This window comes from Podarcis erhardii, assembly GCF_964252035.2.
Source record: "Podarcis erhardii genome assembly, chromosome: 4".
Classification (NCBI taxonomy): Eukaryota; Metazoa; Chordata; class Lepidosauria; order Squamata; family Lacertidae; genus Podarcis; species Podarcis erhardii.
In genome coordinates, this window is record NC_138508.1 from 46293773 (window position 1) to 46365861 (window position 72089).

A 72089-nucleotide genomic window follows, 5' to 3' on the forward strand; every position below is an offset into this window, starting at 1 on the left:
GTGAGCTACCCAACCATTGTACCCCTGTTTATTTCCTACAAGTTCCTATCTGATTATTATTCTGTTTGCTAAGTTTGAACTTGAAAGGACATGATCCTAGCAAAAAATGATTAACTGGTTATCCATATACTTCCTGTATCATGAGTCTACCTTGGAGGAAGAATTTATTGTCTATGTGGAACCCAATTCCATCTTACAGGAGGAACCTTGGAACACAGGATTAGTGTGTTGATCTTTACATTAAGTGTTAGGAGGTCAAGGCAGCCATACAGTACAGTCTATAGGATACGCTTCAGATAAAGAGTAGAGTAGGGTTAAGAGTAGAGTAGGGTTAATTTGTTTTGTTTTGTTTTGACTATGGCAGACCAACACGGCTACCTATCTGTTCTTATATCAAGTTATGCCAACTGCACTGATGGCATGATCTACGGGAATGAACCATTTAAGAAATCCAGATTGACTCCTTCCAGGAGATCCTGGAGAGCCGCTGCCTATCTGCATAGAAACTTCTGAGCTAGAATGGCCTGTCTTTTTATAAATCACTTTCCTAAGTAGATCTATCTTCTTGGTGTTATATGAGAGCAAGAATGGCAAAGAAGATAAAAATGTTGCAGACTGCTGGGTTCAAGAGCAGACTCAAAACATCCCTCCTGTTTGATGAGCATTCTTTGAATACAGTTGTCCAACCAGCTATGAATCCATGGGGTGGTATTTTCATGTAACTTGTATTAAACGAGTTGGACAACCAAAATACCATTAGGAATTTGGACAAACACTTTGCTGAAATCATATTAGAATCCCTTCAGTTCACTAAGATGTGAACTGATTCTAACAAAGGGAAAGCATTGGCAGGATATATTTTTGGCAGAACTATGTGGGTCTACTAATCACTGGAAGAAAAATTGGAAAAAAAATAATTACACCACATACTGCAGACAATATAGCTATCTCAAATGCAAACAGATGCCCTGCCTCCCACACAGCCATCTTGCACCTATGATTTATTGGATCATTGTGAGAGAAAATCATAGAATCATAGAATCATAGACTCACATGTATTAGAACTAAAGTACCCCAACTCCCAAAAAGGGACAAGGTTTTTGCAACTATTATATTAAAACTCAAAACTTCCAAAAGCCTAGTAACCTTGGGGAGAAGACAAGCAGCAGTGCCAGGCCCTTCCTACTGGCAATAGGATATGAACTGTCTGTTTCAGAATTCCCAGCATGAATTAATGAATGTTAGAAGGTTGTTGGAATGAAGTTATGTGGTTTTAGCAGAAATGTTATAAGGGTTTAGGAAAAAATAGACTGTTAATTGGTGAAAGGAGGGAAAGTAAAGTTACATCATATTGAGATAAATTACAGGACAAAAATTGGAAAAGATGGAAAGGATTTGCTGAAATAGTTAACCGAATTAGAATACAAAAAAGGGAGGTGTGAGGAGGTCAAGGAAACAAGCAAATGAAAGATAAGTTATGGGAAGATTAGTTGTGTTTTTTTTCTTTTCTTCTTTTTTCCTTATTGTGATGTGTTGTTTTGTTTTTGTTTAATATGGTGTTTTTACTTTTTTTGTAACCCTTAAAATTTTTAATAAATATTATTTTTTTAAAAAAAAAAGAATTCCCAGCATGCAATTGATGCTGTGTGCATCATTTTCACTGGTGCATTTTTTCTGTGCTTCTCCCTAGCAGAAATAATGCGCATAGCTGGTAGTTCCTGTTCCGTACTAACTCATAAAGTGTATTTTTTCTCCCCAAGGATGGAAATGGAACTTGCAGGCCCTTCTGGCCTCAATGCTGCTTGCAAACATTCACATAGGTATACTAGTTTTTTGTAAGTGCTCATGTTTGAGTGCACACAGCATCCCTAATTTGGGAGTTCTGAATCACCTGCTCTTGCTTAGAGGCAGTATCTTTATAAACCTCCCATTTTTGTTCTCTGGGCTTTATAAAGACAGTAGCATATGTGCAATTGGGGGGGGGGACTGTCTGCTAAGTCTTCAGGAATGCTGATGCAATGGTGTGCACAATCACAACAAGGTTCCTTTTTGAGCTGTGCATCAGCAATGTGCACATGCACTTCTGTTGATCAGTAAGTTAGACAGGACAAAAAGACACAGGAGAACAGAAGGAATGGAAAGATTACTTCCATTGATTTACATGGTTTGATTTTCCGAAGCATGGAGATGTCACGAAGCCAACTGCCATTGTGCAACATCAGTCTGTTTACTGTGTGATATCAGATTGGCTGAATAAATCCATGTTATCTTATCTGCAGAACTTGCTGTCAGCCATGGAAGCTAAAAACAGATGTGCAGAAAAAGACAGAAAAGGCTTTAACATGAACTTTGGGGTTTGGATTTTTTAATCAACTAGGTAACTTATTCTGCCAAAAAAAAAGGAGAAAGCCTCATTAAACTTGGGGATGCTAATATTTTGTAATGGACAATATGAATTTTCTTTGCACTGAGCTCTGTGAGAAAAGGTACCTGACAATATAAATCCTTGAAGCATTCTGTTTGCTTAAATAACAATGGAGCTATTATCTTACCATCATTGGCTGCTGCTGTGGATTTATCAAGTATTCATGATCCGTTCTGTGATATAGTGTAGTGACATTGTGTCCAGGGACAGGGGCAAATCCTGCATGTTGAGCAAGCCATACAAGCAGACAAATAAATACTTCTATGTTGTTTTTAAAGAAAGCACCTGACATTTCTGCATGAGAAATAGTTTCTTAAGAAAGGTTATTTTAATTAGTTTTGCCAAATAAATGGTCTCTAGTCCCACAAGGAAAACCTTGTAATCCTGATAATAGCAAATACAGATTTAAAAAATGGATGTAGACTATCAAACAATAGATCATGAAAACATATCCTCTGAATGGCATCTGGAATCTGGGATTCAGGCCAGGAAGTAAAAGCATTCGGGTTATGAATTAATGCAGTTCCAAGATCAAAAGATCAAAGAGTTTCCTCAATCTACCATGCAGAAAACATTTGATTTATAATTGTTTGTCTTGTTTCTGACTTCCTAAAGGAAAAGATTGTTAGCCAGGAACCTCTTCAGAAGTTTTAGCAGCAGCCTTTGGGCTTCCAGATGAATTATTAAGACATTGTTACCATACGTGCATTAATTCCTGAACTTTCCAGGCTTTTCAGCTTTTGCATGCCCATTTTACATAAAGAAATTCTCTAGGTAAGCCTGTTCCAGAATCTCCTATAAAAGGAGCCCTGCTGAATCTGACAAAAAACCTATCTAGTTCAGCATCTTGTTTCTCAGAGTGACCAATCAGATGGAAGTGGGAAACTTGCAAGCAGGGTTGGGCACAATGTCCCCCTCCTGCTGTGGTTCCCCAGTGACTTGTACTCAGAGTCATGCTGCCTTGATACCTCAAGTAATATATATGCATCATGATGAGTAGCCACTGACTCATCATAGACTCCCCTTTCAACACATAAAAATACCTTAATGGATAAATACAATTCCTACAGATAATAAAGTATCTGTTCCTATTTCTAGCTTTTGCCTGTTCAGTGAAGCAAACTCCAAAGGTGCTGTCTCATTTCTGCACAAACCTCTCAATTCATGTTCCTGGAATAAGAAAACTTCATTTGTAATGAAACAGGACAAAGAAATGGAGGAAGCAGAGAATCAGAGGATAATGAGGTTATTAACCCCTCTCTTTTTTCCATCAGGAGACAAGATGCCTATCAAATTGAGGTAAATATGCATTATATTGACCAAAAATGTCCTCATAAATGTTGGAAGAGATGTGGTGACAGAGGAACATATCTACCTACTTAGTGGTATTGCCCAAAGGCTGTATTTTCTAACATGGTGTCCTCCAGATATTTTGGACCTTCTCTCCCATTGGCCATGCTGGCTTGGAATTTTTGAAGTTGTAGTCAAAACATCTGGAAGGTACAAAGCTGGAGATGACTGCCCTAAGATCATCTGATTCAGGGCAGGGTTGCTTGACCACATAAAGTCCATTACAACATGTGGGGAACAAACTGCTTAATCATGAGTAGGCTGATCAGTAATCAGCCTGAATGGACAGCAAGTGGGTAATGGCGGGGCTGGTAAAGTGTTGCAAAAGCTCTTCTCTTCATGGAAATAAGAGATTTGAAGAAAAGAGGGGTTGCCTCTTGCCATAGGATAAAGAAACTGGCAGGGAGTGATTGGCTGGGTTACTTATCCTCTCACTGCTACACTACTTCCTATGATGAGCAGGGCTTCTCTAATCTGACAGGAAAACAGAAGAAAGCAAGGAGTAGCAGCAGCCCTAAACTCTGAGGAATATGGGTCCCCAGAATTATCTGTGACACAGAATATATAATCCCCTTGAACCCATTTGTAGTTCTGTTGGATTACTTAGAGAAAGAGAATATTTCTGGTACACAGTCTGAATTAATAGGCAGCTGTTAAATGAGAGAAATACACATTTGTGTGTTTTTATTCACAATATTCATAAAATAAATATTTTTATACGTACTTTAATGTGCTTTCTGTGTGCTTTAAACTCAGTTTTCGTACATTTTTAAACCAAGAAATGCATGACAACATTCAGAAAAGTGAAAAAAGCAAATGATGACTCTTTCTAATCTGCATAACAGTTCTGGAAGTACAAATTAGGTTGGTTCAATTAAAAATATAGGCTAATGGAATATTCCTAACTGGATTTGCCCCTTAAAGATACCTGTTCTGTGCACACAGATAAAGCATACCATAACATTTATGTTATCCTAATTTATATTTCTAGCCACCTATCCCCCCCCCTGTGATTTTTAACTTCCCTGTTGTTTGCTGTCTCTGAACCATTAAAAAATGCCTGCTCACAGACAAAGAATAAGAGTAAGCCCAGTAGCTGAGCTGTCTTTGGTTTCTTCCAGCTACCTTGGGGAGGCAAGTACATTTTGTTCCTTGCATAGGGCAGCCTGCTGTGACACACCCTGTAACACCCCAATGTCCTAAACATTTATCCAACCAATAAATGCTGCCTTTCCACAGCCACTGGCAAGAATCCAAATCTCTGCTTCACATGACCTGGAACAAACACTCATCGTTAACAGGCTATGCTGTGACAATCATTCCCTATGCTACAGCTGTTGCAGCCAGACTCGGTGTCACTGGAGCAGAGAAAAACTTCATGAAAAATAATATGGTTGTTGGTCACATACAACAGTAGGGATTCAGAGACTGAAAGGAACAAAATATCCTGTCAGCATAGCTGAAAGGGAGACTGAGTGCGATTTAAGCATATCTGTTCCCTTGTTGTTGTTCTCTCTTTTCTGCCCAAGAAATCATCGCACACAAATTATATTGAGATGTACTGAGCACTTGCCTCCTACATAATCAACTGTCCATTCAACAGAACAAGTGATAGAAAGCCAAAGCTCACAAGGACATCACTGTCTCAGCTGCAGGGGTCCTAAGAATCAATGGCGCCTGACTCTTCAGGAGACCATCTGAGGCACTTCTGCCCTCTGATGGAAGTTAGATAGAAGTAGTCAAACTCTTGGGGAGGGGGGATAATGGCATAGCTCAGTTCATCCTTCCCTTCAAGTTTTGGAATCATCAGGTTCATGTCTGTCATCCCCTTCTGCCTGCTCTTATCAAACTCATTGGTGTAGATCTGAGATTCATAGAATCATAGTATTGAAGAGTTGTAAGGTACCTCAAGAGACATCTAGTCCACATCTAATCCTACCCACAGCCATCCCTGAATGGGCTCAAACCACCAACCTTCTGGTTAACAACCAGACACAATGACCCATTCAATGTTTCCTTGAATATGAAATTTTAAGGTGTTTCCCCTACAACAAAGCAAGGATTATCTTTTTTTGGACCATTGGGCACACTTGGATTTTTAGGAAGATGTGTGGATGCCAGTCACAAAATGGCTGCCATACCCATATGGCATAACATAAAATGGATGCTATACCTGAAAGAGCAGAAAAAGAGAGCCACAACAATGGTGTGAATGTGACAACTAAATTGGCCACAACTGCACTCACTCACAGAGAAAAGCTGAAGCACCTCTCCTCTCTTCAGAATCCTAGCAACTCATGAAATGTGGGCATGTTTAATGGGGTGGGGGTCCAAACTAGAGAGCCAGTAAAAGCAGGAATATTTGTATAGGAGGTAGTGATGGGCATACTGATATCTGTGGGTGCCATCTTGCTGAGCCCTAAGATAAAATAATATTTCAAAAAGGCAAGAGAGAAGCGATTTTTCCTCGAAAATGTGGTGCCATACAAAAACCACATAAAAGAAACTGACTACCTGAATACAGTCATAAAACAAGTGCTTAGAATGGGATGCTCTAACTGCTGCCTCAGCTCCACCAAACTAACTGTGACAGTTCACCAGCTTGTTCGGCAGATTCAGTCACTCAATGCCTTAAGGTGTCACTGTGAAAAAGATCTCATATCTTCCATGCATTTTTGTCTTTTATTAATATAAGAATGCTTTTCCAAACGACATAGGAAAAATATATAAGATCAATAGCCTGTTTAGATCTCTCCTTTCCACTCCTTTTTATTTTATATAAAAAGTGAGTGCTTCGTTGTTGTAGTTCAGATATATTTTCTTTTTGATTTCCAGCGCCTGTCTTGGGGACAGCAATCGAATATTGTTTACCCCTGGATCTACTACTATATTTAAATAAGCTGCTGTTTACAAGAAGGCAGTAAAACAGAAGGAAAACAATGTTAATAACTGTCCAAATATTAGGTTCTGTATTAAATCTCCAGTTATTAGAGCATGTGGTGGAAAGAGAGTCGTTTGAGTGCTGAGTGTTAAGCAGTTTGTGGCATGCTATAAATTTCCTATGCGTGCATGTTATATAGCGCTGCACAAATCATACTTTGGAAGTCAGTTTCATTTGTGCCATGTCTGCTGTAATAGACCAAAAACAATTCAAGCATGCTTAGTTTCCATTTTCAGGGGGCTCAGGGATCATTCAGTCGAAGGAAGAGAAGCTTCTAATAGCATTTGAAATATAGCATTAAGAAACGTCACAAGCAACAGTTCAGCTAGCAGGGCAGTTTATAAAATTCCTGCTCCCTCAGCACTATAGAGGATTTCTTCTTTCTTTTTTCCTTCATTGCCTTAATTACATACTGAATGTTCCAAATATGCTATTTCAAGTACCAAGCTATAGCCACAGAACAAACTACCTTATACCAGTTACTGAAACAATTAGCTTAACTTATGGTTACCAGATTTCTTTCAATAATTCTCGAGGGATCCTTTTTTTTTTTTTTTTTTTTTTTTGGAAGCTGAATAGCAACAGGGAGTCAGTAGTGTAGATGGTGAGGCAAAAGGCCCTGGGCCCAAGCACACATGCATATTGTATAAAGGTGCAAAGCCCTTCTTTCGCACTCTGTGAAACACAGTTTTTAAAAAATACACAGTTTTTAAAAAACTGGGCAACAGCGTGCCACCCACCCACGACTCCTGAGCCTTCCCCAATCTCCTGCCCCCTTCCCCCTTTGTTTTGACAGATTGGGGGAGGCTTGGGAGTTATGGGCGGGTGGCCGTTGCCCAGGAGGGACACAAGGAATGCGGTTTCTCTACCAGGCAAGGTGCAAAGCCCTTCTTTCGCACCCTGTGAAACATAAATGAGTAGAGTTTTCTAAAAAACTGAGCAACGGCCGCCCGCCTGAGCCTCCTGAGCCTCCCCAATCTGTCAAAACAAAGGGGGCAGGAGATCTGTACCACTGGACGTCCTCAGTTCCCCTTTGGCAGTGGCGGTGGCAGCAAGCAGCAAGCAGCTCCTGAAGCCAGCCAGAGCCAATTGCGCTACCAGGCTGGCTCTGGGCTGCTGAGGCTGCCGCTGCCACGTTTCCTGTGGACAGATTTGCAAATCTGGGGACTGTCTCCGGAAACCGGGGACGTCTGGTAACCCTAGCTTAACTAGTTCTGTATTGTTTGTAATGGTTCACACTAATTCTCTAGGGCCTTTATAGCCCTAACTAGAAGAACCCAGAGACAGAACCTGGAACCTTCTGCATACATAGAATCTGCACTAGCAGTGAGCTGAGTCCCCTCTCCTAAAAATGCTACCCTTCAGAATAAACAATTTAATGGTTTTTTATGAAGAAAATAACTTCCCAGTCTGTCTCACATTGTCTTTCTTTTTAGGCGAAAGTTCTTGTCATTCAAAAAAAGGGGGGGAAGGCAAGAAAACTGCACAAAATAGCTTATCTGCTAAAATGAGATGTGGCAGTAACAATGTAAAGAAATGTCTCTATAGAGGTTTTATTGCTTCTCCAATAATTAAACGCCTTCAGGCCATTAATGTATGGTTTTAATAAATTTAACTTTCACTTTTAAAAAGGATCAGTCTATAGTGCAGGAATGTCTTCTTGTTTGCACACTTTCTGTTAAGTTGTGGGTGAACATATCAGATGACACAGTGATTCTTCAAACACCTCTTGTTTATTCACAGGCCAGAACAGAACTGAACTGAAGTGTTCAGCCAGCCTGCTTATACAGAGCTCCACTACAACGCAACAGTAACCACTTTCTGTAACTATCCAATCACTGAACGTCACTTTCAATCCCTTATTTGCATATGTGGATCTGAGTGAAAACTATCTACAGTATCCTCCTGCTGACCCAGGGTGAGAACTTCAGTACATAACACTTTCATAATTGCATTATAGATTAAAAATACAGAGTGAATCAACAAAGATACCTTTGCACACTGATGACACTGATAACACATGTATTTGATAAAAGACCAGTTGATGCTCTCTGAATGTTTAGGACATGGAGGTCTTTTTATATGGAGCAACACTAACAGCATTTAACAGGGCAGAAAACTACATTTAGAAACATTTTGGTAATATATTTAAAATCAGAGTTGGATAAAACTCATTACCTGCTGCTGCAGTAAAAAAGAAAAAGAAAACTCTATCAAAAAAAAGCTTTAAATACATTTAAGTCAGATTTCAATTTTTAAGTTTTAATCAGGAGGGGGAAATCTCTCAACATTCTCCACTATCCTTTGTAGCATCAATATATAATTTCACTATTAGAATTCCTATTAGAATCTTGTTGGTTTCTACAAGAGTCTGAACATTTGAGAACCCTAGTACTACCAAGAACCTTAGTATAATACTGTACTTTTTATATACCAAAAAGCTTCATTGAAGTATTTATATTTTATATTTCCTATAATAACAGCTGCAACATTTTAAATGACACAAAAGGATTCTAACATTATGAATAAAAAGTGCACATTCCCCCACAGCTAAGAATATTGTAAAATACTAGGAACATCATAGTCACAGTTTACTAAAACTTGGTTTTAAAAATATGGGGACAACATAACAAGTACCCAGAGTCATAGTTACAGCAGTAGCTCAGATAATCCTTTAATTTGTAGGATTATCTTTACGGTTTCATGATTAAACTTAAGTCTTGTAAATCTTAGTAGGCATTGGCTAGGGAATAAATTCACATGCTGTGCTATGGTTGCTGGTGTCGCTGTCAAGCATTTTCAAGGAGATCATGGAAATCAAATAATCACCCCCTGTCTTCAAAAGTTTTAAATAAATGTTTCCAATAAAGAAAAAACTAAAGAAGTAAGTTATACTGGCTGCATTAATAAGCTCTATGCCATTGAGTTTGGGGTTGCCGTGCTGATGTTATTGCTTCCTTAACATAATGGTGAAGCTTTCGCACAGTGGTGTTTGCTTATCTCATGGAAAATGTTATCCAAGATAACAGCCAATTCATGACATCTGTATTTGTTTTCCAACTGTTTAGGGAAGCGATCTTCCTTGAACAGAGGTTTCCTGAAATGTCAGATACTTTTACTGTGCTATATAAATAACCATTTTAGAAAGTTTACCTGACCTGAGCCTTTTTCCATTTGCTTACTTGCCCACAAAGCCAACTTCCGTGGTGCTATTGCCCTATTGATATTTAATTTTGCATGAAGCTGAACCTGCATTTTCAGGAGTTAAGTAGCTTGTATGCTTGAAGAGCAATCCCATTCGAAGTGAAAGTCCTGCTGGTAGCTTGTCCTGTAATCTTCTTCACTCAAAGGAAAAATTATTCTTCAGAAGCATATTGTGAATGTGAACTAACCAGCTGATTTACCTAATTTATATCTAACTTACTCTGCTGGATTTAATGATATAAAATCCCTACATGTTTTACTTTACTCATGTGAAGTAATTCATCTCATAATTGACTGAACTCACAAGTCAGTGAGTAAGACCAATCAGCTTTCAAGATTCATAAGTCTGTGCTGTTTGGATGATTAGTGAACAATTTGAGTGACATAGTTTTCAGCCACCGCATCCACATAAATGATAATAAGGATCTACAGCTATATCTGGAATAGATATAGTATTCTAAAAATATGTATCTTCAAGAACATCAGGGTGCATTGCATGGGACCTGATTTAATATGGGAACGCGCACATTATCTGTATTCTAACACACAAGGTTCCTTCATGTGCTACAAAATTCTGTCTGAAAAAACCTATTCCATTTATGAATTACTGTGTGGAATTTCATTATACATCACACACACACGTTTTCCAGTATACATGCACCTACCAGGATATTTAGAGGCATGGGGTGGGATTCATACAGCCATCTCACTTAATGATCTGTTCTGGGAACAGGATAAATGTTCAAGTAAAAATGAATCCTATATAAAATACAGAACAAATGGAGGTCTAGATTTTATCTGAAGTTTTAATTTCACAATAGATGGCATTTGAGAGCAATTACGTTGGACTACAAGCTTTATGGATCATCCATATTGAAAATAAAGCAGAGGCACTCATTGGATCTCTTGTAGTGATTTCCAGGGGTTGTTTTACTGTATTAGGGTTAACATCTGCCTAAACATGGTACGCAATGGCTGACAGATGACAGGTAGCAATTGTCCAAGCAAGGCTTTTGAATTGCATGTCTTCGAATATAAACTGCTCCGCTTGATTGCATTGAGTGACAGATCTCCATGTCTACAGGGCTGTGAAAAATTCTTCACTTCATAAGCATTTTGGAAACTGATTTCTGACACATAAACTTTTGGCAGCAATTTTCAAGGGGGTCATCTAACATGACTGATATAGTAGTTAGTGTGATGCTGGCATAGCACATTTAACAGTTGCTGAACTCTGAATACAATACAGTGGGATCCTAATTGCAGCATCGTATGTGAGGAAAGGGGAGATGCTTGTGATGCTTGACACATCCTTTATCACGGTGACAAAGGAAGAGACACTGCAGCTGGTTATATCAGGATATGGTACATTGCTAGACTTCCGGGTTAGCGCCTCTGGCAATGGCAGAATTCCTCTGATCGGGAGGAATTTACTCCGTGGAAACAGGGTCTGGCCGCCACGGCGAAGGCGGAGACCCACTAAAAATCACAGGCGGGAGAAGCCTGTGAACCTGGGATTCGGCTGGCACCTTTTGCGCCTCCCCTACTCGCGGGGAGACCCGGTTTCAGGGATCCGGAGCGACGTGGGGTGAGCGGTGCGGTGCTTCGAATTGATTGCTTCTTTCACGGAGTGAAGCCGCATTGCTGTTGCTGGAGAGCACTGACTTTTTCCTGTGGACAATTTGATTTTAAACAACTACCCATGAGTAGAATGGAAAATTGGATCTATAAATGTCTTAATTTGGCACCGAAACGGGAAGGTTTTAAACCTTCCCCTTTTGTAAATAGATTGAAGCAAAGACGCTGCAAGCTAAGGTCTTGGAAAGTCTTTCGCAAAGGATTAAACTTCCATCGATTAAAACTATTAAACCCCCCTTGGAAGCAGGAGAAGAGGGGGGAAATTTTGGATCACGCAAGCCTGCAGGAGAGAGTGTTGAAAATTAAATCACCACTGCTCTGAACCTGGAAAAGGGGCTGCCAGTAAGATTGACGTTTTGAAGTTCATTGGCTGTGAATAGAATGTATCTTGACAGTTAGCTAAATAAGAGAAATATATTGTTTCTATTTTCCTCTTCTGCGTATAAAAAGGAGGAAAAGTAACTGAAAATTGAAACTATATTTACTGTTTGAACTGTGCTTAAAAGGATTGACACAAATTAGAAACTGTTTCCCTCTAGAGGGAGCCTTTGAAACTGTTATAAGAGCTGAGCTGGGGGAACCAGCTACAAGATAAGAGACTGTGAGAATCAGGGATTGACCTTGGACTATTTGAGAATGTTGACAGAAGAAGCTTTAGTGATTGCATTATGCAAGATAAGTCACTCGTTGGAACAACTCCACAAGAAGACAGATGTCATGACTACTAAAATTGATAGCTTGGGACAAAAACTGACTAACTTGGGACAAAAACTGACTAACTTGGTACGAAAAGTGAACATCAATACAGAAATTATTCAGGATCTGATACAGGAATCTACTTTGACAGGGCAAATTGTCGAGAAGGCGAAGGAGAAAGTTGCTGTTGTTGAACCTAAAGTAATACAAGTGGAAGCCCCAGCCTTACAGAGGCAAATTGAGGACCATAAGTTGAGGCCTTTTATGATTGAATTTATAAAAAGTCAGATTTTGAGGATCGGAGCCCTGCCTGGACTGGAGAAGGAAAGTTGGATAGATCCCTTCATGCAGGGATTTACTGACTTTTGGGATTTGGACTTGGGTCGTGAGGAGATTGGAGCTGTGGGGGCCTTTGGATTTGGAGGAATTTTGAAACATGTCCTGAAATACCTTATGGATTTTAGATTTAACCATGGAGATTTGGTTGACCTGTCGAGAAGGAATAAAAGCATTGCTAGGTTGGAGCTTCCCCGAGATCTGCTCTTCAGTATGAAAGGAAGGAAAATAAGAACAAGATCAGTAGAAGACAAAGTAAAGTGCATGTATAAATATGAAGAAGACCTGCAGAAGGGACTTGGAAAAGAGTTAAGAGCTTCGGACAGAAGATCACCAGGTTGATGGACTATTTGGAATTGACGAATGACTGGCAGTATCCGAGACCAGGGAGAAGAGATGGTGGAAGAAGACTGGAAAAAGTTTAAAGTTTATTTTCAGAAATAGAAATATTGTAAAATTACTGAGTGTTAGAAAAATGTTGGAATGAAATCTTATGGCTTTAGTAGAAATGTTATAAGGAGTTAAGCATAAATAAGCATTATAGTATTAATGGAAAATAAGGGTAAAAATAAGCTAAGATATTTATATGACAGAAAATAGAGAAAGATGGAAAGGAATTGCTGAAACAATTAATAGAAGTGGAATACAAAAAGGGAGGTGAGAGGAGGTTGATGAAACAAGGGTATGAAAGATAGATTACTGAAATGGTATGATGTATGTTTTTAAATTGTTTTTGTTTTGTTTTGTTTAGGTTAATGTTGTGTTTTGAATTGTTTATATATTGTATTGTATTGTTTTTTCCCTTTCTTCTTCTTGTTGTGTTTTTTTTTTTTGTCTTTTTTCTTCTCTTTCCTTATTGTAAGTTTTAAAAGTAATAAATATTATTTTTTTATATTTTTTTTAAAGGATATGGTACATTGCTGTTGCATGGACTCCTTTTACACCTAAGATATTCACCGTGATTAACATGACTGGAGGGAGGGAAGAGGCTCGTGACCCCGAGATACCTAACAATGATTATTCAAGTTATGACCTTACTTAGCTAAAACGCTTGAGGGTATTCATGCCTCATATATGAACAAACTGATGCTTTCAGGCTTCCTTTGGGGGTGGGGGGGGGGTAGTGTGCACATGGACTGCCCTACCATGTGAGAGCAGATGCCACCAGTTCACATAACCCCATTGTTTTTATTCTAGCTAGATAGCCCTTCCCACAGCCCTACAAAGTTAGGAAATGTTGGGAAATGACATAAGTTTTTTAACATGTCAGATGTCTCTCTGCCATAAATGATTGATTAAATAATAATAATAATAATAATAATAATAATAATAATAATAATAATTTTTTATTTATACCCCACCCTCCCCAGCCAAGGCTGGGCTCAGAGCGGCTTATAAGCAGTAACAAAAACAAGATGAATGATTACAACTTAAAAACAAAAATAAAATACAACATTAAAATAATGGAACATTAAAATATTAAAATGTAGCCTCATCGCAGGAGGAGAAGGAAAAGAAAAAAGAAAGAAAGGGAGGGAGGGAGGGAATCAAATTGGCTCCAAGCCAAAGGCCAGGCGGAACAACTCTGTCTTACAATAGACATGTATTAATATACTCCAGTCTTTACTCATGCTTGCATTTTTATAACTTCATTTTATTTTAGTATCGGTGCTACCAAATTCTGCAGACACCATCAATTCAATTTATTCACAATGTTTGACAAACTTTTATCCACTGTATAAAAAAAGTGTTTCCTTTTCTACTAATTTAAATATCATAGTCATGAACCTTTTCCCACTGTAGTTTACTATTTAAAATGTTTGCTTTAGGACCTTGCTCTGAAAAGTAATCTGTTTGCTTTATCTTAATCTCATGCCTTCTGAGTCCAGGAAAGTAGTAATTAAACACTGTCTGATAGTCTCTTGTGGAATATGGAATTAATAACACAATAGTCCATGCAACCATTTTCTATACTTGCCAGAACTGTTCATCCCCATTTTATTCAAAACATCTGGGATGGAGAGAGAAAATAAGGATATCATTCATTTCCTCATTTTAAAGAACATTTTGCTTGGAAACCAGTGAAGAAAAATACATTTCCAGCTGAATCATCATCATCATTAGTGCTAGCTCTTATTTCAAATAGTTTTATTCTTTAATCACTGATGTTTTCACATTAGTATTTTTGGCAAACCAAAACAAAAATGCAGGGAGGCTGACAATTTTTACAATACTTAAGGAGGTGCCAAAATGTTTGCTGAGAAGCAGGAATTGGCACCTCAGGATGCATACCCTTTAGAAGCCCAGTTCTTTCAGTGTTGAAGGGAAGGTCAACCTATCACCATTGCATCTGTGCTTGTAAAATTATGGTATACAAAATATATTAGCAAAACACTACTGAAGGGAAGTATGCGGAGATGTTCCCCCTCCAATGAATGATTCAGCTTGGATGCCTGTTCCCACCTCTCAGGATCCTCCAAAGGAATAACTCGATTCACCTCTTAAAAGGTTCTTCATCCAGTGGCTTCTAGGGAGAAGCTCACCAATGCATGCTCCCTCAAGAATGTTGGATGAGAGCTTCCCTATCCCAGCAATAGTATTTCACACAGGCGTAGACTCATCTGATTAAAGGAAAGAATGGGGAACATTCTAATCAAGTCATATCCTCAATCACCTTATTAGATTGAATCATGAGTACACTTCAAAATCTAAGAGCTGCATCGTTGCCTCCTCTATTCCTGCAAGCTGTGTTTTGGTCTTTTAGAGCAATGTTAATCCAGCTGCCCAGAACCTTTGCTGCCATGTACTTTGAATGCATACAGTAAATTCCCCAGGAAATTACTGGACTTGATGGTTTTCTCCAAAGGAAGAAAAAGTCTGCCCCTATGTATTTTATTGTTCATTTATCTATTACATTTATATCTATCTCTTCCTCCCAAAGGAGCCCAGGGCAGCAACAAGCAATGAAACAATAAAAAGATCTTTAAAACATGTTAAAAACCATTTCATTATAGCCAGGGCTTCTTTCCAGCCAGATCTCACAGGAACTCAATTTGGGAACTTCTCAGGTGGGTGCCATTGCCATTATAGGAGAATGGAGGCATTTGTGGTGAGTTCTGGCACCTTTTTTTCTAGAAAAATAGCAGTGAATACAGCATTCCTATTTACAATTCCAGTTTACAGTATGTATGTAAACACATATGTACATACAGTACTTAACTTTTGATGCAGTGTATGTCAGTTTATACTCATGCACCTAAGGACAAAATTACTATGAGAAGTGGCTACAATTCAAGGTAATTCAAATGTTCAAGAAATTCATAAAATAAATTCATAAAAGTTGGGGCTTAGATGTTGGGAAGTACTTCTATGTCAAAATCTCTCTTTATGCTTACAAAGCTGGCATGTCAGGAAGAAAGCTTATTTGGCATGCCTTTCACGTGACTGGTCACTTTTGTATGCAGAAGGACTTGTTAATGCAAAGACACTTTCGAACAGATGATTCTCCCTAGTACATGCCTGAAGTAGTAGAGTCCCCAGAGGCTTGTACTGTTGTGCCTACTCAACACCTGAATCATCCCAGAGTGACTACATCAGGCTACACAGCAGCACTAGTCTAGCTATCAAGAATTACTGCTCACAGTGACTAGCTGTTGACAGCCTCTCCCTATCACATATGGAATTAGAATGCATGGCAACTGAAATTATTTCATTCTGCTAGGACTTGGGGGTTGTAGATCCCTGAACCAAATATCTTGTCTATAGCCTGTGTGTTGTGATAAATGGGCATCTAGAGTGGTGAGGAAGGCCACTATAGTTATGATGCTGGCCACGTGGGAAGAGAAGGGGTAAGGAGGGTTTTTTTGTTTTTTTGTTTTGTTTTTGAGGTATAAAGCCCTGGCCTTCCCTGTCCCTACATTTCTCAATGAAGCCCCACAAAGCACTACTTTCTCCATACCACATGAACCACTTGTCCTGCAGTTGTTGTAGGATGCATGTAGGTAATGGAGGGTTTTCTTTTGTTATCATCCACCACTAGTTTTTCATTCTTTGCCTTCCATGTATCGGTTTTCCCCTGCTGACTTAAAACCACAACATAGTTTTTTCCCCTCCTTTAACTGAACTTTGAAATGGCTGCAAGGCAGATCCATGTCTTATGCAAGCCCTAGTGAACTTCAGAGCAGACATCTGAGAGCTCAATCAATGAACAGTGCCGGAATGCAGACCTTGCTTGCATCAGCCTCCAGATACTATTCACTCCTTTTTGAACTCACAAAAGATCTGTTTATTGTCTGGCTGCCAGTTTATTGCTTTTCCTTTAAAAACTAGAGGTAGCTCTCAGCTGTAGCTGAATTCAAACACCTTCTCAACAGACTTCGGCATACAGAGACACATACCTATGTGCATTACTTATGACTAGGGATGGTAAAGAAGACTTTTCCAAAAACAATGAGATTTTTCACTGAATTTCACCCAAAGTGATATTCAAAGGCAAATCTGGGGGATTTTTGTTGGCCAAAACTTCTGTGGAATTTCAAGACTTTCGAAATTCCTCCAGAAATATGAAGGGTAGTGGGTGCATTCTTAAGTTAATGCTAAATTTTATGTAAATAAGGCGGATAAAACTGCTTAGCTGATGGAACATTATTATTTACCAGGCTATGTGAATGCGGCAAGGAGAAAGGACAAGAGGCTAAGTGGTTCCGGCCAGGTAGGTGTGAGTGATTAAAGATGTCAGAAGCAAAGGGTGCTTTATAGTGTATTCTTGAGAAAAAGGACTATGCAGAGTTCAAAACATGAGTAGACAACATAATGCCCTCCAGATGTTTTGGACTATAAGTCCCATCATCCTTGGCTAACGTGGCCAAGGGTTAGGAATAATGGGAATTGTAGTCTATAGAATCTGGAAGGTGCCATGTTGACTATCCCTGATTTAAAAACATTAATGAAGGGATGAAGCTTTAGAAAAACATACAGAAACAGTTGGCTAGGATATGATTCTCTCTCAAAGACTATGTACTGCATATAAGGATAACTGACATACTTAGGTTGTGTGGTAGAGTTATCACTACCCCAGGAGCATTGCTGACAATGAGCTGGGAAGTTAAGAGTAGCCAATGAAAAACAAATCAGGATTTTAGTGACATCTCTGTGTATTTACTGACTTTTTTAATAAAAAAAGGTCACAAACATTAATCATTTTATGTATTATATAACATATAATATACCTGTTTACCTTCACATTTATGTAGTGAATGAAAGGTAGTCAAGGACATGACCATCTTGTCCCTTTGAGGAAACAAGCATATGAGAGACATGCCTTCTGCACATGTTATTACAACAGATCCTTTGTTGTCAAACTAGGGTCGGATTAGTGCCAGAAAATCTAAATCCAAACCTAATTTCTGGCAGGGCCTATAGGATCAAATGTGCCTCCTTGGCATTGATCCTCTGTGTGAAACCCTCTAAAGGGCAGTGAATGACAGCCAAACTTATTATCAGCTCCAGCAAGTGAAGGTCACTGAGTGCAACATCTGCCTTGCTGGGACTTGCCTGCTTATTCATGCACAACTTTCCACTCATCCAGGGGTCACAAAAACTCACTGAAAGACCAAGTTGCCACTCAAACCGGCTGCTTCTACAGATATTGAAGCAAATTGTTTTTCTACCCGTTTGCTTTGAATTTTGGCAAAGCATGCTGACTGCAGAGGTCATAGTCCACCCTGAGGACGTGATTATGTGCAAGTTATCAAGGACCAGAAGTGTGCACTGTGTGACTATTTCAGTAGTTCAGGCAGATTCATTTCGATGAGCAAAATGACTTGTAGAGTAGCTTTCCTATCAAACAATGTTTGCCCTGTACAGAATAAGAGAACCAGCTATTCAGCTGTTATAAATCACCTAAGCTCCACAGACAACTTTGGCTGATGATCTGAAGCTTATAGGCTTACAGAAACAAAGCTTTAAAAGTATAAGGTCACACAATCAAATCAGTAATTGCTACAGCAAATCATCCATGCCAGTACTAACCTATGGTTTCATTCCACTTCAAAATGTGGTATAAGCATTACTCATATCGTTAGTAACCAAAGCTTTGCATAATGTAAGAAATTCAGTCAATATAATTACTAAAAGAAGTGTATGTGTTGGTTGACATACTACAGATCTAGAGGTTGAAAATGTGCCTTTTCAGCTCACTCATGCTACACAAAAAAATTATGCAGTGTTTCTGCAAAAGAATATGGAAAGAGGTAAACTTTTCCCTTGGGTACCTGCATGAAATAACTGTGATGATATCTAGTTTCATGCAACTAGGCTTATGAACAAAACAAATTATTTTCAACTCCAGACATCCAGGAAGCATCACCAAATGATTGTGTTATCCTGCAAATAAATGAATCTTTGCAGTGTTCTGTAAAATCATCTCTATGCATGAGGTGTTGAAGTGCAGTAATCTTTTTTTTATTTTTCTGTAGGGTCTTCCTATAAGTAGGACTGATGAAGTATTTTGATAGCACTAATTGTAGATGTTCACAATCCTGGTCAAACTCATATGTTAATCTTACAAAAGTTGAGTTTTGAAAAGTGAAATATTTGTCACTTAAAATTTCCTAGTTAAATCCAAATTTGCCGGTGCATTTTCTTACTGTTAGCATTTGTTTCCCATCTGTTTTCCCTTTTCCTCATATTTTGTGGTGCTATGCAGAGAGCAATAATTTCCTTGAGGAGTAAAATTGATGGCAAGTAAATATTAATTTGCAAATCTCTCTCTCTCTGCATTATATATTATATCAATAACTCAGCCTGTGCATCAGTAATCACAAGTTGGGTATATATCATAAGCTGGAAGGTAATATTTAACAGGCACGTTTATATCCCAATTCAGTGGGACTTTATCAAAATAATGTGTTTGCTTTTCTTATCAAATAAAATATTTCTGGCTGCCAAGGGATATCTATGCAGCATCAGGTCCTGTAAGGTTTTGAAACTAAACACATACACAATGTATGTCTGTGCATATCTACTCAAAAATAGTCCCAGTGAGTTCAATAGGAATTACTCTCAAGGAATTGCACATAGGAATGTAGCCTATGTATATGCAATTTTAGTCTCACAGCTAAAATTCTTTGACTTTATAGAGAATCATATGTAATTACTAACATACTAACTTAGATATGGAGTTGATATCTAGCCATTTTAAGCTTTCATAAAAATCCAAGGTGATGCAACAGCTGAAGGTGCATGCAGATGAAGATTACTTACAGCATGTTCTCTATAAAAAAAAGTAACCTCCTTCATAAGCCTTTCACTGTTTGAAACTGTCTTTGCCCATATATATATATATATATATATATATATATATATGACAGATTTATTTTCCAACTGAGCTCTTCAATCTCTAACTGCAGCATGTTAGCAATCCTTTTCTGTTGCCATCAGTTTCCAGCTGTTACCATAAAAACATGAGTGTTCGTGTTGCCTCAAAATGTCCTTGAAGCATTTGCTTCCTCTCCATCTTGTGTTCAGCAGTACCCTCCTGTAACTCACTAGGTACCAAATGTTGTTGGCACCCTGGGATCATCCATCCTCAATATATGGCCAGCCCAGCATATCTTTTACTATGATGAGCATGATATCAGTTGTAGTTGGCTGGCTGTACTTCAAGGCATCATTATTAGAAGCTCTCCTGAAACTGCATGAAGGATATTGTGCCCGTGGGGTCAGAGAGGAAACTCGTGTAGGAGCCAAAAATGACCTTGCTAGCAGGCTGAGGCCAACAGCTATACAAACTTCTAAATCTACCGTAATTCAAAGCCTGTGCATCACATTCTAGTCAGGCATGATTATAACTTAAAATATGCAACGTTTTGTTTGCTTTTATGTTCTAAATACTAGATGGCTGAGAACAGGAGAAATTGTGCATCAGTTCTGGTGGGTTGAATGCTCCTGTAAGAAGTCCAGCCCTACTATTGGGCATTGCAAATCTTCTGTCTCAGGCACTTAGATCTGAGTGGCAAAAAGTGCAAAAACTACAGTGGTATCTCAGGTTACATACGCTTCAGGTTACAGACGCTTCAGGTTACAGACTCCGCTAACCCAGAAATAGTGCTTCAGGTTAAGAACTTTGCTTCAGGATGAGAACAGAAATCAGGCTCCAGTGGTGCGGCAGCAGCAGGAGGCCCCATTAGCTAAAGTGGTGCTTCAGGTTAAGAACGGTTTCAGGTTAAGTATGGACCTCTGGAACGAATTAAGTACTTAACCTGAGGTACCACTGTATTAGATTTTGTTGATACGGGTCCATACTATGGTGGCAGGGGTTTGAAAACTTGTGTCTGCTTTGGATTTTTTTTAAGAGAAAAATTGGCCAGTTACACACACACAAATCCTTAATTCAAACAGGAGTTTAAAGTCACATCTAGTTTGCACGTAACACCATGGATGCTTTATGAGTCTAAGCAAGTTTGTCCTCATGTCATGAATGTGGAACATCCACACACTCATGGAACTGAATACAGCATCAGACAGATTATTTGCTTTGTCAGCCAACTGTCAGTTGTATTTAAGTAAATGTTTCTACAGAGTTTTCTTTGTCCTAGCTTGTCTCTTTTCAGGCAACAGGAAATTGGGTGTTGCTCTTAATTAGTTCCTGATTCCCTCCAGGAAGCAACAACACATACAAGCTGCATCTAGAGATTCTACCATATTTTTACACTGCCAATGTAATTCCATTGGACAATCCTATGTAATTCCATAATTTTTAATTTCATGAGAAATATGTGCCCCTTCCAATGCTACACAATCATATTTTATTAAAAATGACACTTGAAACAAAACAAAGCCTAAATACACTATTAGGAAAAAGAACAAGCTATTTTCCACAGTTGTTACTGTTTTTTCCTCTAGCAGGCTTGTGTGAAGCACAAGTCCATGTCAAAACATGGGCATGATCAAGCCAATATTAAGCAATTTTAAATCCACTAGGCTCAGGAAAAGATAAATCAGTATGTGCTTAACTTACTTGTTGACATCAGTGCCCCTTAACAAGACCCTCCTAAATATTTCTATCCAAAAATAACTACGGTACTATGTAGTTTACTGCACTGAATAGGTATAGAACCAGTTCTTTTTCTGGTGCTACTCAAGGCTACACAATACCAGCACCTTCCCGCCCCCCAAAAAACATTAAATGTGTGGCACTTACTATAACAACTACATAGTATCTTTTAAAAAAAAAAAGCAAAAAAAGAGAGCACTGCATAGAACTGAATCCAAAAAGTGTTCTCTTACTGACTTTCTGACTTCAAAATGATCATTCAACTTTCTCTTTCTCAAACGTTTATCAACTGAACAATAACACCTTGTATTTATTTAAATCGAAAAACCACAAATAATGATTTTAACATGTTTTGTTAATCTTATGCTACACAAAAAGTATCATTTTGATTTTCACATCCTTTCATTTCACAGCAGAACTGTGTGTTGATTAACATCATATACAGTGGTACCTCGGGTTACAAACGTTTCAGGTTACAGACTCCACTAACCCAGAAATATTACCTCAGGTTAAGAACTTTACCTCAGGATGAGAACAGAAATCGCGCGACGGCAGTGGGAGGCCCCATTAGCTAAAGTGGTACTTCAGGTTAAGAACAGTTTCAGGTTAAGAACGGACCTCCAGAACGAATTAAGTTCTTAACCAGAGGTACCACTGTATAGAACAAATGAGATGTGTGCACTTGGTGTGAAAGTGCAAATAAATAAAATGACTTATGGGCAGAGTCATCCCTAACTAACCATGTTTCTTATTTTTGTGCAGTTCATGAGGTCAAATAATGTATGTTTTATTATTATTAATATGGATAACAACTTTTGAAGAAAATGAAAGGGACTTCACATTGTACAACCTGCTAATAATTACCAGTAATAAAATTAAATTTGTGCTTAATGCTTATCTAAATGAGCTCATTACTCATTATAGAGATTTGAAATAATCTAGAGACTTCAAATATTCAGCTTTCATTGTATTTCTGATATTGATCTAAGAGACTGTGTCTACTGCATTCATTACACTATATCTACATAGTATTGCTTAGTAGATCACTTGTTTCAAAGCAATTATTATGCAAATACAAAGAATTATTTTTTTCTTGATGTGCCTTAGAGACAGAGGGGCTGTTTTGGTTTAAATAATAATTCTGAAATCATTTATAGTACTAATCAATGAAAATGTGTAGAAAGTAAAATCTTGAGGTTTTTCTTTTACCTCAGAATTATATAATACATAGCAGCTAAACCACCATTACAAAAAAAAATTAATTTGTCTTGTAACTGAATAATATTACAATTGAAAAGTTCACTTATAAGTGTCCTAGACATGGGTTAAAGTCACTGTTTCGATACACAGAATAATATGTGCCTGAGCCACATATCAACTGGATATGTCAGAGAATGAGACTTAATCTCAGGATTGTGGGTTCAAGCCCCACTTCGAGTGAAAGATTCCTGCATTGCAAGAGGTTGGACTAGATGATCCTTGTGGTCCCTTCCAACTCTACAATTCTATGATTCCATGGCATTTAGGGAAGACTTAAAACCAGAAAGAACAGCACAGAGCTGAAATAATGATGTCAAGACCATGCCTTTTGTCTTTTTGGAAATAGCAGAACTGTGCCATATCATGCCATGATCTTCAGAAATTGTGAAGCTGAAAACAATGCAAAGGAAAATCTGGGTCCACAGATCACACCTTCCACCACAGGAGTCAGTTTGCAGCATATGTTCAAGTCATGCTCCACATAACACCACATTTCACAAAACACAAATATCTACCTAATATACCATGTGAGAAGGATACAGTTATTCCCTGAACACACTTGTGAGTGTGTCTATTTTTCCAGACTCCTCTACATACCTCTGAAGGTGTGTGGACAATTGGAAGACAATGACAGTATCTGGAAAAAGATTAAGCTATTTTTAAAAATAAGTTGACCCAACAAATCTGCCTAAGCCACTAATACCAGTTCTTCAGTTTGTGGCTGGTGTAAATGTTTATTGAATGTTTTATTGAAATATTTTATTATTGTAATTTTGATGGTTGTGAACTGCTTTGGTATTCGGTGAATGAAAAGCAGTATACAAATGCTTTCATAATAATAATAATTCCATTAAAATAATAATACCCTCAAATAACACATTGCATCTCAGTTCTTGCATAACTGTGTTGCGTAAATGACGTCTTTTTTATTGAAGGCAGTCCATTTCTGAAAGCACAATCTTATCCTATTGAAGTTGAGGAATTTTGCCATGACCAGACACTATAAGACTGGAGCCAGTGTTTTGCAGGAGATACATAATCCCTTCGGATGGAGGGAAACTGGCTGGCTTGATGAAGAAAGAGATTATAAATAGCAGCTTAGTTATCTGGGACAACAGGTAAAGGGAAATGCTGTTTATGTGTTACTTGTAGTTTTGTGGGTTTTTTCTTAAAATATTCAAAATGTAGATATGGCTTGTTGAACCATTTCAGAACTGTATGGGAACGTTACAACTTTGCTTTTGTAAATATGATCACAAGGTAGCAGGAGTGAGGATGAAGGAAACATCTCATTTTGCTTGTGTTGCTAGTGGCTATTTGATTCTGATCTGTCAGGCATTAACAACCCCAGAAGATGAGCTCTATTCATTTGCAATTCAAAAATGTCGCAATAATGGCATCACTCTGTAAGAAATACAGTTTATTATAATAAACAATCTGTCCTACAATGCCTGTATGCTTTGATAGTTTGGGGGCTTTTGATGAATAAATTCTTGTGCTTGAGAAAAAATTCCAATTCTGATAAATCATTAATGATTTACAGGAATTTCTCAGCTGAATCTGTTTATAGAACCTCACACATTGCAGCTGCGGTGATAGAAAATCATATTTTCATTTAGTGTGTGAAATGAAAAAATGTACTTCACCTAAAAGCATCTATGCTTTGGCATAGTTCACAGAAAAATATAGTCATGCAGATGAGGTGTTTATTAGGGTTAGATACATGAGAAAACAAAAACATAATAGCTGCTTACTTATATATTTGGATTCATTTACTTAAATGTTTTCATTCACTGATATATAACTTACTTTTCATGGCACATCCCCCCAAATTGCAAATTATATAAAGGCACATCATATTTCCTGTCAGAAATACAGATTCAACAGCTGCAACCCTATATATGTCTATTCAGAATTAAAGGACCAGTGACGTTCACTCCTGAGTAAGTGTGCATAGAATTCCATGCTTCAGACTGCAAGTAAGTTTCACTGAACTTAATATACCCTTTGAGTAAACAAGTTCAGGATTAGGATAGAAGTCTGGACCAAATTAGACATGACATGAACTCCTGTGCGTCTTTCCTCAATAGTCTGGTGTTTGGGAATTGGTTTTGGTTTTACTGAAAATCAAGAGTGAAAAAGATGTGGGGTCAGGCAGAAGATTAGAATAGGCAGGGTGGTTTTTGAGTGGACTAATGGTGGGAAGTACAAAGGGTAAGAAGCTTCCATCCACCTGCCCTACTACCACTGGCAGTCTGCAGAGGCTGCTTTTGTTTTGTTTTGTTTTGTTTTGTTTTGTTTTGTTTTGTTTTGTTTTGTTTTGTTTTGTTTTGTTTTGTTTTGTTTTGTTTTGTTTTGTTTTGTTTTGTTTTGTTTAAAAAAACTAGCAGGAGATGTAACTCCATGCAATGCCTGGTTTGGTTTTTTGTCTTTTCCATTTCTACAGTAGACAGCACAACTTAGATTATGCACCTTGTATAGACGCAAACACAGCCTGCTGAGGTTAATTGAAAATGCATAGAAAAGCTTCCTCTGCTTACTAACACTATTGATGATGCTCTTCTAATGGCCCAGTTCTTATTATGCTACCTCTTCATATCTGACATGATCAGAATATACAGTACTTTGGATATATACACATCAATCTGCTGAAATATTTTCACAGACATAACATGACTGAATGACTGGATATAAACGCCTCATACAATAGATCAATCTCATGACATGACGAGGCCCTCAGACTGGTTCACGGCATATCCTCAAGCAACACATAGCACCATCTCCAATAAATGCACAATAATGTATAACATTAACACATTATTATTACAATTTAAAACTTTAAAATAATCAAAGGCATTGAGAGGAGGGAGACAGAGCAGTTTTATCTAGTTTCTTGCACATTAAGGCTGCAATTCTAGTATAGAAACATACTGCTAATCTAACAGAAAGTTGTAACATCCCAATTATCAGTATGTGAGAACTGGAAAGTGGCCAAACTTGTAATACTAATTCTTTAAAAGGGACCTTTGCGAGGAGGGGGAGTCTGAGAAATTGTATGCTGGTTAGCTTGATATCTTTTCCAGGTGGAAAGCATTATTAAATATAAAAATACAAAGCTTGTAGAAAAATAAGTCTGCCAAGGTTAGAAAATAAACACCAGACTTTTAGAAGACTTCGCTGAATCAGGCCAGTGGCCCATCTTGTCCAACACCCTGTTCTCTCATTGGCCAACCAGTTGCCTATGAGAAGCCCACAAGCAGGAATTGAGCACAACAGCAGTCTCCCTTCCTGCAGTTTCCAGCAACTGGAATTTGGTAGAGCATGAGACTCTTAATCTCAGGGTCCTGAGTTTGAGCTCTGAATGCTGAAACCTTTCCTCATGGGGAGTTGCTTCATCTCCATGATCATTTTGGTTGCCCTTATCACAACATCATTTTTTGAGGTGAGGCAACTAAAACTGTACTCCAAGTATGGTTACATCATTGATTTATATAATGGTGTTATGATGTCAGCAGTTAGAGGCGGATTTAAGGGAGCGCGACCACTTCGGTTGCACTGGGTACAAAGCCTTGGGGGTGCCACACAGGGCACCACACCTATGATACGGAATGGAAGGCAAGAGGTGGGGGGCCAGTTCAGAACCCTTGAGCATTATATTTATATAATTAAGATTTTTACTCTGATGTGCATCACTTTATATTTGTATACACCAAATTGTATTTGTTCTAGTAGCACCCATTCACTCCATTTAGAAAGGCCCCTTCCTGTTACTTAGTAAGTTACCAGTCCACATGAGGTGAGGACCTCTCCTCTTATCTCATGACTGTTAAGCTTACTTAGGGGAGCTGCTTTGTCAAAAGCTTTTTGCATTGTTCAGGGTGATAAAAACAAAAATGGATTGCAAGGGATTGCTGCTAAAGTGTGTTCTCCGTCATGGAGAGCACAGGTTGCGGGCGGGGCTGACAAGACACCTCACTGTTACCAGGCAAATGGTTTGGCCATCCTTTAAGCAGGGGCGGGCTGTTACTGGGGAAATCTAGATATTGCCATTTGTTGATTGACAGCCCTATTTGTTAAATACAATGCTCGCAGCGAGGAACTTCCTCTTTTCGCTGCTTACTTTGGATCACCCACCCTCCCTTCCCTAATTTTAGGCTGTTTGCTTGACCTTGCTATGCCTGTCATGGGGTCGTCTGCTTTGGGGCAGGGGCCTGGGAGGAATTTCATCCATTTGGCTGATTAGTGTGTGCCACTTGGTTTTTGCCTACTGCTTAGCAAATCGTCACAACTTGTAAGGTTGCGGTTAGGCATTGGTCTTGGAATTGGTTGGTGGAGGGGTATGGATTCAGCCGTGCCTGCCCCTCCAAAATGCTGCTGCAGCTGCTGCTTCAAGGGTTTTCCGTTAAAGGAACCCAGGGGCTCCCCATGCTTTTGCCCAAAACCCCCTGGCAAGGGGCTAGGGCCACGCAAACCCCTGGGAGCATTCTGGGGAGAGGTGAGGCATGGTTCCCAGTCCTGTCTCTCTCCCCAGGTGACTTACCCTTCCTGACTTCGCGGGGGATGCGAATGTCAGAGCTGTCCCCGGGCGGGGTCAGTTAGTGCTACCAATGCCTAAGCAACCACTCACATTGCTGTAATTTGAATAAAGTTGTGGCCAAAATTATGCCAAAAACCTTAAACAAAAATTAAGTGTCAATTGTGTTTTTCTTTTGGGGGGGGTGTCTTGGGGACCTCGACGCGCAAAGGATCTTTCCAAATTGGGCGTTTGGGCATTAAAATGGAAAATGCAGTTCCACATAAGTGTTAAGTTATACATTTGGGATTTTAAAAACCCTTACTTAACATATAGAGTAAGGGGTCTGAACTGGAGATGACTGGCCACAAAAGAGATCTTGGGGTCCTTAATAGTTGGCAGTTATACCTGTCCTAGTTAAAATCAGAAGTTCACCTCAGTGTAGACCTGCCTTTAAAGACAGTTGGTACAGAAAAGTTCTATCTAGTTGCTTGTGGGGTCCAGTTGGTAGAAAAAATAACACATATTTTATATCAGTTGTATTTGTTTTCCATTAAGATCCCAGGCCCAATTAAAATTGCTAGTGATTACCTTTGAAGCTCTAAACAGTTTAGGGCAAAACTATTTGAAGGCTGATCTGTACTTGTATGAGCCTAAAATTGGCTGCGCTCACAGGCCCACCGCCACTACAAATTACTAGAGGGTAATATTGCAGTTACTAGCTCAGCAGGAATCATATGATGTATGAGACCTGTAAGTTTCATCCTTCTGACATTGAGTCATTAGTCTGAACAATCTGAACAGTCAAATATGCCATTCCCCCACTTTGTGGGTTGCATCCAGATGGACAGCCTCAACATGAACAAGTTCTGAAGATGTTGATCTCTCTGCTTGCATTTCTCTCCTTAAGATCCCACCCCCTGTTAATACAGTAGTCCTTTAAAGGACTGAAATGCAGAATTGCTAAATAGGAATAATCTTGATAATCCTAGAGTGGAGTATAATAGATCACTTTTCAGCTATCATTCTAACTGCATGTAGCCCATTTGTAAAAGATGGACAGTTCCTTGCATAATAGGGCATGAATGCCAGAAATCAAAATCACTTGCTAATGTATAATGCTCCAATCCTTTCTACATACAGAATTTCTTTTTCAGCGATGTATTATTAAGAGCAATTGATTTATGAATTGTGGGGATGCAGTTTTCTGTAACATGTAAGACACATCTTCCATTCTTTGTTTAAAGTCATATTCACATGAAATAGGAAGCACTGTTAGAAAACTTGTAAAGATATAGAAAATAATTAGCAATCCTGGTAAGAATAAAATAAAGGGATAATTTAAGTTTTTTGGGGGATATTCTCACTTTTTGTGGAGGTAAACAGCTCTCCATGGAATACATTATAAACTACAGTATCATAGAGCTACCGAGACATCATTTTTCCTGCTTGAATGAAGATATAAGATGCATAATATATGTAATTTTGTCTCAAATAAACTGGTACATAGAATTCCCTCCTCTGCATTTTCATTGCATTCAGTTTTCCAAATTTGCAGTGTTGTCTCTTGTCAGTTTTTTATTCCTTATCATAAGTCCTATAACAAGGCTGAATGTCTAACCTTTCTTTCTTTTACTTCCATCAAATGAACCACAGAGGATGCTTATTAAAGATTCTGGTCATTGCTCCACAGTGCAAAGGCTATCTCTCTGCTTTCTAATAAGGAGGTGGTTCAATTTTGGGTGGGGAGGGGGGGGCAAGCTCAGCTTCCCTGATAGATAGCTAATGCTTTTTTAAAATATTTCATTTTGTCAGTCCAGGTTTACTTTTATAAAATGAGAATAAAACTGTACACAGGAATTTTATTATTAATATTACACAGGTATAATGGAAGAGGGGAAAGAACTTGCACTCCCTTCCTTCCACAACTGCTAGTCTGGACAGGCCATTCTTGCCAGAAGCTATCAAACAGGCTGCTATGTCACAGGCCCCCAACATAGGAGTGATTTCTGAGATGTCTAGGCAGATAATAAGGAAGGGGAACAAAGCGAGAATCCAGTCTGCCTTGCTCTTCCCCAAGCCTAATGCAGGTTCTGCTGCTCTGCCAGACCCACACATGTAGCATGACATGTCAGGTTAAGCCCATGAGAAGTCTCACCTAGAATGTCTTGCAGTAAATGCATCTTGAGATTACCAGTACCAAGAACACAGCAGCCAAACTATCTCAGTCTAGGAATGGCTGTAGCTGTCTTACCTATTGAAGTCAGGTAGACACCTGAGAGGAAAATTCACTTCGAGTGTGGCAGAAATGCCCACAAGAGCCCAACAGCCAATTTTATGAAGTTTATGAAGTTAATTGTTAAACTTATTGTGTCTAAATTTTTCTTAGTGGTATATTAGATGCATATTTGTATGAGCCTAGATGCTAACTTAAGGAAGCACAACAAAGCAACAGAAATACAGTTCAGTGGACTGCTTAAGTTTGTTTTACTCTATTATCAACTCAGTGTACGTTATTTTTTAAAATAATAACCCTCAAAATATAAGCAATAATTTCAATCTAGTTAATCATGCTATTTTTCTATTTCTTTTCTTTTTTTCTTTTCTTTTTTGGCAATGGAGAAGGTTGCATTCATGGAATAACTGTATTTTAATTTTCTGTCAGCGTTATTATCCCAAGACAGTGAAGCCATGTAATTAAATTAGCTGTGACTCTGCAACTCATTTTCAGATTTTTTAAAAAGCGTATGGTACCTTTCATGGAACATTTAATAAAGCTATTCATTTTAAAAAATGAATTAAGCATGTGTTGAATTAAGCATCTAGTACTATATTAGTCTATTTATTTATGATATAGGATGTCAAATTCCCAGTTATACCAAATAACACAGAGAAAGGTAGTGTTAGGTGAACAAAGGGTTCAGTAGATCCAGTTCTTTGATTTGCCCATTGAACAAGCGGTTTGACTGATTCCACTTCTTTTCCATACTTGTAAATACATTCCAGGAATCCAATGAGATTTTAATGTGCCTATCATTGGCAATTTTTGAATTGTGAACTGAAAGGACAACAGAGATAAGTTAGTCTGTTCTGACTAGGGGCGGCATTGTACTCTTCTGAGTGTTTTGTGCATTGCTGGGCGGATGTGAGGTTTGTGGGGCGAAGGAAATGGTTTATTATGTTATATAGGATTGTTTGCATCACACAGAAGACAGAGAGCCTCTCCGTCATAGGTTTAGTGTTTTGGGTCTTAGAAATTTGTCTGTGGGGACTGCCCTTCAGGACAAAAATCTCTGGGGCTCAGTATTTACGGTAAGTTTGTGAAAGTCACAAGCCTCTATGAAAGGCTATGAATGAAGCATGATCATATTGTTGCCAGTAGGTGGCAGTAACAGGGCCTTTCCTTGGCCTTGCTACTCCATTGCATCCCAAAAAGTTTTAACCCTGCCATCGTGCATAATGCTTGGTAAAAAATAATAATAATAAAGAGAGAGCAGGGCAGGGGACATCCCTTGGGAATTCCCTTTTAATTGTTTTTTAATTGTTTTCTATTTTAAAAGATGCACCCAGAAACAGGACAAAACCTGTCGGTTGACACTGCAAAAAGGACATAAAAAGGATCGAGACAGTTCCATGCACCCCTAAGCGCCAGACGGAACTATTGAAATGATCACGCTGCTTGTTCGTCTTTTAAAATGGAAAATCTAATCTACTTGTTACAGAGACTCACCTGGCACCTACTTTAATATCTTTGTGGAGCCAGTGAATACTTTCCTTTTCTCCCCAGGCATTTGATTGTGAGCATCTCTGCTATCTTTGTGGGTGTTCTGGCTGGCTAATTTCTTAGTGATTACAATCATTTGAATGTAGTTGAGAGGAGACTAGATTTCTGCCCGCTGCTTTTAGAATTAATCTATTATCGCTTTTAATGTTGTTGTTTTGGTTTTTCTTTTCTATATTCTGCATTGTGATGAATTTTTTATATCATTATTTAGAGCTGTTTCCAGATAAATTTTTGAGGAGGGAAATGGCTGTCACACAGGTCAACTGGGTTAACAATTGTTCCCAACAAGAATGGTCCTGGGAACTAGCCTATATCAGTGCTGGATTTAGGGCTGTAGAAGTGTTTCTCCTGCACAGGGCGCCAAGCCAAGGGAGTGCAAACTATTATGTAGTGCACTTGAAAGCATTTGCAGAAGTTAAGGGAGGTAAATTTTATCCTCCCTCAGGGCACTGTATTACCAAAATCCACCCTTGTCCTATATCAGGGGTGTGCAACCAGTAGATTGCGATCTGGTAGATCGTGCGATCCTTATCGTGTACAAAATTGCGGGGGGGGGGAGCTTTAAAACTCTGTGCTATTCTCCCCCCCAAAAAGTCAACAACCCTGGGCAATCCATCCACCCCACGCACACTCCTCCTGCCTCCAATGACTATGGGTAGATCACAGTCAGTATTTTTATACTGGAAGTAGATGGCAGTCTCTTGGGAGTTGTAGTATCTGAAGAAGTGTGCATGCACACGAAAGCTCATACCAGTAACAAAGTTGGTCTCTAAGGTGTTACTGGAAGGATTTATTTATTTTTATCTTGGGAGTTGGACATGCCTGTCCCACATCATGACTCAGCATCATTTCCATGGACCATTCTGTTACAAATTAAAAGGGAATGATACCAAGCAGCTGTGGGCCACCTAAAAAAATTCTACCAAACTCAGTGGGACTTACTTCTGAGCAGGCATGTGCAGTATTATTCAAAAGAATTTGAGCTGAAAACCCTTATTCTTCTATATTCTTTTCTCTGTTTTTTGACGAAGGGATCTCTCCTCCCTCCACATTCTCGGGATTCTACAAACCAAGAGATGAAACATAAGGAAAAGATGCAATGTGGGTAGGGAGGGATAATTTACTACTTATTACAACTGAAATTTGAGAGTAAATACTGAGAAGAGACTCGCCAATGTGTGAAGAGGGCTATTTGTGAGTAAAAAGGGTTAAAACTCTGCATGTAGAATTTTCTTACATGCTTTAGTATATTCCAAGGTTTAATTTGTTTATTGCCCAATTTGTGTAAAAATAGGAGAAAATAAATAACATTATATTAGAAGGTACACAGTACATTTAATAATTTAGTATGTAAAGTGTGCAGGCACAGGAAATATAGTGCATTTGGTTAAAATCTGCTGTCTCTAGGTCAATGCAACCCACACAAGAGGATAGATTTTTGTCTTTGTCTTTTCCGCAGTCTTGGAGTTGTGCCTAATAAGAAAAACATGAGATTGTCCTTGCAGTTTCTGCAGGCTGTTTTTCAAAGGGTCAGTCAATGAAGCTGGCATGGCTTTGAAGTATTAAACCATCTGCAGATGCAGAGGAGTTTCTTTAGAGCATTAGTTCTTGTAATTTATTGAACAAAATGAGCCTGAGCTCTTAAGGGACGAGAACTAGAGAGAAATTGTTAACAACTGAAGAGATATATATACCAAGAAAATTTATATAGTCAGTTCAAATATTATTATTTATTAAATTAGTATACCCCCCTTCATCTGTAGATGTTAGGGTGGTCCACAGCATAAAAAATACAAGATAAAAACACAAAATGCCTAATAAAACAAGAACCAAATCAAAACAAAACCATAATCCCCCCAAACACATTTAAAAGGATATATTAATTATATGTATAGTAATTAGTTATTAGTTTTAAAATTGTCATGAAGTGTCAGGCTGGTGTTTATATACCTTTCCCTTCTCCACCCAAAACACCCACTTCACAATTTCTCACCCATTGCCATTCAGCATCTTCGCCCTTTAGCTCTCCCAGCCTTTTATAGACTCTTAGCTTTAGCTAGTTTTGTACAGAAGCCATTGAGTTGATCCCCTGGCTTCCTCACTGCCAATATAGCTTCTCCATCATGCTGAGCCTTGAGTGGAACCAACTTGCTTTTGCACACCCAGTCCTGAAATGAACTTGCTCAAGTGAAGTAACAACTGGCTCTTGCCAGATATAGAAGTAGTGAACAATTTACTTGCTTCTCCAACATATTTGAGGGTAACGCTATACCAGGAAATCCAAAGACTTATCCATAAGACAATTTCTTCTGTTGCCATGGTTCAAATAAAGGATGCTACAATCGCACAAAACATAGTAGCTATGGGAACAGGTCCATATGAAATGGTGCCTCCTTCTGGAATCACTGTGTATGTGGTTCACTCTTGCTGTTGCATGCTTTTTTTTCTATCCCCAATTAAGTGACCTATCAGGTAGCCTTTGATCAGAGTCTCCATCATTTTATGACCCAGGACCCAGCTTTGAGGTGTTTCATTACTGAAAGCAGGTTCAAAAAGCTGCAACAAATCTGTAGGCCATTGTTCAGGCAGTTGACACTACCCAAAAAAACAAAAAAACCCAGAACACAAAGAAATATTAGGAAATTCAGGGTTCTATGGAAAAAAGCAACACCTTGAATAAGGGTCATGAGCTTTATGAAGGCAAAGAGAGGAATTAAACTGCCTTTAAATGAATGTAAAACAATGCACACCAGGATCAACAATAACATACTAACTAACAAACTGTGACCTTTCCATAAACTAAAAGGGAATGCTGATATGATTAGATTAGGTGCAGCATTATCATAGAGCATGTGGGAGGAAACAAGCCCAAATGCCTGGTGTTTTGAAGCTCACAATTGCTTTGAAAATGGAAAAATTCACACTGATGGGAAAGAAAGGTATGACAAACTGTGCATGGACCATTTCCAAAATGAATGATATGCATTTGAAGGATTTGAAAGATTATATATATTTGAAAGAGACAATTATATATATCTGAAAGATTTGAAAGACAAAAGTAGACTGTGGAACTGAGACTGTACACACACTATTGTTTACTCAGCATCCAGTATGCTCCCACCAACAGTTTGGGAAGTAATGTACACAATCCATATTTATCCTCCATCTATTCTGTTGTTTCTTACAGAATACAGTGGTACTTCCGGTTGCGTACGGGTTCTGTTCCGGAGCTCCATTCGGATCCCAAGGTTTCCACAACCAGAGGGACCACTTCTGCACATGTGCATGCGGTGGTAGACAGCTTCTGCACATGTGCGCGTGGTGGTAGAGCGCTTCTGCGCATGCACGTGCTGCAAAACCAGGAAAAATACTTCCGGGTTTGCCCCGTACGTATCCCAAAGGATATGTAACCAGAGTCGAACATAAGTAGAGGTACCACTGTACTACATTTCAATGCATTTCTCACCAAATTAGCTGCAATTCAATAAAAAGAATGTTCTTGCTGCTTTTTCTATGTATACAGCCTGAGACAATATATAAAAATTCTGAAAATAAAGTGAGGAAATCCACCCACCCACCTTTATGGGATGGCTATAATTCTTCCTAAGTCTAATGCCATAAACAAGAATGCTTTTATTAGCTTCTTCAACTAGGCCTTTGCTGATTTGATTCCTCTTTTTTTGGCCCACTTCCCAGCCTGATGTATCTTTGTCTCTGCCTTGCTTCAGCTAATTACTTACGTTTGATGGCTACCTCTGCAGGTCCCATTACTTATTGCCACTTGTGAACAGTTGTAGTAAAGGTGTTTGTCACTTACCCCAAGGTCATTCTAGCCCTGTTTTAATTTGGTTGTATTCCCTACCTAGTAATATTGATGATAATATAGTAGGAAGCATTTTCAGCTCACACTGACCCCATAAGAACAAGCACCATGTATTTGCCTGAGGATACTTCTGCTGAGTAAGCCTTTAGAACATGGCAGTGTTATCCTGGAATGTTAACTGTAAGTCATCACAGCTGGCTAGGGAGCAATATAAAGATTCCGTTGATTCAGTCACTTCTAGAGGGGAAAAATTTATGTGCTGGTTTTTTCCTCCCTGAAATATGTCCTGCTTATTCATCTTAACTATAGATTTAAATGAATATGTGGAATTCATGCCTATTTTCACAACACACAGTATTATCCTGCATTCCATAAAAGCACTTCCTTTCTTTTCACTTTTCCTGCTCTTTTATCAATTTCATTCCCATTTTCCCATTCCCAACACTATTACTTCTGCATAACCAGGATACCGTACTTCATTTGGACTGATCCTTTACAGGAAATCTCCCTTTTATTTATCTATATGCAATGATGACTACTTGAGCAAGACACTTTTTAGGAGGAGGGATCATATGCTTAAAAAACATTCATAAGGACAACTAAACAGTTTCAATATGCAACTGGTGCTATGCTGCAAGAGACATCTAGCCAAATGGACATAAGTTTTGTCCCTCTATTATCTTTCTACCTTTCTTTGTCTTAGGCTGCAGGTTGATCTAAAAAGCACGATGAAATTTCCATATCTGACCCCCTCTGTGTGCATAGAGTAGATGAGCCGTATAATAAATGACAGCACAATCAGCTGTTTCAGGTCAAGACAATGTGGTAAAGGCTAACTCCCCAGCCCCATTCCATCAGCTGGATGGTGCTGCTGTTGGTTTTCTGAATGGGGGCTATGTAACTGTAACTCTAGCAACCGAGTTGGATGAGTTGCAAGTGCAGCATTCATTTACTTATGTAGTTGTTACTTTTATGTAGTCCTCCCAGCTAAGAATGCATGCATGGAAGCATGCTTCTGTCTTTCACAGGTGTATGCCCCCTGGTGAGATCAGGACATCTGTCTGGAATAAATGAATAACCAAACCACTGCCTTTTTACAATGGATAGCTATTGCCAACAGCTCTCGTTGCTGAGCCTGAATGTGATTATTAGAAATGTTCCTGCAGTTGCAGTTTTGTACTTGCTCTCTTTGACCTGCCTTGTCAATTATGGATATACCACCTTTCTTTCTCTTGACTGAATGTTTGTTCAGCTATATAGCAGTGTTTTTAATTAACTTTCTTTTTGTGCAGTGTTATACTTATGTGTGCATTAATATCATTGTTTTAACTGATCTTAATAATGTATATATTGTTGTAACCCGCACTGGGTGAAGGGTGGGTAAGAAATCTAATAAATAATAACATGCAACTGAAAAAGAATATTGGTGCAATCAGATAGACAATCTGATCAGGACGGTTTTTTGCAGTGTTTCACCAACACTTTTAACTGCGGATCAAACATGCATATTGGTTTCAGTATAGTCCATAAAGGAATCTAGATGCAATTGTATGCATGAGCAAATAAACATTACTTCTTTCCCTGTGTTTCATCAGTGCAAATGTAATAAGTGAAAGCTGTAGCAAACTGTGCATGCACAGTACTCTGTATAAAGTTTGGAAATAATAAACCACTTTTCAGGGTTTGTTTGGTTTTAAAACCAATCAAACAGTGTATAAATGATATGGAAAAAATAACAGAACAGAACAATGGATTATTTCTAGTGTACCACTTTGGTCTTCAAAGGAAGACCAATAATTCAGAACTGCAAAATCTGAGAGAAATTCAGATGAGGAAAATTTTGGTAGCAGCCCTCTCACCAGCCTAAATGGGAATTGATAAACCTTTTGTGGTTCTTGTTTGCCTCTAATATTGTGAAAAGGAGAGGGTTGTCAACACCTGGCAGGCCAGAATATATGGCTGGATTGTATTCAGCTGGAAGGATCCCAAGTTATGCTCTGTGTGTGTGTGTGAGAGAGAGAGAGAGAGAGAGAGAGAGAGAGAGAGATCCCATTTTCCCCACTTCCCTCTGTGGGTGGTGTATGTGCTTCATCTGTGCGTGAGAGAGTGTTATAAACAGAAGTATAATTAGAGGGAGCTGCTACATAAATGAGTGGACATAAGAAAGGGCCAATTTCCCTCTAAAGCTCAATAAGCATACAATTAGCACAGTGACATAAGATACTCTCCATGGGATATATAAATACATATTGTGAAGCATGTGCAAGGTATGTTCTAAACAGAACTTGCAGATGAATACAAGAGACAGGCTGGTGACACCACCTTTAAAGAGCACACAAAAGGCAAATGCAGTATTTCACAGCTAAAAGGAGGAATAAACATAATGCTATGGACATAAATGACTAAATTGAGATGGAGAAATAAATTAAATTAAATTAAATTGAAAGGAGCTCGCGAAAGTATCAAGCCAGCCCACAGCTTGAAGGCCCCTTTTTCTGTTTTTTATTAGTGTATTTCTCTGGCAGAACAGGGTCATGCTGAAATTTAAATGGTTATGTAAATCAATATGCAAATTAGTTGTAACCTCCAGGCATCTGGAAAGTTGCCAGGGCTGTTTCAGATCCAAAGTGTTTGGGATAACACAGCTTTGAGATTGTAAATTCTCATGCAAATTGCATAAATTGTAACTGTGTAAATGTAAAGCTATGGGTTTATTGAAGGTATGTCACCTGAGGACCTATTATTGGAATTGCAGCAGTGGTGTCATTTGCTGAGAATTTTCTTCTTCTTCTTCTTCTAGATGGCTCCCTGTAGCTTCTTCAGCCTAGCAGGGGATTATTTCAATTCATGTTCTAGGAAGAGCTCAGCAAGGAAATGTCAGAGTTATCCTGTGTTTCTGGATGAGCCAGATATGAACCAAATACAGATGTGCAAATACTATTTTACCTTATTTATTTGCAAGAGTATTTCTAAACCACCAAGTCATTTGAAAAGTATATCATGGCAAGGTGCAATATAATTATTAATACATTAGATTATAAAATCATAAAAGAGAGAACAAAAAGAACAAAAGAATGAAATCAATTCTCTAAAAATGCTTGGCAAAACAAAAATGTCTAGAAATGCTTGGTGAAATGGAGAAATATCAGAATTGCATGAGTCTGGTTTGCATGCAAATGGCTTGCCAAAGTAAGACACTAAAATTAGTTTGCACAAATTAACCAAAAATGAGATACTTGTAGGACAGCCAGGAAGGCTCCTCCAGATGACCAAAGTGATTTGGCAATGTATAAGACACAAGGTAGTCATTCAGGGAAACTGGTCCTAGGCTATTTAGGGTTGTATAAAGTAACAGTAATACCTTGAACTTAGCTCAATAATGTAGTGTCTGCCAGTACAGAGTTTTACTTTAGAATCACTGCACCTATTAAGATCTCATTAGCTAGTCAATTTCGTTCTGTTATAACATTGACAAAATGGATGAGTCACACAGAATTTCCTCAGTGTTGTTTACAGGGCAAAGTAGTGTAATTATTTTATCCTTCATTAATGGAGAATCAAGTATTTCAGGGTATATTAAGGCAAGGTTTTTGGCGTTTGAGATTTATTCCTTTCGCAGCCTAGTACTTAAATGCAGCCTAGTACTTAAGAACAGTTAGCCATTATCACATGGTCCTTTGGAAAAGGGATTCATTTTTTGTATTAAAAAAACCCAATTTAAATGAGTTGAGTGTGCATCCACTCATCTGCTGCATCATTACAAAGTGGCAAACAGTTTGTCAATCCCTTCCCCACATCATCTGTACTTCTTAACAATTGCTGTTCTTTCTGCAAGCATTTAAGTACGCAACAACCAGTGGACAGTGAAAATATATCTAACCAAAGTATGCATTTTAGGACTTAAGTTACCATTAGACAGTTTAGATAAGAAAGCATATCAGTCTGATGCAAAGTATTGTGCAATAAACTATCATCAAATTAGATTACTTTGCACTTCTCACTTTTGCAATTATTAACAAAAAAAATTGTTTATGATTATTCCCTTTAAGTCTGAAACAGTATAATTTACATGAGGGTCCCTATGGAAAGCAGGTTGTTTTAAGCTGCCATTCTGCAAATTCAGAAGCAGCTGAAACACCAGCAGGGTCAAAAGGGGGCTTAGGGTGATTTGGAGCAGAGAGGTTGAACAATGAATCCCTCATGCCAGAGAACTATGAAAACTGGAGTTCTGTGAGTGTAATAGTTGTCTCCTAAAAACTCTCAGCACCCTTAACAGTTCCCAGTATTATTTGGGGGAAGCCATGACCGTTTAAAGTGTTATAATACTGGTTTAAATGTATAGCACAGGTAAGGCCAAAGTTTGCACACTCAAAGCATCCAAGTTATCCTTTATCCTCAGTCTTCTATGCAAACTGAACTTTCCACAGATCAATAGCAATTTAAATGTCATCCTTCCCTGTAAAAGCATTTCGCTTGCATTCCTGTTTGTCTCACAAACCAAATTATTCTTAAAATGAGTCTGGAAAAGCAATCACACTTGTCCCTTTGGAATTAAAATGCTACAAACAGAAAAGAAAACTCTGTCTTTAAACTGTGAAACTGTTCAGATTAAAGAGATCTCACCTCTTACAGTTTGATGTTGATTTATTGAGACATGGCTTACAATTTAATTCCATGACAAAATGAACTCTTAATAACAGATGCTATAAGCAGACTGAGGGGAAGAATGTTATGCAGTGAGACCGACCAGAGTTACTAGTGCTGGTGGTGCAAGTACTACATACATACATAAAACAAATATATGTTCAGCATTATATCGTACTTTTCTTACAGAAGACTTTCTCATAATTTACCTGCAAAGGCAAGTGTGAACGTAAGTGAAAATGATATATCTGGAATTCCTAAAATGGCCGTGCTGGTTGGCGCAGGTGGATGTTGTACTTAAAAGCTTATGGAGAGCACCAGGTTGACGGAGGTGAACTAGATCGAGCTATCTATCTATGCACTGAAATTCCAGCTGATTCCCTGCCCCAATCTGGTGTAATGGGTCTATAAAGTGCAAAAGAGACATGTTGGTGTGGATGTTAACCCCCTCTCAACCCTGGCCTCTTTCTCTCCTTCAACTCCTCTCTCAGCTGCTTTCTTGCAGCAAAGCGAAGTATGAAAGCTAGATGGGGTATGAGGAAATTACTTGGTGTAAACTAGACAGTGGAGGTGAGTTCAGCATTCACCCACCTACATACTACCTTTCAAAATTAAATTACACATCGAAGAGGGGGTGAGAGAGGATGTATGAAAACTTGCGGCTGGGACAGAAGTGCTTTTAGAGACATGGTGTTATGTATGGTTTGGCACCAGGTATAAGAAAAGGCAAGGAGAATGAACTACCTACTCTGGAAGAATGGCAGACAAAGGTGATTGACTTCATGGGACTGGCAGAGATGACCGGCAGAATTCGTGACCAGGGGAAAGAGGCAGTGGAAGAAGACTGGAAGAAATTTAAAATATATCTTAAAAACTGTTGTAAAATTGAGGGGTGTTAAGATGTCAAGGGGTAAGAAGCAGAGAATTACAGCTGTAACCAACAAATTTATGGGAATTTAATGAAGGGAACTAAATGGATAAATTGACTAAAGGGTTGCTAAAAAAATTCTTTCTAAAATAAGGATGCAGCGAAAGGGAGGTATGGGGAAGTCGATTGAAAGAAGTTACAAGAAAATAAGATTATGAATTTATTTATGTTAGATTTGTTTATGTTTGTTTGTGTTTTGTGATGTGTTTGTCTTTTAATTATGTGTTTTAAAAATTGAATAAAAATTATTTTTTTAAAAAAAGAAAGAAAAGGCAAGGAGAATGGCGGGCTGGGGAGCAGACAGGGCTGCTTACTGAGGGAAATGGTGAACCCCTGGCTAATCATTGTTTCTCTCCATTAGTGTGTCTGTCCCAAAATCTGCCATCCGAGTTCAATGATCTGGGCTGTTAACCCAATTTTTGGTCTGCACAGTAGCTATGTGGCACATACATAGCGCTGTGTGGCACAACAGCAGGCATTGCTTTCCATGTTCTGCAATTTGGGGTTTGTGGATCTCTAGAACCATTCAATGAACAACAAGCATAGGGCATATCACAAATTAAGAGGTGAGACCAAAGTCATAATAAATAAGTTCAGCATGTGTTATGCATCAGTTATGCTATTTGCATCTGATATACATTACAGAATTTACAGATGACTTGCTACAAGAGATGCACATAAAATATTAATTAACAGCTGTCCATACTGTATTCAAAGCAAACTTTTATCAGTTAAAATAAGTCGCTAACCTTTACAACAGTCTACATTTTCTTTAATATATTTTGTCAGTAATTCAGCTGTTGAAAGCGCAGTATGAGTATATCAGACTAAAACAGACCAAGGACACAATCCTGTACCCATTGATGTCCAACTGAATTCAGGCCTCAAGTGAGAATATTGGATGAAAGAATACTCCAAACTACATACCTGTTCCTTCAAGGGAGAGCAACTCGTAACAGGCCAACTCTCCAGTTTCTAGACCCCCCACCCCCAATCCACCTTAATCTTGTCAAGATTCAGCTTCAGGTTATTGGCCCTGATCCACTCCATCACTCCCTTCAGAAACTGATCCAGATCCATACATTGCCTCTTTGACTAAAAGGAAGTAGGGATAGAGGAGGAATCTGTTTTAAACTGATTTATACATGGAATTTGGAAATTCAACTGAACTTTGCCCAGATTGGGCCACTTCTTGAATCAAACGCCCATGTATGCACAATGCCACTCAGGCATTGTTGAGCGTTGTTTTTTTTTTAAAGCCCAACTAATTTATAATACACACATATAGTACATACAGTACAGAACTTGTGCAAAAGGCTAACTTCCTATTGAGACCAATAAATGAGATGGGAATTAGAAAAAAATCTGTGTTGATAGGTCATCTTGCCAAATTATTTGTTTTTATTCATATTCTAAATATCATTTAAAAAAATTAAATCTATATCAAAATTTATAAAACATAGGCAGCAAAATGGATGAACACCTATAACAATACAGCAAGATCACCAATTAAGGGAAAAGTCACTGATTACATTCCTCAATTACAGTAAAACATCATAAGGAGAAGCTCACTAACTGTTGAGAAAATCTGGATATTTGCAAATGAAGCCCTGTGCAACAACAACAACAACAAAAGTGGGGGAGGAAAGAGAGGAGGTTGTTTTTAATAACTGTCCTTTGAAAGAGACAGCCTGTATGTCATTCCTTTAAATAAGCTTATGTTGGCAATAAAATCAAGAAATAGAAACCTAAATGGTAGTATAAAGCCCAAGGGAATATCCAGTTCACTTGAGAAGCAATAAAAGGCCTTTCCTTTGTAAGACTAAGATTAAACATTTGTGTATTTCTGTAAAATAGCCAGCAGTCTTGCACAAAACAAATACTTTGGAGTAGATAAGAATTCTCTGTTGTAATGTACATTTCTTTAACTATAAAATAATTCACTCAGTCAGTGAGGCAAAAGTCAGAGATTGCCTTGTTTTTTAGTGTTAAACAGATAATCAATAGTTCAGTGCAATAAAATTAAGTGTTTTGAGTTTATTAAACTTCGGAGACAACCACAGAGTAGCTAGGAAGTACAATATCATTAAAAGACAGCATAAACTATGCAACCTTGTGTTTGTTCTGAGCCGTGTTCCACTCCTCTGTAATTAGAGAGGGGAGTATTGTTATTGAAGAATAGGCAGAAGCGCTAATTTATCTTCTGCAGTATCCAAGACCCTGGACTTGGTCAAAGAAACCAAAATGACTTCTGCAATTCACTTAGACCTAGACACTGAAGATCTCTGATGCAGTGGGGAGTTGATGAAAGCACCACCCTTCCAATAAATGGGATTATATAGCCTCAATAATGGTGTCAGCAGGTCCTTATATATTGTTTTTCCTTGCAGATCTTCTGGTACAGTACTATTTTTTCCTCCAATAGATTTTTTTTTTATTCTTATTGTGTCAATTTGCAAAATTTTATAGAATAAATTAAAGAAATATACAGAACTTGAGATATGGAATGGACAATTTCAAGCTACATTTCCAGGCAATTTGAATTGTTTCTGAATGGAACATTAAATTATGAACTTTTTACTTCACTCTAAATCTATTATCCATCAATTTTTTTGGGGGGGGGGCGGTATTAACATTTTGGCTTTAAGGAATTTGGCCTTAGCTAAGTGAAATCCACAATGGTTTTTCTTTCTTCATATTATTATCAGTAATAATATTATTTATTATATTTCTATATTGCCCTACATCCGAGGATCACAGGACAGCTTACAATATTAAAAAAAATACATAACAGAATAACAAACAAAACAAAAACCCCAATAATAATATTGGGCAACTGTTTTCTATTAAACTATTTAAAAACTATGTTTTGCTACAGATTATATTGGACAAGCTGAGATAGATCTGTATCTGTTGGGTTATATATTCCTTTCAAAATGTTTGACTGGTACTGTCAAGTTAGTCAAGAATATGTATTGGCATTTCTAAATGTAATGGTATTGGAATCAGCTATTATATTAAGTACCTTTTAAAGCTACACTTTAGCTAAGTACATGTGTCATTCTCAATAGCATAACAACTTAATCTAAATAAATATATATCCTATACTACAATCAAAGTGGATCAGCCCTAGAAATGCGTGTGTGTGTGGTGTTTTGAGGAATTGATTTTAACTGCTGTATAATTGCATTCAGTACATTTTAGCAGTTACTTTAATAATCTGACTTGGAACTATTTGCTAACTAGATACACTAAACTGGAAGTTTTGGATACAGGGCAATCTAATCATCATGAGAATATTTTCCACGTCAGATATGTTATCTTTAAGCAATTGCTGTATAGGAAGATTAATACCACATCTTATCAGCATATGATATCACAGAGGGAATACATTTTGGTAGAAATTAAGCACTGTTGGATATCTACCAAAATTAGACAGAAGATTTAAAGGGAGCCTAAAGGCTATTTTCAACACTAAAACCTCATTTTATGTGTTTCAGTTTAGAAATAACACCCAACCACCTGAATGAATCATAGGAAAGTTAATTGTGTTTTCTCTCTCCCATCACACGGGCAAATACTGTTTTTCCTTTCATAGCAAACCATAGTTTGCTGGTAAATCTAAACTGGGCAAACTATTGTTTATACAAACCAAAAAATGCTTAAAAACCCAAGGTGGAAACTATAGTTCAATTGTGGTCTACAGTTCTAATTTTCAAGCAAGCAATGATTGGCGCAAGGTATGGTTTGCCTGGTTCAGTTGTAATCTACGCAAAAGAGGAAGTAAGACAGAAAACAAGGGGTAGATGAAGAAAGGAAAGGGCTTGTGAAATAAAATCTTAGGACCATATACTGTTATTTAGCATGATAACGAAGTGTGGGCTCAGGATGCTTAATTGCTATTTTATAGCTACTGAACCTTGAAATATTGGAAGCATTACAAATATTAAAACACACCAACGTCACTCCACAGCCTAATTTCCCATCTATTTGCCTCTGCATTGGGTTAAGGGTAGACTGACAGACACTGCTGTTCTCCTGAAATGAATATTCGGGCATTTGTGGAGTAGGTACACAAGCTTTTATGTAGCATGAGATTGCACATCTCCACTATTCCACTGTGTCAACACCTGGAAAAAATGGCAGCACCAGAAAAGAATTTCAGTGTATACTCCCAACCTGAAAATGTAAGGTGGTAAGTAAGGCTTGAAAATTATCTCTGCCCTTGGTCATTCTTAGCTGATCTTTAAAGAATCATCCTTAAGTAATTACATACGACATGTGCCATTCCTAAATAACACACTCTTGCAATGATTTGCAACACTTGTCTCTCACTGTCTTATATTAGTATGACTGTGCCAAGGATGCTCCAGTCTTCAGGGGTCCCTTGGCAACATGTCCCCCACCTATGCCTCCACCTATACCAGTGGGTTCAGCTGATAGTAACATTTCAATCAGTGCTGGGCAGGAGCCACCTTTTAACTTACCACAGTGCACCAGAATGACACTATATCCACCAGACTCAGCCACCTGGCACAGGGTAGATAGCAGTGCTGGTGAACCCTGCCACGTTTGCAGCCCTTGAGTTGCTCATAGGTGATGTCTGACACTGGTTCTGGCCTGGACTTTTTTCCCATTAAAAAGACAATGGAAATGGGATTGTCCTAAATTGAGGGTCCTGGTTGTACTCGGGACCCTTAAGCCACCCCCAAGGTGTGTGTTGTTGCTAGGCATGGCCCAAGCCTTGTCTGTTGGGCCCTGGGATCGCGCTTGGCTGTTTGGAGCAAATGGGGCAAGTGGGTGTGATCCCAGGGACCTATAAATGCAGCAGCGTGATGGGGATGGGGCACTTGCTTTGCGCTGCCGCACACCCTCCCTCCCTATTTTAGGTGCTGCTGTTTGGCCTTGCTTTGGATTGGGTCGCCTGCTTTGGAGCAGGGGCTGGGTAGGAATTTTTCCATTTGGCGGATTGGCTTGGCCACTTGGTTTTCGCCTACCCCCTTAGCAATCGTCACAACTTTGTAAGGTTTGGGGTTAGGCATTGGTTTATAGAAATATGCTGGAGGGGAGGTGTGGCCATCACCTTCCCCTCCAGAAATAGGGTATTCCAGTAAAGGAATCTGGGGGTCCTGGATCTCGTCCGAAGTCTGCTTGAGGGACTAGGGCCATGCTAGGACCACAGGAACCCCGGGGTGAGCTTCAATCGATCTTCACCTATGTTGCTCCCTCGTTTGGTCTTTACCCTTTCAGACTCCCAGCCAGAGAGGCAGGAGTCATTTATAGTCCCTGACCATTGCCTAGGCCAATACCACTCAATTTGTTTTGTAATCAATAAAGCTGTGGCCAAATTTTTCCCAAAACTTAAACTACAATTATGTGTCCATTTGAAGTTATTTACAGTGGTACCTTGGGTTACATACGCTTCAGGTTACAGACTCCGCTAACCCAGAAATAGTAACTCGGGTTAAGGACTTTGCTTCAGGGTGAGAACAGAAATTGTACTCCAGTGGTGCTGTGGCAGCAGGAGGCCCCATTAGCTAAAGTGGTGCTTCAGGTTAAGAACAGTTTCAGGTTAAGAGCGGACCTCCGGAACGAATTAAGTACTTAACCCGAGGTACCACTGTACTGGAAAAGGGCTTGGGGGGCCTCGGTGCGCAATTTATGGAGTGATCATTCTAGACATTGACGATAAGGAGCATAAAGGGCATGATGAATTATAGCTCAGTGGCAGAGCATTTGCTTTGCATGCTGAAGGCACCAGGTTCAACCCCTGGCAACTCCACTTAAAACAGGGGTGGGGAATTCAGACATCATTGCCAATGGCTAGGGCTTCTTATGGTAGCCCAACAATATCAGGAATGTCAAATGTTTCCCATCCCAACATAAAGGAGCTCAGGCAGCTAGGCTGGGAAAGATCTCTTACTCTTGAAGAGCCATTGCCAATACAGGGCTTATATGGATCAGTGTTCTGATTCTGTATAAGGCAGCTTCATGTGCTCATTATACCACATCACAAAGATTTTGCTGACAATGTCAAAACTCTCTTTTCTTCCCTTGAACATTATTCTGCAAGTGTTTTAGGGAAAGGAAGCCTGTTCGCATCATTAAGTTATAGTTTACTAGTAGAACATGATTTGTATGCAACAGGTACCATGTTCAATCTCCATGATCATTAGTGTGCTTTGAAGTTTCCTTCTTTGTTTCATCAGTGCCCTTGTGTTGTGTGCATGCTCCCTTTTGATTGCTTGTACTTTTAACTTAATTTTGAAATAGAATTGTATGGGTTTAAAAAAAAAAATGTCACAGAAGACTATTGCTTAAGCACCTTGGAGAGCTGCTGCCAGTCTGAGTAGATAGCACTGAGCTAAGTGGCCCTGTGACCTGACACAGCATAATGCAATTTCACATATTCATACAGATATTAAGCAATGTGGAAAGATTTGGGTGCAAAATTTTCAATGTGCAAGCTTGAACTTCCAGCTTACAATGCAACTGTGTCAAACACTGATTTGGAAAATTAAAGAGCAGCTTTTAAGATAAAATGTTAGGGCTACATACCTACATCCAGAAGTTTCAGCATATGCCAGAAGGAGCCTACACTAGTGACTAATGATGGAGGTGAACATCTAGGTTGCACTTTATATTAAAGTTCTGCTTATAAATAGTTTATAAAGGGCCAAGAAAAGATTAATAGCTGTTATAAGCATGTAACAGCTATGACCACTGTGTGTTATTGAGTTATAGGCAGTTGTAAGCACATCAGTACAGTATGTTATAAATCAAAGTGTGAACAACCTGTTGGAGTCTGTAACAATCTATAATTGATTCATTCTAATATTCATGTATTAATTCTTTATAAGCTGTTTATAGTATTCATACATCCTTTATAAGCTGCTTAAACATGGAGCATCATTATGAAATGTGATAGGCCATTATATAACACTGAAGGCATCGTTCTGCAATATATCTGAAGCAAAATCTTATATTAAAATTTTATGTACCTTGACTTATATTGGCATCAAAACAATGTCACAGCATGGAGGGCCTTTGTACAGTGTGGAATTTCATTTTTAACTAAGGAAACAAAGCCTGATTATCTTAATGTCTGTTAAAATACCATATTCCTAGAATTTAACTAGAACACTGTATCAATCACAGTTTCCTAGAAAATTCTAACATGAAAAATATATTCATGCCTTTATGGGACCTGGAATATTGAATGGCTTCGTGTTGGATTAATTTGTATACCAATTAGTTGAATTGTGGCGCTGAGCAGTGATCAATACCAGCCAGATGCAGCTACTATTCTGTTATAGACATAGTGATATATTATTATAGTTTGTCTTATTCTCTCACATGTATTTGTGGGCCCAGGCTCATTAAGCCTGGGGCCACCGGGGGGCAGGAATAGGAGGCATGAAATGACATGACAGCAGCTTCGGATCGAAATGGCCACAACATTGTTGATTACAGATATCACTAGACTTTGGCACAGGCACTGGGTATGTATTCCGGATCAACTAGTCCAATTGCTGGCTGATTATTCCATCAGGGTTGATTCTGGATCAAGGATCTCCTCATGATGCAAATCAAATAGGACGATCCCACCAGGTAACCATCTGGGGAATTCTATGGCCTGTTAGCCTCCCCCTGGACCCCTTTACTGAGACACCTTGAAATTTGAACCTAGATAAGGGGTGGGTCTAGTTTAAACTATGAGGAAAGCAAAAAACCCAGACAGGCACAGATTCCTCCCTGGCCCCAAATATGGCAAGTGATTTATTACACAGCAAGGTCATACACAGGCACTGCCACCAGGAAGGTGAATGGGGCGTCTGATGCCGACTGTGCTGCTTGCTCCCAACAGAAGTTTAAATTCTGTAGAGGCAGATCCAAGTTAAGACTCGCTTCACTTGGTCCATCCCCAGAGCCCAATTCAATTTTAGATTTCAGCAGGAAATCCTGTTGACCCCTGCGACCAGCTGAGGCCGATGACGGAGTCAACAGGCTGCATGGAAAGGAACTCTTGACACTGCTCAGCTCTCCCACAATTGCCTCTGTCACCAAAAGTGGTCAGCTGTCTTTATATGACATTGCTATGAGTACAAGCCTGAGAGTGTAAGGAAAATGTAAACTAATAGGAGCATGGAGAAAACTTTACAGGGGAACCTAATTGTGTGATCTGAAAACTCTTTTAAGTATATGTTGATCTAATTAAAGGATGTTTTAATGCAGGAATATAACTTCAAAATGGCATTTTACTTTTCATCTTTCAAAGAACAGCAGAACTGAAAAATTAATATACAAAATAGGCATATCTGTGCTTGCTTGTACACTTCCTTTTTATAACTACAAACTGTGTACTCTAGATCAGGCTTCTCCTATCTGGTGCACTCCAGATGTTAGATCTACAAGTTTCATCAGCATGGCTGATGGTCAGGGATGATGGGAATAGTTCAAAACACCTGGAGAGCACCAGGCTGGGAAAGGCTGGTCTAGTTGCACTCTAGATCTCTCTCTCTCTCTCTCTCTCTCTCTCTCTCTATATATATATATATATATATATAGTATTTTGTGTGTATTCTGGATATATTTCTGGATTTTGTAGTGACTCCAAATATTTTTCTCTCCATCATTCCCTCTAATAATTGGAGAGATGCATAAATCCCTACTTTGCTGTTACAGATATAGACAAATTTCCCTTACCCTCATGCCCACCTATCCTTTTTACATTTCACATTGTTTTTGCACTGCTCATCACACTTAAATTTACGCACCACCATTATACTTTTAGTGTTTTTTGTTAAGTATATAGCCTGGCATACTCCTTTTTTTGCTTGAAGATTTTTTATTCTTCTTTTCTAGCTAGTTTCCTAGATGTGGTGACATAAATCTGGATAGAATATATGTTAAAGTGCTCTGACCAGGGAATATCTTCTATATTTCTATATTGCCTTGTAGAATAGGAATAGACTTGGAAGAGTATTTTTGTAGGACACACTTACCAGGCAATCCAATGGTTCCCAGTGTCTCATTATTTTTCAGAGTACATACCATATTTCTGTGCAACAGAACACAACTTTTTAATTATAAGAAAGAAATAACAAGTCACCTTCAGGAAAACAGACATAATCCCTCGGGGCCATAATGTCATTCGTATCACAGACAGGAAAAGCATATTGGATCCATTTGTGCGCACACTCTATAAAGTTAAGATTGTTTCTTATACGCTCTTTTGCAAATGTTCGTTTTTGTTATTGTTATGAATAATTCAAGTGATAGGATCTCCCTCCATGCTTTCCCAGGAGAGGTTATTGTACACTACAGCCCCTTAGACACGGTTGTTAGGAATTGTTTCCTGATATTTCACTGCCTACTTACATTGCTTTATATAGGCTTAATGTATACTGAGTGCATAAAATCCATTATCTCAGGTCTGTTATTTTTGTCACCATCCCACCTTCTTCAAGTCACCTCCATGTGTTATTTGATTCCCTTCTATTTCACTTCAATCCTTACAGCTTCATTTACAGAAATTAATGCAGAGACTATGTATTTTAAAAAGCTGTTCTACAGAACAAATAATTCCTTGTGAGAATGATAAGGCCATTGCTAGCAAACTTGCATCTGCTTAGAGTAACATGAAACTCTCTTGATTTTAAACTCGGCATTCAGTCATACCTCTTGTGCTTTTCTTTAATTAATTGCAGACACTGGGAGAGGGGAAGGATTGTTACTGGGTCCATCAAATTGGCAAACAAGGATTATGCCTTTCTTTCACAGCCAAATCCTCCTCCATGAAAATCACTTGCCTTTATGGTGTTAAGGCTTAAAAAGAAAAAGAAGAAAAGTTCCCACTGGCGTCAATAGAAACTTTTTAACTTATTTGCATGTGAGAACCTGATTTTAGCAGAACCACAGGTGGAAAGTGAAGGGATAAACTTCCTCTCCCTATGATCCACCAAATAATGACTGTAATTAATTAAAGAAAAACAAGAAACAGCTGCATAACACGCATTAAGCATAACATGCCATAGCAGATGGTGTGATGGGCAGAGATGCTTACCTGACCTCCTGGCAGGTGAATTGCTGCAATTTACCAGAAGGGGGTGGGGTAAGGGCGTAGGGAGGATTAAGCCTGACATTGGCCAGTTAGGCTTGTACTGCAGGAGTACAAGCCTGACTCAGCCGATGCACTTGCACTGTGACCACCTCATCACCATTCCAGGTAAGCAGCGGCGACTCACCTGTGAGAGGTCAAATAAGCAATGCCAACCCACCATGTTGTCTGCAAATGGTCATGTGTAGTTTGGGCCTTATTCTGATTTATATGGTTAGCTGCAGCTGACTGAATTGCACTGTGCCCTTATAATGAGAAATGGGGGCAGTGGATTCTATGGCTGATTGTTAGAAAATGCTCCATTGGATTGAATTGAAACTTGGCAGGTTAAGAAAGGAAAGTATGAGGATGCTCCATGCTGAATTTGGAGTAGGAAGGATATGAAATGACATATTTTGAATGAGTTAAGCATGAATGAGTTTTGACACATACTGTGTATTTCCTCTGCCCCAATTGGACTTGCTGGGGTGCTTGTAACGTGGAATGGTAGCTTCAGAAGCATGATAGTTCTGTTGCACATGTTTATTCCAGTGAACAGACAAATATGGGACTTTGACTCAACACTCTACCACCGACAGGTAACTAGCTCCAAGAATGTGGTGAAGCTGAAACTAACCATATGCCATAGTCACATCTGTTAAGGATGTAGCAATTAAAGGTAAAGATTGAAAACCCTTAACACAACATGTTACACCAATAAATAAATTGTTAACTGAATAACTCTTATTTTTGATGATTTAAGAGACAAATTCATATAGGATATACCTATCAATCACTATTGTCCAAAGGTTGTATTTTAAGTGCTACTCAGAGTAGACCCACTGAAATTAATGTACCCATGTTAATCATGTCCACTAAAATCAATAGGTTTACTCTGAGTGTGAATAATATTGGATATAATCGATTATAGTTTTATGAAATCTCCAGATTCAGGGGCAATACGCCTCGGAACATCCACTGCTGTGAAACAATGAGAGGGGTCTTGCCTTCATATCCTACTTCTGGGCTTCCGGGGGGAATCTGGTTGGCAACTGGGGAAAACGTGGTTCTGGATTTGGATTTGGTCTGCTCCAGCAGTCATCTTATGCTTTTATCACTTCAGCTAATAGTTTCTCTGTTGCTACATTGACTAGTCGTTCAGGACTCACAACAAGGTCACGCCATCAAATAAAGTGGGAACTGGTGGAACCATAATCTTTTAATTTTATATAGGAATCTTTTAATATAAAAATAAAATATGAAAATTGATGAACAGGTAGATGAAATTTAGGAGAAAATAGGAAAAAGTGAGGGGCAAAGGATGGGCATTTAATATTTTTTTTAAATGTGGGTGATGTGATATGGGTATGAAGTCTACTTAAGTGCTCTCCCCTACAGCGTTGTTTTGAGAATAGAGAGAAAAGTACTTTTTAACATTTTTAAATTCCTTCTTCATTGGAGTAAGACTTACTGTTTTGAAGTAAGGTACTATTTCACAATCTAAAAACACTTAAAAACTATGGTGTAGGGGTTAGAGTGTTGGACTAGGACTTGGGAGACCAGGGTTCAAATTCCCACTCAGCCATTAAGCTCACTTGGTGACCTTGGTACAGTTACTGTCTCTCAGTCTAATCTACCTCAAAGGGCTGTTAATTAGGATAAAATGGCTTCTTGGGGGCATAAAGGTGGTATATAAATGAAATAAATAAATATTAATTTATATTAAGCACTTGCAGGAAAGAATCAGTGCAGCACTTTTTAAGCATTGGTCCAAATATATTTTAGATTTCCTTGACCTAGCTCCAAGATAATGGATAAGTAGCCTAACCACCTGCCTTAAGTATTTTACAAGTAAAAATGTTCCTCTTTTTTTGTGTGTCTATGTGTGTATTATGTCTGACATGCTTCAGAATAATTTAGAGAAATGCAGTACCCAAAAGAGCAGTTGTCGCACATTTCAACGGATTTCCCAACTCTAGTTGAAAGCAGCTGCTGAGGGACTTTCAGAGGACTCAAGGAAATGACTACCATGTCAAGAATCTGGCACTCTACGCTCCACCTCACACCCCTCTCCTGAAATCCATGTGTTCAGGCTCATGTCTACATGTCTAACAGGAAATTATCTTAAAATCAAATTATCCAATGATGTGTATAAATTCCCCAAAGAAATCAAAAGCATGCATGTTTACAGGCAAACAAAAATTCCTCATGAAATGTAGTTTTGGAGAGTTAAATGTAAGTGGTTTTGTGTGTGTGTGTGTGGTTTCAGTTTACATAGATAATAAACAGAAACATGATCTTGTTTCTTTTACAGCAATTTTAAAACATTCTTTATAAAATCTTCTGCCAAAGATTTAAAGCTTAAATATTAAATGGCAGCCAGATGCTGGAATGATTGGTTTTGTTTTATTGTTTTGCATTTTCACTCTTTATCTCTTTTTAAAAACGTAACTTAACTACTTGAGCATTTATTTCTGAATATTTATGTTACTCATGGCATTTTAAAGTGTATTTTCTTTAATTAAGAGACACTGTTCATAACCATAGATTTTTCAGAAACTACTGATCTCTATTTCTGAGGTAAACATAAACTATGAAATCTATAAAGAATCTTAAATAAAAAATAAATTCTCACTATACTGCATAGCAGAATGCCTGCTTTTTATTTGATAATAATATATATCTTTTTCTGTTAGGAGGCATTTTCAGAGATTCTCTTTTTACCATTAGAATACTACTTTTATCACATTTGGTTTTCATAGAAATACCTCGATGATTCTTGAAGTCTCCTCAAAAAATAATTGTCAGTTGATGAAGAATGTTCATTAATTAATTCCCTTAAGATCCCCTGCTGCATATCATCCAGAACTGATGGCTTGTATAGATTGAGTCTTCTCTTGTATTCTTGCCAGCATTTTAATGCCAGCTCTGTCAACAAGGACTTTGTGCCCTATTTTTCCCCTTCTCCCTTTCTTTTTACAAGGAACAATTCAAATATAGCTCAGTGGCTATAGAATCTATGCAAAATATCCCTGTAAGCAAGGACATTGGCACAGAGTGGGCAGACTCTATGATAAAGTAGGATGAAACAGCTGTTTGTGCCTTCAGCATTTTATGTGTTTTTAAAGCATGTTTTAAAGCCTTATTTTTCACTGTGAACTAGAAAATAAAGAGAGCTGTGCAATTTTTAATGCAAGCAATGTTCTTTATGCAAGCTTACTACAAACACGCTGCCACTTCATTCACAAATATTTTTCCATTGCACTTTATGAAAAGTTGCAAATTGGCAGTATTTTTGCACAAGTCTGCAAAACATTTCTAGATATGAGTTAAGCAATGTGAACAACAAATAGTCCTGTGGCACAAAAAAGACTTACAAAATCATTATAGAGTGGTGCCTCCAGACAGTCGCTATTTTGAGAGATAAATTCAATAAAATACAGGAACTTTAGGTTTGCACAGTTAAACCAGATTAAAGGGCTCTGTTGCCCCAGCACAAGAAATCCACTTTTTTAAAAAGAACCGGAATTCTGCAGTTTCAAAAGTGATGGGGAAATGCATTGAAAAGTGTGTGATGGATGAATGACTAACAGAAACATGCATAAGCACCCTGCAAACAAATCAGAGCAAATAACCAATGAGAAAAAATTATAAGCTAACCTTCTTATCATCTTTGTGAATGCAATGAACAGCTCATCTGTAGATGCCTATGGAGTATTGTGTACTTCATCAGGTACATGATATAGTATTCTGAGTCACAGAGTAACTTCAGTAGTTTCACCAGCTCATTCAGTAACTATCCTCTCACCAAGAACCTGAGCCTAGACCATTCCATGCAACAGGTTTAGTTTCTGGACACTAATGGATAGATAAACATATTATGTGTTCGCAGACCTTAGACAAAGATCCATAACTTAAACATTTACATTAATGTTGTCATTTTTTTGCAAACTGTTTTGAGTTGTTTTTCTACAATCAAGTGATATATAAATTGTCTGAAATAAATAAATATCTACCAAGCCAGACTGGTACCCAGGAATAATCTACTACAATACAGATCTAGAAGAATAAATTACAGGACCACCAAGTGTCACTTTACAGCCCCCAGTTACCTTAAAACAATTCAAATGCGCTGCTGTGGGATGGGGGGGCTTCAGCCTGGCTAGTGCCTTGAGTACCTTCCAGTTCTTGGGATCCTGCACCCAGTGAGTGTTCAAATCTAATAGAAGATTCTGTTTGGGCTGAACTACTTGGGCAAGTTTCTTTGTAAGACAGTGACTGACCTTAGCCAGCTACTAAAATGTCCTCATCAGCCCCCCAAACCAATAAACTAGGTTGCAAAAGCTACAACTAAGTGATGATGCCCTCCAGGTTAATAGGTCTCCACACCACCATATAGTTGCTAGGTAAGAGAGCAATAGCCAGAGAGTGTGGATGAGCTGAGCTGGAAGCAGGCTTGAAGCTGGAGGCATACTTGCTCTCTGCTGAATCCAAAGCTGTGACTGGTGGAGAAACAAGATCTATTGGGGGTGTTAATGCTATGAGCTCCTCCATATTATGCTCAGGTTGTATATATGTGTAAATAAAACCTATATCTTTAAAGACACTACTGTCTCCACTGACCTTCATTCCAAGAAACCCTGTGTAAGTGCCTGAAACCCCTGGAGACTCTCACCAGTCAGAGATTGAGCTGGCATGTAGCAGTATCATTAAGGATCCACAGTCTGTCCTGTGCAATGGGACTTCTCTCACACATGATAGTACTTGCTTCCAGACAGCTCCCCAGCCTAAAACAGTTACTTACTATCAACCACAGGCCACATAGCACAGGGACTAGATCCTACAGCAGACCCGGATACTGTATCTACCCTGTATCCATGTATACTCTGGCTACTCTACTCAATAATGTCATCCACAATGTATGGGGCTCAGTCATCTGGTTATCTTCCAGTGTGATATTTGCCATTATCTGCCAGCAATCCCCTTTTGCATTCTACATAATCCAAAAGATCTGTCTCTATGCGCAACAGTAAAAGGTTGCACAAATCTAACTTTAGAAATGGAAAGGGAGGGAGGGAGGGAGGGAGGGAGGATTTCAGCCTCTCAAGACATTCTGTAAGGGATCTTAGAACTGCCATCACTGGACAGAGGAAGACAGAAGATTGTTTTTTTAAAACACACTACATTTACAATCCTTCCTGAGAGTAAGCTCCATTGAATTGTGATTAATTCTGAGAAGGCATGCATAGGATTGCACTTTCCCTGTATCAGTTGCCTTATCAATGCCAGAATGTATGTGTTATCAATAAGTGTGTGTGTGAGAGAGAGTGAGTGAGAGAGAGAGAGAGAGAGAGAGAGAATATGTTAGTAATTATTATATTATAAAAGAATATAATTATTATTCTAATGCAATTATCACTGCACTTTCTGCATTTCATTCCCTTCTAGCCTGTGTTTCTGATCCTCCAACCATGTGTATGTTTGTATACGTGCGCGCAACTCAGGATAACATTTCATGCTCCTGATAAAGTGGACTGTAGTCCATAAAAGCTTGTGCCATAACAACTTTGTTAGTCTTTAGAGTGCCACAAGACCTTATATTGTTTTTCCTGCAACAGATGGACATGCTTACTACTCCAGCAAAAGTAATATGGAGGCATCTTATATTTTCCTTACAACTTTATATGTTTGTAAATGTTGTGTGACATGTACATAGCCTGTGAGATATAAATCACAATTGAAGAATGATGTTATGAGGTTGGTTTTAGCCCACTTATTATCGCTTTTATTGATCCCTTTAGTGAAAGGTAAAATGAGAGACGTGGAACTTCTTCCAAGCCATCTCTTTCCCTCTCTTCCCAGTGACATGTAGTTTATCACAATGTGTGGTGTGATTTCCGTCTGCTGTACTTCCTGCCTTGACCAGCCAGTGATCTGAAATAGGAAAATGTTCAGCATGATAACATCACATAATGTGTGTACGATAAACTATCCATTACTAAGAAGACTCGGAAAGAGATATAGAGCAGCAGCAGCTCCATGGCTCTTTTAATGTGTAGTTCTGATGCCCTAAGTGCTCTTGTTAAAAGAGTGAGCACAACTGCAGGAACAAACTTATCACAGTGGCAAAGATCCAGCACTCATAATATACTGTTAGACATGGTTTGATGGATTTATTGTTCCCAATTGATATAATTTTATCATGAGATAATCAATGCTGGCCCAAAACATTTTTCTCCCTGAAGCAGAGAGCAAAGGATCCCTGCCACAACCCTTTTGTTTGGGCAAGAAGCACTTTAAAAAAAGTCTGGCTGTACCAGTTTCTGCCTTGTCTATCCTCACTCCTACCATGCATGGTGCTGCCTGAAGCAGGTCACTTCCCCCTGATGCATAGCAGAAGCGGCCCTATGTTATGTTTAGATGTTATGCAGTTCTGTTTTAAGAGACCCTTCACAGATTGTATAAGCAGAGAATGTTCTGCATTTGTGCAAAATCTCACCTTTCATCTGTTTTTAAATGTGATGATGGCCAGGAAAGTGCCATTGCTTTCTTTTTCAACTGAAGAGAAAGAAAAGGTTGAGCTTGAGTAAAGAGAGTTACAGAGGTCAGGGCAAAAGCTGAAAGACGGTGGGGGGGGGTGGAGCTCACAGCTGGAAGGAATCTGAATGCAAAACTGAGTTTTAACAGAAAATTCCAGAAGATTGCAAATACTTAAGTATTTCAAAATGGGTTAATTAGTCTGTTAAACGGTGCTAGAAATATATTAAATTCTGGGGCTTCAGAATGAAATGCGTGTGTGGTAAGGAATATAGTATATGGAGGGAAGGCGTGCGTATAGAACCTGAAGATACTCCTTTTCTGTGCATACAGCACAGGACAACTACCGTAATTGGTTATACCTCTGACACCTGTTTGGTGGGGATTGATTCCAGGAACCGCTTTTCCCCTTCCCATAATAGGAATCAGCACTGCATATTTGGTGGGGTCCCTGGATCAGTGCTAATGTTACTTCACGGAATTCAATAGAGCAGTGGCGTAGCGTAGGGGGTGCAGGGGGGGCCAACCGCACCGGGTGCAACATTTGGGGGGGGGCGCTCGCACTCACAGCTCTCTGCCCCTACCTGGCTCACTCTCTCTCTCTCACTGCAGTGCTGGCTGTGCGAATCCGATCTGAGCTGCCGGGTCGCCGCCCACTGTGGAGGGGGAGGGTGCCAGGCGTGCGTTGCGGTGCGGAGCGGAGAGAGAGCGAGGGAGGGACTATCTGGGGGAGGGACAGTGCAGCGGCTGTCCAGCGCAGCGCTGAGCGCGGGAGAGAACCACACCCAACCAGCCCAGGCAGCAGCAAGAAGAAGCTGGCAGCGGCGGCAGGTTAGGGGTTAGGGGCACAAATTACTTGCCTTGCCCCGGGTGCTGACAACCCACGCTACACCGCTGCAATAGTGTATAGTTGCCATGAACTCACAACCGCTTGAAAAGAGCCCTTGTAATAGTGTCAGAACAAAAATCCCCATTGGTGGTCTTAAGAAAACAGTTTGGCATAGGGACATGCTTCCAAGCTTACTTCACACAATCAAGCACAGTCGTTCTCTTTCACACACACTTACCCACAAACATAAACAAACAGTACTCCTTATCATACACAGACCCAGAGATCAGCCCCACACTACACAGTATAGAAGGTCACAGCCACACCCTGGCCTTAGTAAATGCGCAATAACATGTTTGTATTTATTCATGTATTTATATTATTCATTGTATTTATACCACTTAATTTCAGTATGGCTTCTAAGTGTTTGTGGTTACACACACACACACACACACACACACACACACACACACACATGAAAGAGCAGCAGTACATAGCACAATATCCAGTTTATTAGGCTTATCATCACATCTAATGTCCTATGCACATTTACTTGAGAGAAAGCCCCACAGATCTTAGGAGTGCTGGCTTCTGATTGTGTAGGTTCCACTTGTAAAACAAATTGATCTTCAGCCAGTTAAAATGCAACCTCCAGCTTTTAATTATAAATGCAAACAATCCTGCAAAGAAGTGTTATCAATGGAACTGCTAGCATGAAGGAGGAGCCTCATCAGTGGAAAAGAAAAACATGTCCAGCATTTGCTACTAGCTGTAGCCATAATTTATGGACAGGGGTTGATAAAAGATTGAGCAGCTGCATTGTATTCTGCATGATCCTTGACACAAGACACTTCTAAGACTATTTTCAATTAAGCACAGCTCTTTGCTGTAAGCATCAGTTCACCATTAAGTATCAAACTTTTTGTCTTTATTTTATTTTTAAAGATCGGACAGGCTACCCTTCTTCCTACTCTCTATCTTACTGGATTCCCAGTTTTGTCTTTGTTTTCATTGCATATATTTTTATTATTGAAGGAAATGGTTTCACATTGAATCCAAAACACAGTACAAATCAATCATATAATGTTTGCACAGCTTCCACTAGTTTCAATAGGGAATGTAAAAGAGAACTTCCCACTGGATTTTTTTTGTTAAGCTGTTAGAGATAAATTTAAAACTAGGTTCAGGGACTTGAGTTGGTTTTCTTTTTCAATGTTTAATGATTTATTTGCTCTGCTTGAATCAAGCTATTATCCATGCAGCGATAATTGATCAAGCAATTGCGTTTTAATTGTCTTAACAGAATGACTCAGTGATTCATTCCTCTTTGTTTTGTTTCACTAGAAAGTCATAATCTTTGCTCAGATGGTTAACTGCCCACCCACTTTGTCTATTAAACCAATCTGCCAGCTTTGGTTTATTAATCCCTATTGAACAGTCTAATGTGACAGTTCCCCTATACTTGGCTACTGTCTACTTCTACTAGACTAAATCTGTACATTTTCAAACATATCTAAGGCTTTATAGTTTCATGAGAAATGACAATATAATTTCTTTCTAACTGGCCACACTATTTTGCTTTTACAGTGATGAGTACAGTGTTGTATCTGATTAGCAATCAGTGACTGGAGATAAAATTTAGCAGACATCATTTTTACAATAGAGGTAATCAATACAAATGAAATATCATTTTTTCTACCGTTTCTAATCTTACCACATATGTAGCAGGCAGTTAATGAAGACTCAAATCTTGGAAATAATATTAAAATTCCATTGTAAAGTTCAAAATGAACAGAAAATTTGATTTATGAAGAAAACTTCTTTGGTCAGAGATTTTGAACAGCAACCTTCCCAATATCTGAATTGTTTTATTCCATAATCCATTTTATCTTACTAGCCCATTAACAATGCATTCCTATGCATGTCTCCTCAGAAGTGTTCCACACTAGGTTCAATGGAACTTACTCCCAGGTTAAGTGTGTATATGGCAGGGATAAGAAACAGCTTTCAGCCTGAGGGTCACTTTCCCTTCTTGACATCCTTCAATGGGCCACATGTCAGTGGTGGGCAGGGCCAGAGTCATAAGTGGGCAAGCAATGAATGTGAACTTTACCTTTATTTAGTAAGTTGATCTATGTCTACACACACAAACCTACCTCTCCATACTTCACCCAGGAAAGCAAGAAGCATTATCAGAGTACAAGGACACATTCAAGAGGCAGGAATACTCAAGAAAGCTGCAAAGCAGGACTTATATGGGGTGTGGGCTGGGAAGAGAGAATGTGACCTGGATCCCAAGGGCCAGATAGAGAGATCTAAAGAGCTGCATTTGGCTCTCAATGTCCCCCATCATGGGTGTATGGGACTGAGCCCATACTGCAGTCCTTTCAGTATTCAATACAATGGGAATAATGAGCATATTCCACATAAATTCGCTGTTCTGTAGGTTTTTTTGTTTTTGTCTTACTAGGACCATAGCTGAGACCCAGAATGTACTGGTCACCATACAGCAACTTCTAGTATGGCTGTAGCATGTAGGGCATGCTGAATTTTTAAACTTTCAAATCCCAAAAATGAGGGGGCTGGCTGTGGTGAGCAGAGAGCTTCATGACAAAGCCACCCAGCACACCACTCTGCAGGTACAGCTTGATAAACTGTGCAAATAGCAGTTGCTCAGGCAAGGGACCTTGACACTCAGTTCCACTCCAAAAAGGTTGAATTGGTAACCTTTTTGGAGTGTGGAAAACAAAACCTTGAGAAAGATTTTCAAGAGTCAGAGTAACAAAACATCTCTCTCAAGAAAAGGATGAGTGATTCCAAAAGACACTGGGGAGAAGAGATATGGAAAACAAAATGAAAACTCAAAAGGAACAAAATGACATTTCTAAAGAACCTTCATGATGATGAGCTAAAGAACAAGAAGCAAAATTACAAGAGCAAGATACAGTTTCACCATCACCAGGAATTTGAGAGTAAACTGTTGAATGCTTTCAAAGAGCTCAGAGAGGAACAAGAACAACAGGTTCAGGAATATGAATATCAGGTGGAACAAAACTGCAATGCCAAAATGGAAAACATTCAGCTTTCTGTGGCAAAGCAGAATGATATTGCCAATTATACTCAGAAAGAACTTGAACAAAGAAAATTATCAGTTAATTCTCTGATGTCACAAAATGCTACATTGGAAGCCAGGAAGGGAGATCTGGAGACTAGAATAAGGGAGCTGGAGAACACCATTGTCCATGGACGAGACTTATCAAAGTGATGCATAGCTGAAAAGGGAAATTGTAGAAATGCAGTGGCATATCCCTTGCAGATGACCATAGTGCATAGCAGTGCACTGCTATCCATAGCAGTGACCAGAGGAGAAATAACCATATGGAGGAGCACTGAGAGAATAAACACCATGGTGCATCTGCAGCAACACAACCAGGTGCCTTCCTCTGCCCCAGCTGCAACAAAACATTGTTGAATGGTTCTTTAAATATTAAGGTTCATTATTGTTTCACAAGATGTGTATCTCTTTAAATAACATGACCTAGTTTTATGGCTGTGAAGCAGTATGGCAGGTGCTGTTAGGCTGTGGTAATTAAGCTGTGTCAGCAATTGGGTATGGTATGTAGGGAGCATCATATAGCTCTCTCTCAGTACCCTGGTGAATGGGTCATACATATGGATATAATGTTATTTAGTGTAAAAGGAGTTTTTGTTACTTTTTGTTACTTTTGTGTTTCTTGAATGTGTGGTCTCCCCAGCACGCCTTCTGCAGCGCAACTAATGTCCAAAATAACCAACAAACATGTTTCTGGTGGAAAAAAGGAAGTGGATACTTGCAAAACAGCAAGCCCACAATACACATTTCAGCATACTTCATCTTCAGGAAATATTCCCATAGATAGAAGATATAGACAATGAAGTAAAATTAATCAAAATTAAAAACAAGTCTGTTCAGGACCAGTCACTAAGTGGTTGGCCGGTAAGAAGGCAGCATAGAAACCAGTCTGACATAATGTACCCGTTTTTTTACTCAATTTACCCTTAAGGTTGGTCAACTAGTTACAATCTAGGGTCTTGCAGAAAGTTTAAGCCCAGGTTCTGGTGTGCTTGTTTGGAAATCCCTGAAGTCTTAGGGAGTTGGAGAGAACATTAGGATTATGCTCCTTGACTCTATTGGAAAACAAACTGCAGATGGAAAGGTGACTTATGTAGAGAGAGGAAAGGGAGAAATGGAGGCTGAAAGGGGGGGGTGGATAGATCATTATAGTTGGCAAAATGAAAGTCAGAGCTACCTATGGGCATTTATATTAGAGGACAGGCTTCATGTTGGGGGGGGCAGAACCTCAGATAGTTAAGTATTTTTATTGATTTACTTGCTTGGGGGGCAGTTGCCTCCCCTGCCCCCCTTGGCTATGCCCATGAAGCTACCCCACAATATTGTCAAGAGAAGATGGTGACCATCTGTAGAAGCTTCTTTCAACCAAAATGGTACTCTACCATCTTCCAGGAACTCTTTAGGATGCATAAGCTTGAGGCATGAAAGCCTTATCGCACCTAAGAATATATCACCCCAGATAGTGTAATTTGCATTGTGTCACAATGTGTCTCACCTTGAGCAGAGGTAATCAAACTAGAAGAGTGTGCCTTCACACTCCTTGATGAACAAAACTACTCGTGAGGCCTGAAAAGACAAATCACAAAGGACTCCCATAGGTATAGTGTTAGGATAGTGATGGATGGCAGATTATATCTCCTGAACACTTATTATCTTGATGTAGTTTTTCAAAGTCTTAGGAGACCCTTAGTTTTCCAGCTTGTGAAATTCTGTAACTTCATTCAGTGTTGGGCAGTACTGTTGAACTGAATGGCAAGACCCTGCTTAATGAGGAGGCTTCTAAAAACCTTCTAATTCCACCTAAAATGGCCTGCTCCAAAGAGACAGTCAGCAGAGGTCTCTGTCTATTGAGCAAGGCACACACACACTCCACCCCTCCACTTGAAAAATGGTTTAATTTTGTTCTCACGGCAGGGTGCTGGGGTACTTTAGTCCTCCTTGATAGTTTGGTAAACAACACAACATGTACGCATAATTAAGGAGGAGAGCCTTTAATTCATTAACACCTAGTAGTCAAGTAGTGCTATCACTTTAATTTTCTTGTGGCATGGCTGCAATGTAGTCTGTTGGTCTGATTTATGAAAGCTGTCTGTATGGGAAGATATTGGGCTTGTGATGGACATTCAAAAGACAGTAGTGGGGAGTGGAGATGCTAATATCTTTCTTCACCCTATCTATCATCCCAAGCCAGTTCAAAGTCTTCAGTAGAATACAGAATAATTCTGCCTTGCTCAGACTACACCTGGTCTATGTCAAGTTCTGGGAACCACAATTTAAGAAGGATATTGACAAGCTGGAAGATGTGCAGAATAGAGCAACCTAAGGCTCTGGAAACCAAGCTTTATGAGGAATGGTTGAAGGAGCTGGGTGTGTTTAGCCTGAAAAAGAGGAGATTGAAAGGAAATATAATCTAAAGGACTGACACATCAGGAAGAGCCTTCTGACAGTAAGAGCTGTTTGACAGTGGAGCAGACTCCCTCAGGAGGTTGTGGACTCCTCCTTCATTGGAGGTTTTTAAGCAGGGGTTGGAAGGCCATCTGCCATGGATGCTTTAGCTGAGATTCCTGCTTGACCCTTGGGGTCCCTTCCAACTCTATGATTCTAACAGAAATTCCAGGTGTGTTTGTGAACAACAAGAACACTTTTCTGAAGTGCACATTTATCATAGCTGGATGGGTTGCATTTTAAAGCTCAGGGATTGGTTAGTGCTTCGGCATTCTGTTAAAAATAAGGATGTACCTGTTGCTACAACTCTTAGTGTTACAACAGGTTTATTTTAATATGCTATTTCCCCTGCAAGGATTTATTCAAGATGGGTTTCTTCATCACCAAATATTTTAAAATAGTTATTTAATCTTAAATACTATTAATACCACTCTTCACCTCCAGTGTGTTAGCAGACATAAATATATAATTTTGGTACTTACAAATATTCAGAATGTTACATAGGAATAAGCTGGCTTTGAAATTTATGTGGGGCTCTATTTATGTGGATCTGCTGAACCACTTGCTTTATATTAAATACAGTTAATGATTGTTTTAGCAAGCCATAATATTATACTATCTCTTATTTCAAAGAAATGAAGCAACCAAAAGAGTTGGGTGGGCATTCCTTATGCAAGTTTTATCGTGCTGTATTTCAGCAAACTGCAGACCTCTCCACTTCTGTGTAACAAGATTTCTTAATAAAAAAAGCATAATATAATAATATCTAAACCCAAAAGTTTTAAACAACCCCAATGTTATTAAGCCATCAGTAATTTAAAACTATTTCTGCCCAATATAGAAAGTGTACTTTCACAATGCAGCAGAAACACATCTGAGAGTGCATAAGAATCATGCAAAGGCCACTGGAAATAGGTAAGTCTACAAGGCTTTTTGAAAGGATTACAGACCTCATGAATCCCAACCAGCAGGCCCAATGGTCAAGGATGACAAATGTTGTAACACAAAACATCAGGAGGGCACCAGGTTGGAGAAGGCTGCAATGCAGTACTCCTATTGCTGTTTGTTGCAAGGCAGCTGGGCTGTGTAGTCTTTGGAGTCCAGGAATGCCTGAGATTTGCCAGAGCTGAGAGAAATCATCTGTGTGCTTCCACAGTGCTGCAGGGTTCAGAAGAGTTGTGGACTGGGTCCTTCGCCTTTTACTGCACTGAAGCCAGGATAGAATTTTAAAATGCTATAAAACTGCAGTTGTAAATACACACACACTCTCACTCTCTCTCTCTCTCTCTCACACACACACACACACAGTCTGTCTTCAGTTGGATTTATCACTAAAATATTTTAAACTGATACATTTCTTCCACTAACTTCGTATTCTTATTGATACTGTGCAATGTTTTACATGTTAACGATCCAAAGATGGTTTCAAATCTTACCATTTATCAAGTCTAACTCATATTATGAAATCAGTGAACTAAAATGAAAATATAAAGTAAACCTAGTAATGAATGGCACATGGTTATTTATGGCTGCTAAATTATGCATTATAAATTACTCTTTAACTTGTAAGCTAGTAATCACTTCACTTATTCATTTCGATAAATAATCCTATGAGATAAGTCAGGCTAGTCAAACATGAGGCACCCATACATTACACAGATGCCAGCTATGTACTGTAACCCTCACATGCTTTATAAACCTTCCGCTTTTGCAATATTTGGAGGTCTGGAAAAAGCTAGAGAATTATCAACCACCATGCAAACAGCAATATGTGGACTTGACTTTGCCAGGCCCAAATTATATGACTGCATACCACAGATAGGATACTGGAAAGTAGATTATAAGGGCTTTTTGTGCTTTATGCATGGCCCAGGCATATCAGTGTTCATCCAGTGTTTACCTTGATAAATGCAACATGAAAGGAGGAGATGACCATTTCCAAACACTTGAGGTCATGCAATGAAAACATGCTGGTAAGCTGAGATTTCTCTCAGCTGCCTATCCATGACAAGTTTTTGCATATATGCATCTCCCCTTCACACTTTATGAATAATATCTAACTTGGACATTGAAATCAATGGGCTTCAATGAGTTTACTCTGTGCCTGACTAACACAGCAGAGCACTCTGTTTAACATGGCAAACAGCAGTAATCTGCTGTTTAAGAGAGTTTCCTTTAGCAGAGAACTTTCAGACTCATTCATTTGCTTCATCCCAACAGTAATCAGCAAGAGAAAAATTCTTATTTCCTATGTTATCGAAAGGGTAGTCAATGTGTTGCCCTCCAGACATATTTTGACTTTTGTTTCTATCAGTCCCAACCAACATTTTATTACAATAGTTAGTCCTGTGAAAAAATGAAGGGAAAGGGCATTTAAAAAAAACAACAACACCACTTGTCCAAGTTAAAATAGTGAGTCATTGCCAGAGCAGGATTTTTTAATTGCCACGTTTTCTAGACCAAGACTTATTTCAATTAGATTATCAACTTGAAATGATTGTTTGCTTCCAGAGGGGTAGTCTTGTTAGTCTGTTGCAGCTCAAAAACAACAAAGATTTTTGTGGCACCTTAAAGACAAACTGATATACAGTGGTACCTCGAATTACAAACGCCTCAGGTTACAAACTCTGCTAACCTGGAAGAGTTACCTTGAGTTGAGAACTTTGCTGCAGCATGAGAATGGAAATAGTGTGCAGGCGGCACAGCAGCAACGAGAGGCCCCATTAGCGAAAGCACGCCTCTAGTTAAGAACAGTTTCAGGTTAAGAAGGGACCTCCGGAACAAATTAAGTTCGTAACTAGAGGTACCACTGTAATACACATTTCCATGTGATAATTTTTCAAACCAAACCAAGGAATCTGTTATAACTTAACACACAGTAACAATATTACCTTAAGAACAACTGGACAGTCGTTTTATCTAGCAGCTATGTGATTATTTGCACAGGAGTGTTTAGGCATTTAATCTATGGGTGCTTCCCACATTCCTTTTGCTTTTCACCACCCAGAAAACTTCACATGACCTAAAGTGAAGCAAACCCTAATGAGAACGCAATTGAAACGAGTTCTTCTAATTAATATTTCAGTTTGGTAATGAGCCAATTTGGAAAATGACTGCTTTCTGCAAGAGGAAAATTTGGGTGTATTAGGAAAAACGAGTGCACCAACTGTTATACAAAACAGCACAGTGGCAAATGGGATCATGCATTAAGGTTACTGACTCCATCACAAAGCTGCAATTCTTAGCAAAATGCCAAGCCCTGCAGCAGCAGCAGGCTTCAGTAACGCTGCATTTGAAGCTCTACCATCACCTTCTGACAGCGGTGCTGTGTGAGAGCACTTAAACTGTATTGTTGAGGGCAAAGTGGGAGCAACACTACTGATCATCTTTTTACACTTCCTGACATTTTTGGCCAAGACCAGGAGAAATGTGTGGGAGCACCAGGTAGAAGTATTTTTTCCAACAAGGGAAAAGAGAACTGGAGCCCGGCTGCTCTTCTTTCTTTGCCAGGGACCGGATCCCATAAAACTGTTACTCCACTGGTGCAAGCCAGCTGTCATTGCTTCAATGGTCTCTTTCTGGCAGTTTGGTACCTCCAGAAGCTTTGCTTTGAAGAAGAAAAAAAAGGAAGTCCTCTCGCTCAGAATCACTAGAGCTCAGTTTTAAATGTGCTTAAGGCTCGGGGGAGCCAAGGAGTAATTTGGAGTGTGAATCCAAGATCTTTCCATGAACCCTCCGCTACCCATCTGAGCATTCTTCGCAAAAGTTGTTAGTTTTAGCCTCTCACCCCTTTCCCCGCAACAATCCAGCACAAGGCAGCTGAAAACGGGAAAGGTGTGCACTGCCTTCTCCGGCATCTCTGATGAATGTGGGTTTTATTCTGTTAAACCTCAGCAACACGTACCACCACAGCAGAGGTAACGAATCAATTCCAGGAGGGTTGCCCCCCTCCTTCGCCTCTCGTCTCCCCCTCCTCCCATTCATGGCTCCTCCAAAGCCGCTTGCAAATTGCTGCTTTGTAGTTTCCCTGCGATGGAGCAGTAGGACCCAGGGGCCTGCCTCAGCCACCAATAGAAGCTCATACTTGGATCTATTTGTATGCAATGCCTTCTGCTCTGCGCATTAATGGTAATACAGATAACGGGTCTGAAAGAATTCTCTTCTGAAGAAGGATTTGGTTTTCCGGAGTCCTGATACTGGGGAAGAGATCCAGTTTCATCCCTCTTTTCGAGTGAAAAGTCCTCTTGAATAGCTTGCCTGCTTGAACTCAACAGAAGGTCTCTGTATATGTTAAGGAAAGTTGCAAGGATTCTTTGAATCATGGAGCTGCTAGTTTTCTGACATCTTCCTTATCTCAGAGGGGTAAGTGCCTCAAGTTAACCAACCGACGGATTTTTACCCGTCCACAAGTGTCATGTTTTCTTTCCTTTTTTAAAAAAAGAGGGGGGGCGAGGGAGGGAAGCGATGCTGTATTGCAGTTATTCTGGATTTGAAACGGACAGGGTTCGTTTTAGGTGGTGGATCTATTTAGAGTGTTTCTTTTCTTTTCTTTTTTAAAAAGCAACTGGCAGAGCGATTAAAAGATGAAATCCCAATGCCAATCTAACAAGTTTCTCTGATGCTCCCTTTATTGTCTGCTAAAGTTCTCGGATTACGAAGGGTAGGACTGCTACCAGGGCTAAGGAAGAAGTTGGAAAGCATCCCGGGCATGGGTTCAAAGGCACACGCTCGCTCTCTCTCTCTCAAGAGCAATTTTCACGTTGCATGGAGCAGCACAGCAAAAAAAGGGGGGAGCCGTCCCTCCCCCCCCCCCGCGCCTTGATTTATAGACTCAGTTGGGCTTGGAAAAGCAACTTTACAGAGTGATTATTTTTTTCTCTAGTAAAGCTTCTTTGGTGGTGCAGGCAGGGACTTCCTGCTGCTGCTGTTTCTGAAGTGGGGTCTCGCTGTAGTACTTTGCAAATGCAATTTTGAGTGTATGTGTCTCCGTCCCCTTCTACCTTCCCTTGGCTTCCTCTTTACGGCGAGGGGGAGTGAGAATACCGTGCATACTGAATGCCCTGCAAACTCTCCTCTCCCCGGCACTATATGCAGTTTGCGAAGGAAAGAAATTAACCCTTTAAGAACGTTTCACCTAACAGAAGATTTGTTCCTTTCCTTCATAACCCTGGATTTTGTTTAAGAGTCAACCCCCTACACCCCCATGGTAGCTGGGGAAAGCATATTGCAGGTGGGGGAGCCGTGCAGCGTCTGCATTATGGATGAAAGGCTCCCTACTGCCGCTGCTGCGAGCGACTACCCCCTCCTCTCTCTCCCTCTCCCTCTCCCTCTCCCTCTGCGAAGGACAGGGCGGCTACGGGGCGTGGAGTAGGACTGCGCCGAGAGGCGCTCTGCTGCGGCCGCCTCCGCCTAACACAATGGAAAGAGCCCCCTATAGGCTGGCGCCTGGCTACTGGATGGAAAGTGTGTGCGAGGCAGAGAGAGAGAGATTGGGGAGCTCGCCTGGTGGGCTGCTGCCGCAGCTGCTTGTGCTGCTGCTGCAGTCAGTTGCCGCAGCCGTCAGTGCACCGTCTCTTCTGTCCGCTCACACACTCCCCCCCCCCCCGCTGCGGCCACGACCTCTTTATTATTCGGGGGACGCAGGGAAAGAAATAGTTATATTGGTAGGACTCAGAGAATGACGGGGCTGGGTGGGGGCAGAGGCAGAGAGACACTCTGACTGACGCGCTCTCGAAAGGCAAAGGAATGTGTGGGGCCCCCCAGGGCTTGCCCTTTTCAGCCTCCTTCCCGCCTCGTCCGCAATCCTCGTGTGGGGAGAGAAAGGTAAATACATTGGCGCCCGCTTCGTTTTTTTCCCGCGCGATCCCCTCCCGCTCCTCTCAAGTAAGAGTCCGTTTCCCCTGCTTGCGAGGGCTGCTGAGAACCGCGGAGGCGAGGCAGCCCACGTTGTCTAAGGCTGCAGTTCGAACCGCGCTTTCCTTGGAGTCCCACTGAACGCTGTGGGGCTTCCCTCAGTGTACAGGGTTGCGCTGTAGAACTATGTAATCCTGAACATGCATTTTTAATAATAATAATAATAATTAATAATAATAATAATAATAATAATAATAAAATTATTTATTACATTTATATACTGCCCTTCCATCATGAGCTATTAGGGTGGCTCACAGGATAAAATACAAGGTAAAAAGCACAATAGTTAAAACAAAAACAACTGGAGAAGGCTGCCTGTTGGTTCAATAAATGCATACTCTCCAACTTTTTATGCCACCAAAGAGGGACACCCCACCCCCCACACACACACACCATGCCACTACTGAACCCTGCCACCAGCTCCCCCACCCCCCACCCCTTCTTCTTACCTTTGTTGGCTCTTTTTCTGCCACCACTGTTGCCTCAGCCGCCACCAGGAAGGTCAGTGCTGCTGTGGGGCCCGCCAGGTCGCTGCCTCTGCCAGGTTGCCCATGAGTACAGAGTCCAAGCATGGATGTGTAACAAAGCTACTGAAGGCATTTTGCTGCCTGTGGTGGGTCAGCGCCAAACCCACCCAACTCAGTGTTCATGCTGCTCAAGGTTGGTGAAGTTATCCTGACGCCTGAGGTGGAAAATCCAACAAGTGCCTCTCTGCCAGTAAGAGTTCAATAGGTATAATAAACCAGATAACTGCTGTCGGGGTTAAATTCCAGACCCCCACACTCATAAGTGAAATAGTATAGAAAGTGGGGAACACCATCTGCAAAGTCTCTAAACACCCGTTTTCTCCTGCTGTCTGGCTCCTCCCCCTTTCCCTCCACACAACTACAGTTGAAGCTCTGGCGCTGACAGGAGGCTGTGAGAAAGTAGTTATGGTGGTGCTACCTCTCATTGTGCTCAACCACAGGCTACCTGGTGGCATCCCACTGGTATACATGATTCCACATCTTACAGCATAGTCCATTAGGCCAACAGGTCCAAAGTCCGGTCAGGCTAGGCTCCTACCTCTGCAGCTGATCTAGGGGTCAGGGCACCTGGAGGTCAGTCCCACACAAACACAGTCCCAAAGAGCTCCCTGGGACATCCAAGCCATGGTCCACCCAAGGTGGGAAGCTGAGCAGACATATCACCTCAACTCTACATGCTGATTGCAGCATCTGGGCTTGATGAGGCATGTGAGCCTCACCTGCTCCAAGCCTACTCCAGCTGAGGAATCACACACTTCTTCCCAGAGCTAACAAGTCCCACCTGGCCACCTAATGAGCTGGACTATGGGCCCTTGCCCATCTCAGCATCCTGGAGCACCCTGCCTGCTGCTTCCTACACCTCAGAGCCTGCCATGTGAGACAGGTCCTTGTGCGCTGGACCCTGATTCCCTCAACATCCTCCTTCACTCTGTGAGTACTTTCTACACAACCTCTCCTCCATCCCCAGCTTGCCCCCCTGTGTCTCCGTTACCCCTCACCAGGATCCTCTTCCTTCTTTTCCTCCTCCCTGTAGTTCTGCCAGTTCATGACACTTGTGTCAGTTGTTAGGCAGGGAGGTTCAGCAGCCCACACAAAGCCCCACTGTGCCTCAGGTATCTTTCAGGTTTCTTCTCTGTCACTCATGTCCTCTTTGGGCTCTGGGGAGGGTCTGCACCTGAGTCACCAGGACTCTCCAGCTCTCTCTCACCATTTCCTGGTATAATTCTATTTATTTAATCATCTCCCAGCACCGTGCATATACACAGTTGCGTGCAAGCAGAACACATCAAGGGTGTGTGCATGCCTGTATTTGTATATGATAATAACAGCATTTTTAGAAAATAATTTTCAAACTTAAGCTCTGTATCATGGAAAGTGATCAGAATTCATAAACATGGTTTCAGAAATAGGATTTCAATCTTACTTTTATGGGAGGGAGCTGAATTGTTTCTGAGAAAATGAGCTCATTGACATGTGTAGCCATTACTATTTTGTGGACTCACCCATATTTGTGAGCTGTGAATGTTGAAAACATGGATGTTAAGAAGCTGCCTTATGCTATGTCATGTTCTGGGTTTTGTTTTCTGGTGTCTGTTCTGACTGCTAGAAGCTCTCTGGGGTCTCAGGTGGATATTTAGTTAGGAATGACGCTTAGATGGCACCTGGAACCTTGTGTATGAAAAACATATGTTGTACAACTGAGCCTAGCTTCCCTGAATCAAAAACACACACACTTTCCAGAAGGGGGTTAGTTCTCTCAATTATGCCAAAGTATCTTATGGTTTAAAAATGCTCTATCCATTTTCATTACTATTATTAGTCAATTCATTTAATTAAAATGGTTCCACAGGAAGCATTCATTGTGGCTGCTTCGTACAGTTCATGTAGACTAATATGTTGCAGAATAATGCACTTGCAATAAAACAGCTGCTAACAGATAATTTTTCAAAAGATGTTGATAATGATGTGTACTTGAATGTGTCAAGACATTAGTAGGTACCACAAAACACCACACACATGAAGTGGTTTTA

General features: G+C 39.5%; 1 protein-coding gene and 1 long non-coding RNA gene across 3 annotated transcripts in view; one reads left to right on the forward strand and one right to left on the reverse strand.

The window, feature by feature from the left end:
* Positions 1-2560: 2560 nt before the first annotated feature.
* Positions 2561-54651, reverse strand: LOC309340059. The gene is made up of 4 exons (XR_014155783.1): positions 53465-54651; positions 49603-49658; positions 42174-42207; positions 2561-2644 (listed from the first exon to the last, which is right to left on the reverse strand). It is a non-coding gene; the product is annotated as an uncharacterized lncRNA (long non-coding RNA).
* Positions 54652-67698: 13047 nt separating this feature from the next.
* The window catches only part of ROBO1 (roundabout guidance receptor 1), a 585029-nt gene continuing 580638 nt past the window's right edge, over positions 67699-72089 (forward strand). For both annotated transcript variants that reach the window (XM_081858408.1, XM_081858409.1), the window contains exon 1: positions 67699-67981. The gene's annotated coding sequence lies outside the window, so the exon portion shown is untranslated. The remainder of the gene's footprint in view (positions 67982-72089) is intronic.